Source organism: Myodes glareolus, chromosome 21, assembly GCF_982192425.1.
Source record: "Myodes glareolus chromosome 21, mMyoGla1.1, whole genome shotgun sequence".
NCBI lineage: Eukaryota > Metazoa > Chordata > Mammalia > Rodentia > Cricetidae > Myodes > Myodes glareolus.
Window position 1 is genome coordinate 371,894 of NC_142046.1, and position 71,603 is coordinate 443,496.

A 71,603-nucleotide genomic window follows, 5' to 3' on the forward strand; every position below is an offset into this window, starting at 1 on the left:
CGCACAGTGAATTGAAGTGTTGGAACAGACTGCTTCTCTTTCAGAGAAACGCATGTGAGTTTTTTGTGAATGCTTGAAAGTAGTTTAAGGCACTTTCAATGGAAAGTGATTTTCTCTGAAAGGACAGCATTTAGAAAGTGAGGCAACACTCCATTCACTTCGCACAGTGAATTGAAGTGTTGGAACAGACTGCTTCTCTTTCAGAGAAACGCATGTGTGTTTCTTCCTAATGCTTGCAAGTAGCTTAAGGCACTTTCAAAGGAAAGTGATTTTCTCTGAAAGGACAGCATTTAGAAAGTGAAGCAACACTCCATTCACTTCGCACAGTGAATTGAAGTGTTGGAACAGACTGCTTCTCTTTCAGAGAAACGCATGTGAGTTTCTTCCTGATGCTTGCAAGTAGCTTAAGGCACTTTCAAAGGAAAGTGATTTTCTCTGAAAGGACAGCATTTAGAAAGTGAAGCAACACTAAATTCACTTCGCACAGTGAATTGAAGTGTTGGAACAGACTGCTTCTCTTTCAGAGAAACGCATGTGAGTTTTTTATGAATGCTTGAAAGTAGTTAAAGGCACTTTCAAAGGAAAGTGATTTTCTCTGAAAGGACAGCATTTAGAAAGTGAAGCAACACTCCATTCACTTCGCACAGTGAATTGAAGTGTTGGAACAGACTGATTCTCTTTCAGAGAAATGCATGTGAGTTTAAGTTGAATGCTTGTAAGTAGCTTAAGGCACTTTCAAAGAAAGTGATTTTCTCTGAAAGGACAGCATTTAGAAAGTGAAGCAACACTCCATTCACTTCGCACAGTGAATTGAAGTTTTGGAACAGACTGCTTCTCTTTCAGAGAAACGTATGTGAGTTTCTTGTGAATGCTTGCAAGTTGCTTAAGGCACTTTCAAAGGAAAGTGATTTTCTCTGAAAGGACAGCATTTAGAAAGTGAAGCAACACTCCGTTCACTTCGCACAGTGAATTGAAGTGTTGGAACAGACTGCTTCTCTTTCAGAGAAACGCATGTGAGTTTTTTATGAATGCTTGAAAGTAGTTTAAGGCACTTTCAAAGGAAAGTGATTTTCTCTGAAAGTACAGCATTTAGAAAGTGAAGCAACACTCCATTCCCTTCGAGCAGTAAATTGAAGTGTTGGAACAGATTGCTTCTCTTTCATATAAACGCATTAGTGTTTCTTGTGAATGCTTGCAAGTTGCTTAAGGCACTTTCAAAGGAAAGTGATTTTCTCTGAAAGGACATAATTTAGAAAGTGAAGCAACACTCCATTCACTTCGCACAGTGAATTGAAGTGTTGGAACAGACTGCTTCTCTTTCAGAGAAATGCATGTGAGTTTCTGTTGAATGCTTGTAAGTAGCTTAAGGCACTTTCAAAGGAAAGTGATTTTCTCTGAAAGGACAGCATTTAGAAAGTGCAGCAAGACTCCCTTCACTTCGCACATTGAATTGAAGTGTTGGAACAGACTGCTTCTCTTTCAGAGAAACGCATGTGAGTTTCTGGTGAATGCTTGTAAGTAGCTTAAGGCACTTTTAAAGGAAAGTGATTTTCTCTGAAAGGACAGCATTTAGAAAGTGAGGCAACACTCCATTCACTTCACACAGTGAATTGAAGTGTTGGAACAGACTGCTTCTCTTTCAGAGAAACGCATGTGAGTTTCTTCCTAATGCTTGCAAGTAGCTTAAGGCACTTTCAAAGGAAAGTGATTTTCTCTGAAAGGACAGCATTTAGAAAGTGAAGCAACACTCCATTCACTTCGCAGAGTGAATTGAAGTATTGGAACAGACTGCTTCTCTTTCAGAGAAACACATGTGAGTTTCTGGTGAATGCTTGTAAGTAGCTTAAGGCACTTTCAAAGGAAAGTGATTTTCTCTGAAAGGACAGCATTTAGAAAGTGAAGCAACACTCCATTCACTTCGCACAGTGAATTGAAGTGTTGGAACAGACTGCTTCTCTTTCAGAGAAACGCATGTGAGTTTCTTTTGAATGCTTGCAAGTTGCTTAAGGCACATTCAAAGGAAAGTGATTTTCTCTGAAAGGACAGCATTTAGAAACTGAAGCAACACTCCATTCACTTCGCACAGTGAATTGAAGTGTTCGAACAGACTGCTTCTCTTTAAGAGAAACGCATGTGAGTTCTTTGTGAATGCTTGAAAGTAGTTTAAGGCACTTTAAAAGGAAAGTGATTTTGTCTGAAAGGACAGCATTTAGAAAGTGAAGCAACACTCCATTCACTTCGCACGGTGAATTGAAGTGTTGGACCAGACTGCTTCTCTTTCAGAGAAACGCATGTGAGTTTCTGGTGAATGCTTGTAAGTAGCTTAAGGCACATTCAAAGGAAAATGATTTTCTCTGAAAGGACAGCATTTAGAAAGTGAAGCAACACTCCATTCACTTCGCACAGTGAATTGAAGTGTTGGAACAGACTGCTTCTCTTTCAGAGAAACGCATGTGAGTTTTTTGTGAATGCTTGAAAGTAGTTTAAGGCACTTTCAATGGAAAGTGATTTTCTCAAAGGACAGCATTTAGAAAGTGAGGCAACACTCCATTCACTTCGCACAGTGAATTGAAGTGTTGGAACAGACTGCTTCTCTTTCAGAGAAACGCATGTGAGTTTCTGGTGAATGCTTGTAAGTAGCTTAAGGCACTTTCAAAGGAAAGTGATTTTCTCTGAAAGGACAGCATTTAGAAAGTGAGGCAACACTCCATTCACCTCACACAGTGAATTGAAGTGTTGGAACAGACTGCTTCTCTTTCAGAGAAACGCATGTGAGTTTCTTCCTGATGCTTGCAAGTAGCTTAAGGCACTTTCAAAGGAAAGTGATTTTCTCTGAAAGGACAGCATTTAGAAAGTGAAGCAACACTCCATTCACTTCGCACAGTGAATTGAAGTGTTGGAACAGTCTGCTCCTCTTTCAGAGAAACGCATGTGAGTTTCTTCCTAATGCTTGCAAGTAGCTTAAGGCACTTTCAAAGGAAAGTGATTTTCTCTGAAAGGACAGCATTTAGAAAGTGAAGCAACACTCCATTCACTTCGCACAGTGAATTGAAGTGTTGGAACAGACTGCTTCTCTTTCAGAGAAACGCATGTGAGTTTCTGGTGAATGCTTGTAAGTCGCTTAAGGCACTTTCAAAGGAAAGTGATTTTCTCTGAAAGGACAGCATTTAGAAAGTGAAGCAACACTCCATTCACTTCGCACAGTGAATTGAAGTGTTGGAACACACTGCTTCCCTTTAAGAGAAACGCATGTGAGTTTTTTGTGAATGCTTGAAAGTAGTTTAAGGCACTTTCAAAGGAAAGTGATTTTCTCTGAAAGGACAGCATTTAGAAAGTGAAGCAACACTCAATTCACTTCGCACAGTGAATTGAAGTGTTGGAACAGACTGCTTCTCTTTCAGAGAAACGCATGTGAGTTTCTTCCTGATGCTTGCAAGTAGCTTGAGGCACTTTCAAAGGAAAGTGATTTTCTCTGAAAGGACAGCATTTAGAAAGTGAAGCAACACTAAATTCACTTCGCACAGTGAATTGAAGTGTTGGAACAGACTGCTTCTCTTTCAGAGAAACGCAAGTGAGTTTTTTATGAATGCTTGAAAGTAGTTAAAGGCACTTTCAAAGGAAAGTGATTTTCTCTGAAAGGACAGCATTTAGAAAGTGAGGCAACACTCCATTCACTTCACACAGTGACTTGAAGTGTTGGAACAGACTGCTTCTCTTTCAGAGAAACGCATGTGAGTTTCTTCCTAATGCTTGCAAGTAGCTTAAGGCACTTTCAAAGGAAAGTGATTTTCTCTGAAAGGACAGCATTTAGAAAGTGAAGCAACACTCCATTTACTTCGCACAGTGAATTGAAGTGTTGGAACAGTCTGCTCCTCTTTCAGAGAAACGCATGTGAGTTTCTTCCTAATGCTTGCAAGTAGCTTAAGGCACTTTCAAAGGAAAGTGATTTTCTCTGAAAGGACAGCATTTAGAAAGTGAAGCAACACTCCATTCACTTCGCACAGTGAATTGAAGTGTTGGAACAGACTGCTTCTCTTTCAGAGAAACGCATGTGAGTTTCCGGTGAATGCTTGTAAGTAGCTTAAGGTACTTTCAAAGGAAAGTGATTTTCTCTGAAAGGACAGCATTTAGAATGTGAAGCAACACTCCATTCACTTCGCACAGTGAATTGAAGTGTTGGAACAGACTGCTTCTCTTTCAGAGAAATGCATGTGAGTTTAAGTTGAATGCTTGTAAGTAGCTTAAGGCACTTTCAAAGGAAAGTGATTTTCTCTGAAAGGACAGCATTTAGAAAGTGAAGCAACACTCCATTCACTTCGCACAGTGAATTGAAGTATTGGAACAGACTGCTTCTCTTTCAGAGAAACGGATGTGAGTTTCTGGTGAATGCTTGTAAGTAGCTTAAGGCACTTTCAAAGGAAAGTGATTTTCTCTGAAAGGACAGCATTTAGAAAGTGAAGCAACACTCCATTCCCTTCGCACATTGAATTGAAGTGTTGGAACAGACTGCTTCTCTTTCAGAGAAACGCATGTGAGTTTCTGTTGAATGCTTGTAAGTAGCTTAAGGCACTTTGAAAGGAAAGTGATTTTCTCTGAAAGGACATCATTTAAAAAGTGAGGCAACACTCCATTCACTTCACACAGTGAATTGAAGTGTTGGAACAGACTGCTTCTCTTTCAGAGAAATGCATGTGAGTTTCTGTTGAATGCTTGTAAGTAGCTTAAGGCACTTTCAAAGGAAAGTGATTTTCTCTGAAAGGACAGCATTTAGAAAGTGAAGCAACACTCCATTCACTTCGCACATTGAATTGAAGTATTGGAACAGACTGCTTCTCTTTCAGAGAAATGCATGTGAGTTTCTGGTGAATGCTTGTAAGTAGCTTAAGGCACTTTTAAAGGAAAGTGATTTTCTCTGAAAGGACAGCATTTAGAAAGTGAGGCAACACTCCATTCACTTCGCAGAGTGAATTGAAGTGTTGGAACAGACTGCTTCTCTTTCAGAGAAACGCATGTGTGTTTCTTCCTAATGCTTGCAAGTAGCTTAAGGCACTTTCAAAGGAAAGTGATTTTCTCTGAAAGGACAGCATTTAGAAACTGAAACAACACTCCATTCACTTCGCACAGTGAATTGAAATGTTGGAACAGTCTGCTTCTCTTTCAGAGAAACGCATGTGAGTTTCTTCCTAATGCTTGCAAGTAGCTTAAGGCACTTTCAAAGGAAAGTGATTTTCTCTGAAAGGACAGCATTTAGAAAGTGAAGCAACACTCCATTCACTTCGCACAGTGAATTGAAGTGTTGGAACAGACTGCTTCTCTTTCAGAGAAACGCATGTGAGTTTCTGGTGAATGCTTGTAAGTAGCTTAAGGCACTTTCAAAGGAAAGTGATTTTCTCTGAAAGGACAGCATTTAGAAAGTGAAGCAACACTCCATTCACTTCGCACAGTGAATTGAAGTGTTGGAACAGACTGCTTCTCTTTCAGAGAAATGCATGTGAGTTTAAGTTGAATGCTTGTAAGTAGCTTAAGGCACTTTCAAAGGAAAGTGATTTTCCCTGAAAGGACAGCATTTAGAAAGTGAAGCAGCACTCCATTCACTTTGCAGAGGGAATTGAAGTATTGGAACAGACTGCTTCTCTTTCCGAGAAACGCATGTGAGTTTCTGGTGAATGCTTGTAAGTAGCTTAAGGCACTTTCAAAGGAAAGTGATTTTCTCTGAAAGGACAGCATTTAGAAAGTGAAGCAACACTCCATTCACTTCGCACAGTGAATTGAAGTGTTGGAACAGACTGCTTCTCTTTCAGAGAAATGCATGTGAGTTTCTGTTGAATGCTTGTAAGTAGCTTAAGGCTCTTTCAAAGGAAAGTGATTTTCTCTGAAAGGACAGCATTTAGAAAGTAAAGCAACACTCCATTCCCTTCGCACAATAAATTGAAGTGTTGGAACAGACTGCTTCTCTTTCATAGAAACGCATTAGTGTGTCTTGTGAATGCTTGCAAGTAGCTTAAGGCACATTCAAAGGAAAGTGATTTTCTCTGAAAGGACAGCATTTAGAAAGTGAAGCAACACTCCATTCACTTCGCACAGAGAATTGAAGTGTTGGAACAGATTACTTCTCTTTCAGAGAAATGCATGTGAGTTTCTGTTGATTGCTTGTAAGTAGCTTAAGGCACATTCAAAGGAAAGGGATTTTCTCTGAAAGGACAGCATTTAGAAAGTGAAGCAACACTCCATTCACTTCGCACTGTGACTTGAAGTGTTGGAACAGACTGCTTCTCTTTAAGAGAAACGCATGTGAGTTTTTTGTGAATGCTTGAAAGTAGTTTAAGGCACTTTAAAAGGACAGTGATTTTGTCTGAAATAACAGCATTTAGAAAGTGAAGCAACACTCCATTCACTTCGCACCGTGAATTGAAGTGTTGAACCAGACTGCTTCTCTTTCAGAGAAACGCATGTGAGTTTCTGGTGAATGCTTGTAAGTAGCTTAAGGCACATTCAATGGAAAATGATTTTCTCTGAAAGGACAGCATTTAGAAAGTGAAGCAACACTCCATTCACTTCGCACAGTGAATTGAAGTGTTGGAACAGACTGCTTCTCTTTCAGAGAAACGCATGTGAGTTTTTTGTGAATGCTTGAAAGTAGTTTAAGGCACTTTCAATGGAAAGTGATTTTCTCTGAAAGGACAGCATTTAGAAAGTGAGGCAACACTCCATTCACTTCGCACAGTGAATTGAAGTGTTGGAACAGACTGCTTCTCTTTCAGAGAAACACATGTGAGTTTCTTCCTAATGCTTGCAAGTAGCTTAAGGCACTTTCAAAGGAAAGTGATCTTCTCTGAAAGGACAGCATTTAGAAAGTGAAGCAACACTCCATTCACTTCGCACAGTGAATTGAAGTGTTGGAACAGACTGCTTCTCTTTCAGAGAAACGCATGTGAGTTTCTTCCTGATGCTTGCAAGTAGCTTAAGGCACTTTCAAAGGAAAGTGATTTTCTCAGAAAGGACAGCATTTAGAAAGTGAAGCAACACTCCATTCACTTCGCACAGTGAATTGAAGTGTTGGAAAAGACTGTTTCTATTTCAGAGAAACGCATGTGAGTTTCTGGTGAATGCTTGTAAGTAGCTTAAGGCACTTTCAAAGGAAAGTGATTTTCTCTGAAAGGACAGCATTTAGAAAGTGAAGCAACACTCCATTCACTTCGCACAGTTAATTGAAGTGTTGGAACAGACTGCTTCTCTTTCAGAGAAATGCATGTGAGTTTCTGTTGAATGCTTGTAAGTAGCTTAAGGCACTGTCAAAGGAAAGTGATTTTCTCTGAAAGGACAGCATTTAGAAAGTGAAGCAACACTCCATTCACTTCGCAGAGTGAATTGAAGTATTGGAACAGACTGCTTCTCTTTCAGAGAAACACATGTGAGTTTCTGGTGAATGCTTGTAAGTAGCTTAAGGCACTTTCAAAGGAAAGTGATTTTCTCTGAAAGGACAGCATTTAGAAAGTGAAGCAACACTCCATTCACTTCGCACAGTGAATTGAAGTGTTGGAACAGACTGCTTCTCTTTCAGAGAAACGCATGTGAGTTTCTTTTGAATGCTTGCAAGTTGCTTAAGGCACATTCAAAGGAAAGTGATTTTCTCTGAAAGGACAGCATTTAGAAACTGAAGCAACACTCCATTCACTTCACACAGTGAATTGAAGTGTTCGAACAGACTGCTTCTCTTTAAGAGAAACGCATGTGAGTTTTTTATGAATGCTTGAAAGTAGTTTAAGGCACTTTAAAAGGAAAGTGATTTTGTCTGAAAGGACAGCATTTAGAAAGTGAAGCAATACTCCATTCACTTCGCACGGTGAATTGAAGTGTTGGAACAGACTGCTTCTCTTTCAGAGAAACGCATGTGAGTTTCTGGTGAATGCTTGTAAGTAGCTTAAGGCACGTTCAAAGGAAAGTGATTTTCTCTGAAAGGACAGCATTAAGAAAGTGAGGCAACACTCTATTCACTTCACACAGTGAATTGAATTGTTGGAACAGACTGCTTCTCTTACAGAGAAACACATGTGAGTTTCTGGTGAATGCTTGTAAGTAGCTTAAGGCACTTTCAAAGGAAAGTGATTTTCTCTGAAAGGACAGCATTTTGAAAGTGAAGCAACACTCCATTTCCTTCGTGCAGTGAATTGAAGTGTTGGAACAGAATGCTTCTCTTTCATAGAAACGCATTAGTGTTTCTTGTGAATGCTTGCAAGTTGCTTAAGGCACTTTCAAAGGAAAGTGATTTTCTCTGAAAGGACATAATTTAGAAAGTGAAGCAACACTCCATTCACTTCGCACAGTGAATTGAAGTGTTCGAACAGACTGCTTCTCTTTCAGAGAATTGCATGTGAGTTTCTGTTGAATGCTTGTAATTAGCTTAAGGCACTTTCAAAGGAAAGTGATTTTCTCTGAAAGGACAGCATTTAGAAAGTGAAGCAACACTCCATTCACTTCGCACATTGAATTGAAGTGTTGGAACAGACTGCTTCTCTTTCAGAGAAACGCATGTGAGTTTCTGGTGAATGCTTGTAAGTAGCTTAAGGCACTTTCAAAGGAAAGTGATTTTCTCTGAAAGGACAGCATTTAGAAAGTGAGGCAACACTCCATTCACCTCACACAGTGAATTGAAGTGTTGGAACAGACTGCTTCTCTTTCAGAGAAACGCATGTGAGTTTCTTCCTAATGCTTGCAAGTAGCTTAAGGCACTTTCAAAGGAAAGTGATTTTCTCTAAAAGGACAGCATTTAGAAAGTGAAGCAACACTCCATTCACTTCACACAGTGAATTGAAGTGTTGGAACAGTCTGCTTCTCTTTCAGAGAAACGCATGTGAGTTTCTTCCTAATGCTTGCAAGTAGCTTAGGCACTTTCAAAGGAAAGTGATTTTCTCTGAAAGGACAGCATTTAGAAAGTGAAGCAACACTCCATTCACTTCGCACAGTGAATTGAAGTGTTGGAACACACTGCTTCCCTTTAAGAGAAACACATGTGAGTTTTTTGTGAATACTTGAAAGTAGTTTAAGGCACTTTCAAAGGAAAGTGATTTTCTCTGAAAGGACAGCATTTAGAAAGTGAAGCAGCACTCCATTCACTTCGCAGAGGGAATTGAAGTATTGGAACAGACTGCTTCTCTTTCAGAGAAACGCATGTGAGTTTCTGGTGAATGCTTGTAAGTAGCTTAAGGCACTTTCAAAGGAAAGTGATTTTCTCTGAAAGGACAGCATTTAGAAAGTGAAGCAACTCTCCATTCACTTCGCACAGTGAATTGAAGTGTTGGAACAGACTGCTTCTCTTTCAGAGAAATGCATGTGAGTTTCTGTTGAATGCTTGTAAGTAGCTTAAGGCTCTTTCAAAGGAAAGTGATTTTCTCTGAAAGGACAGCATTTAGAAAGTAAAGCAACACTCCATTCCCTTCGCACAATAAATTGAAGTGTTGGAACAGACTGCTCTTCTTTCATAGAAACGCATTAGTGTGTCTTGTGAATGCTTGCAAGTAGCTTAAGGCACATTCAAAGGAAAGTGATTTTCTCTGAAAGGACAGCATTTAGAAAGTGAAGCAACACTCCATTCACTTCGCACAGAGAATTGAAGTGTTGGAACAGATTACTTCTCTTTCAGAGAAATGCATGTGAGTTTCTGTTGAATGCTTGTAAGTAGCTTAAGGCACATTCAAAGGAAAGGGATTTTCTCTGAAAGGACAGCATTTAGAAAGTGAAGCAACACTCCATTCACTTCGCACTGTGACTTGAAGTGTTGGAACAGACTGCTTCTCTTTCAGAGAAACGCATGTGAGTTTTTTGTGAATGCTTGAAAGTAGTTTAAGGCACTTTCAAAGGAAAGTGTTTATCTCTGAAAATACAGAATTTAGAAAGTGAAGCAACACTCCATTCACTTCGCACAGTGAATTGAAGTGTTGGAACAGACTGCTTCTCTTTCAGAGAAATGCATGTGAGTTTCTTCCTAATGCTCGCAAGTAGCTTTAGGCACTTCCAAAGGAAAGTGATTTTCTCTGATTGGACAGCATTTAGAAAGTGAAGCAACACTCCATTCACTTCGCACAGTGAATTGAAATGTTGGAACAGACTGCTTCTCTTTCAGAGAAACGCATGTGAATTTCTGGTGAATGCTTGTAAGTAGCTTAAGGCACTTTCAAAGGAAAGTGATTTTCTCTGAAAGGACAGCATTTAGAAAGTGAAGCAACACTCCATTCCCTTCGTGCAGTGAATTGAAGTGTTGGAACAGAGTGCTTCTCATTCATAGAAACGCATTAGTGTTTCTTGTGAATGCTTGCAAGTTGCTTAAGGCACTTTCAAAGGAAAGTGATTTTCTCTGAAAGGACAGCATTTAGAAAGTGAAGCAACACTCCATTCACTTCGCACAGTGAATTGAAGTGTTGGAACAGACTGCTTCTCTTTCAGAGAAACGCATGTGAGTTTCTTTTGAATGCTTGCAAGTTGCTTAAGGCACATTCAAAGGAAAGTGATTTTCTCTGAAAGGACAGCATTTAGAAACTGAAGCAACACTCCATTCACTTCGCACAGTGAATTGAAGTGTTCGAACAGACTGCTTCTCTTTAAGAGAAACGCATGTGAGTTTTTTATGAATGCTTGAAAGTAGTTTAAGGCACTTTAAAAGGAAAGTGATTTTGTCTGAAAGGACAGCATTTAGAAAGTGAAGCAACACTCCATTCACTTCGCACGGTGAATTGAAGTGTTGGAACAGACTGCTTCTCTTTCAGAGAAACGCATGTGAGTTTCTGGTGAATGCTTGTAAGTAGCTTAAGGCACTTCCAAAGGAAAGTGATTTTCTCTGAAAGGACATAATTTAGAAAGTGAAGCAACACTCCATTCACTTCGCACAGTGAATTGAAGTGTTCGAACAGACTGCTTCTCTTTCAGAGAAATGCATGTGAGTTTCTGTTGAATGCTTGTAAGTAGCTTAAGGCACTTCCAAAGGAAAGTGATTTTCTCTGAAAGGACATAATTTAGAAAGTGAAGCAACACTCCATTCACTTCGCACAGTGAATTGAAGTGTTGGAACAGTCTGCTTCTCTTTCAGAGAAATGCATGTGAGTTTCTTCCTAATGCTTGCAAGTAGCTTAAGGCACTTTCAAAGGAAAGTGATTTTCTCTGAAAGGACAGCATTTAGAAAGTGAAGCAACACTCCATTCACTTCGCACAGTGAATTGAAGTGTTGGAACAGACTGCTTCTCTTTCAGAGAAACGCATGTGAGTTTCTGGTGAATGCTTGTAAGTCGCTTAAGGCACTTTCAAAGGAAAGTGATTTTCTCTGAAAGGACAGCATTTAGAAAGTGAAGCAACACTCCATTCACTTCGCACAGTGAATTGAAGTGTTGGAAAACACTGCTTCCCTTTAAGAGAAACGCATGTGAGTTTTTTGTGAATACTTGAAAGTAGTTTAAGGCACTTTCAAAGGAAAGTGATTTTCTCTAAAAGGACAGCATTTAGAAAGTGAAGCAGCACTCCATTCACTTCGCAGAGGGAATTGAAGTATTGGAACAGACTGCTTCTCTTTCAGAGAAACGCATGTGAGTTTCTGGTGAATGCTTGTAAGTAGCTTAAGGCTCTTTCAAAGGAAAGTGATTTTCTCTGAAAGGACAGCATTTAGAAAGTAAAGCAACACTCCATTCCCTTCGCACAATAAATTGAAGTGTTGGAACAGACTGCTTCTCTTTCATAGAAACGCATTAGTGTGTCTTGTGAATGCTTGCAAGTAGCTTAAGGCACATTCAAAGGAAAGTGATTTTCTCTGAAAGGACAGCATTTAGAAAGTGAAGCAACACTCCATTCACTTCGCACAGAGAATTGAAGTGTTGGAACAGATTACTTCTCTTTCAGAGAAATGCATGTGAGTTTCTGTTGAATGCTTGTAAGTAGCTTAAGGCACATTCAAAGGAAAGGGATTTTCTCTGAAAGGACAGCATTTAGAAAGTGAAGCAACACTCCATTAACTTCGCACTGTGACTTGAAGTGTTGGAACAGACTGCTTCTCTTTCAGAGAAACGCATGTGAGTTTTTTGTGAATGCTTGAAAGTAGTTTAAGGCACTTTCAAAGGAAAGTGTTTATCTCTGAAAATACAGAATTTAGAAAGTGAAGCAACACTCCATTCACTTCGCACAGTGAATTGAAGTGTTGGAACAGACTGCTTCTCTTTCAGAGAAATGCATGTGAGTTTCTTCCTAATGCTCGCAAGTAGCTTAAGGCACTTCCAAAGGAAAGTGATTTTCTCTGATTGGACAGCATTTAGAAAGTGAAGCAACACTCCATTCACTTCGCACAGTGAATTGAAGTGTTGGAACAGACTGCTTCTCTTTCAGAGAAACGCATGTGAATTTCTGGTGAATGCTTGTAAGCAGCTTAAGGCACTTTCAAAGGAAAGTGATTTTCTCTGAAAGGACAGCATTTAGAAAGTGAAGCAACACTCCATTCCCTTCGTGCAGTGAATTGAAGTGTTGGAACAGAGTGCTTCTCATTCATAGAAACGCATTAGTGTTTCTTGTGAATGCTTGCAAGTTGCTTAAGGCACTTTCAAAGGAAAGTGATTTTCTCTGAAAGGACAGCATTTAGAAAGTGAAGCAACACTCCATTCACTTTGTACAGTGAATTGAAGTGTTGGAACAGACTGCTTCTCTTTCAGAGAAATGCATGTGAGTTTCTGTTGAATGCTTGTAAGTAGCTTAAGGCTCTTTCAAAGAAAAGTGATTTTCTCTGATTGGACAGCATTTAGAAAGTGAAGCAACACTCCATTCACTTCGCACAGTGAATTGAAGTGTTGGAACAGACTGCTTCTCTTTCAGAGAAACGCATGTGAGTTTCTTTTGAATGCTTGCAAGTTGCTTAAGGCACATTCAAAGGAAAGTGATTTTCTCTGAAAGGACAGCATTTAGAAACTGAAGCAACACTCCATTCACTTCGCACAGTGAATTGAAGTGTTGGAACAGACTGCTTCTCTTTCAGAGAAACGCATGTGAGTTTCTTCCTAATGCTTGCAAGTAGCTTAAGGCACTTTCAAAGGAAAGTGATTTTCTCTGAAAGGACAGCATTTAGAAAGTGAAGCAACACTCCATTCACTTCGCACAGTGAATTGAAGTGTTGGAACAGATTGCTTCTCTTTCAGAGAAACGCATGTGAGTTTCTGGTGAATGCTTGTAAGTAGCTTAAGGCACTTTCAAAGGAAAGTGATTTTCTCTGAAAGGACAGCATTTAGAAAGTGAAGCAACACTCCATTCACTTCGCACAGTGAATTGAAGTGTTGGAACAGACTGCTTCTCTTTCAGAGAAACGCATGTGAGTTTCTTCCTAATGCTTGCAAGTAGCTTAAGGCACTTTCAAAGGAAAGTGATTTTCTCTGATTGGACAGCATTTAGAAAGTGAAGCAACACTCCATTCACTTCGCACAGTGAATTGAAGTGTTGGAACAGACTGCTTCTCTTTCAAAGAAACGCATGTGAGTTTCTGGTGAATGCTTGTAAGTAGCTTAAGGCACTTTCAAAGGAAAGTGATTTTCTCTGAAAGAAGAGCATTTAGAACGTGAAGCAACACTCCATTCCCTTCGAGCAGTGAATTGAAGTGTTGGAACAGAGTGCTTCTCATTCATAGAAACGCATTAGTGTTTCTTGTGAATGCTTGCAAGTTGCTTAAGGCACTTTCAAAGGAAAGTGATTTTCTCTGAAAGGACAGCATTTAGAAAGTGAAGCAACACTCCATTCACTTTGGACAGTGAATTGAAGTGTTGGAACAGACTGCTTCTCTTTCAGAGAAATGCATGTGAGTTTCTGTTGAATGCTTGTAAGTAGCTTAAGGCTCTTTCAAAGGAAAGTGATTTTCTCTCAAAGGACAGCATTTAGAAAGTAAAGCAACACTCCATTCCCTTCGCACAATAAATTGAAGTGTTGGAACAGACTGCTTCTCTTTCATAGAAACGCAATAGTGTTTCTTGTGAATGCTTGCAAGTAGCTTAAGGCACATTCAAAGGAAAGTGATTTTCTCTGAAAGGACAGCATTTAGAAAGTGAAGCAACACTCCATTCACTTCGCACAGAGAATTGAAGTGTTGGAACAGATTACTTCTCTTTTAGAGAAATGCATGTGAGTTTCTGTTGAATGCTTGTAAGTAGCTTAAGGCACTTTCAAAGGAAAGTGATTTTCTCTGAAAGGACAGCATTTAGAAAGTGAAGCAACACTCCATTCACTTCGCAGAGTGAATTGAAGTATTGGAAAAGACTGCTTCTCTTTCAGAGAAACACATGTGAGTTTCTGGTGAATGCTTGTAAGTAGCTTAAGGCACTTTCAAAGGAAAGTGATTTACTCTGAAAGGACAGCATTTAGAAAGTGAAGCAACACTCCATTCACTTCGCACAGTGAATTGAAGTGTTCGAACAGACTGCTTCTCTTTCAGAGAAACGCATGTGAGTTTCTTTTGAATGCTTGCAAGTTGCTTAAGGCACATTCAAAGGAAAGTGATTTTCTCTGAAAGGACAGCATTTAGAGACTGAAGCAACACTCCATTCACTTCGCACAGTGAATTGAAGTGTTCGAACAGACTGCTTCTCTTTAAGAGAAACGCATGTGAGTTTTTTGTGAATGCTTGAAAGTAGTTTAAGGCACTTTAAAAGGAAAGTGATTTTGTCTGAAATAACAGCATTTAGAAAGTGAAGCAACACTCCATTCACTTCGCACCGTGAATTGAAGTGTTGAACCAGACTGCTTCTCTTTCAGAGAAACGCATGTGAGTTTCTGGTGAATGCTTGTAAGTAGCTTAAGGCACATTCAAAGGAAAATGATTTTCTCTGAAAGGACAGCATTTAGAAAGTGAAGCAACACTCCATTCACTTCGCACAGTGAATTGAAGTGTTGGAACAGACTGCTTCTCTTTCAGAGAAACGCATGTGAGTTTTTTGTGAATGCTTGAAAGTAGTTTAAGGCACTTTCAATGGAAAGTGATTTTCTCTGAAAGGACAGCATTTAGAAAGTGAGGCAACACTCCATTCACTTCGCACAGTAAATTGAAGTGTTGGAACAGACTGCTTCTCTTTCAGTGAAACACATGTGAGTTTCTTCCTAATGCTTGCAAGTAGCTTAAGGCACTTTCAAAGGAAAGTGATTTTCTCTGAAAGGACAGCATTTAGAAAGTGAAGCAACACTCCATTCACTTCGCACAGTGAATTGAAGTGTTGGAACAGACTGCTTCTCTTTCAGAGAAACGCATGTGAGTTTCTTCCTGATGCTTGCAAGTAGCTTAAGGCACTTTCAAAGGAAAGTGATTTTCTCAGAAAGGACAGCATTTAGAAAGTGAAGCAACACTCCATTCACTTCGCACAGTGAATTGAAGTGTTGGAAAAGACTGTTTCTCTTTCAGAGAAACGCATGTGAGTTTCTGGTGAATGCTTGTAAGTAGCTTAAGGCACTTTCAAAGGAAAGTGATTTTCTCTGAAAGGACAGCATTTAGAAAGTGAAGCAACACTCCATTCACTTCGCACAGTTAATTGAAGTGTTGGAACAGACTGCTTCTCTTTCAGAGAAATGCATGTGAGTTTCTGTTGAATGCTTGTAAGTAGCTTAAGGCACTTTCAAAGGAAAGTGATTTTCTCTGAAAGGACAGCATTTAGAAAGTGAAGCAACACTCCATTCACTTCGCAGAGTGAATTGAAGTATTGGAACAGACTGCTTCTCTTTCAGAGAAACACATGTGAGTTTCTGGTGAATGCTTGTAAGTAGCTTAAGGCACTTTCAAAGGAAAGTGATTTTCTCTGAAAGGACAGCATTTAGAAAGTGAAGCAACACTCCATTCCCTTCGTGCAGTGAATTGAAGTGTTGGAACAGACTGCTTCTCTTTCAGAGAAACGCATGTGAGTTTCTTTTGAATGCTTGCAAGTTGCTTAAGGCACATTCAAAGGAAAGTGATTTTCTCTGAAAGGACAGCATTTAGAAACTGAAGCAACACTCCATTCACTTCGCACAGTGAATTGAAGTGTTCGAACAGACTGCTTCTCTTTAAGAGAAACGCATGTGAGTTTTTTTATGAATGCTTGAAAGTAGTTTAAGGCACTTTCAAAGGAAAGTGATTTTCTCTGAAAGGACAGCATTTAGAAAGTGAAGCAACACTCCATTCACTTCGCACGGTGAATTGAAGTGTTGGAACAGACTGCTTCTCTTTCAGAGAAACGCATGTGAGTTTCTGGTGAATGCTTGTAAGTAGCTTAAGGCACGTTCAAAGGAAAGTGATTTTCTCTGAAAGGACAGCATTTAGAAAGTGAGGCAACACTCTATTCACTTCACACAGTGAATTGAATTGTTGGAACAGACTGCTTCTCTTTCAGAGAAACACATGTGAGTTTCTGGTGAATGCTTGTAAGTAGCTTAAGGCACTTTCAAAGGAAAGTGATTTTCTCTGAAAGGACAGCATTTTGAAAGTGAAGCAACACTCCATTTCCTTCGTGCAGTGAATTGAAGTGTTGGAACAGAATGCTTCTCTTTCATAGAAACGCATTAGTGTTTCTTGTGAATGCTTGCAAGTTGCTTAAGGCACTTTCAAAGGAAAGTGATTTTCTCTGAAAGGACATAATTTAGAAAGTGAAGCAACACTCCATTCACTTCGCACAGTGAATTGAAGTGTTCGAACAGACTGCTTCTCTTTCAGAGAAATGCATGTGAGTTTCTGTTGAATGCTTGTAAGTAGCTTAAGGCACTTTCAAAGGAAAGTGATTTTCTCTGAAAGGACAGCATTTAGAAAGTGAAGCAACACTCCATTCACTTCGCACATTGAATTGAAGTGTTGGAACAGACTGCTTCTCTTTCAGAGAAACGCAGGTGAGTTTCTGGTGAATGCTTGTAAGTAGCTTAAGGCACTTTCAAAGGAAAGTGATTTTCTCTGAAAGGACAGCATTTAGAAAGTGAGGCAACACTCCATTCACCTCACACAGTGAATTGAATTGTTGGAACAGACTGCTTCTCTTTCAGAGAAACGCATGTGAGTTTCTTCCTAATGCTTGCAAGTAGCTTAAGGCACTTTCAAAGGAAAGTGATTTTCTCTGAAAGGACAGCATTTAGAAAGTGAAGCAACACTCCATTCACTTCGCACAGTGAATTGAAGTGTTGGAACAGTCTGCTTCTCTTTCAGAGAAACGCATGTGAGTTTCTTCCTAATGCTTGCAAGTAGCTTAAGGCACTTTCAAAGGAAAGTGATTTTCTCTGAAAGGACAGCATTTAGAAAGTGAAGCAACACTCCATTCACTTCGCACAGTGAATTGAAGTGTTGGAACAGACTGCTTCTCTTTCAGAGAAACGCATGTGAGTTTCTGGTGAATGCTTGTAAGTCGCTTAAGGCACTTTCAAAGGAAAGTGATTTTCTCTGAAAGGACAGCATTTAGAAAGTGAAGCAACACTCCATTCACTTCGCACAGTGAATTGAAGTGTTGGAACACACTGCTTCCCTTTAAGAGAAACGCATGTGAGTTTTTTGTGAATACTTGAAAGTAGTTTAAGGCACTTTCAAAGGAAAGTGATTTTCTCTGAAAGGACAGCATTTAGAAAGTGAAGCAACACTCAATTCACCTTGTACAGTTAATTGAACTGTTGGAACAGACTGCTTCTCTTTCAGAGAAATGCATGTGAGTTTCTGTTGAATGCTTGTAAGTAGCTTAAGGCACTTTCAAAGGAAAGTGATTTTCTATGAAAGGACAGCATTTAGAAAGTAAAGCAACACTCCATTCCCTTCGAACAAAGAATTGAAGTGTTGGAACAGACTGCTTCTCTTTCATAGAAACGCATTAGTGTTTCTTGGGAATGCTTGCAAGTAGCTTAAGGCACTTTCAAAGGAAAGTGATTTTCTCTGAAAGGACAGCATTTAGATAGTGAAGCAACACTCCATTCACTTCGCACAGTGAATTGAAGTGTTGGAACAGACTGCTTCTCTTTCAGAGAAACGCATGTGAGTTTCTTGTGAATTCTTGCAAGTTGCTTAAGGCACTTTCAAAGGAAAGTGATTTTCTCTGAAAGGACAGCATTTAGAAACTGAAGCAACACTCCATTCACTTCGCACAGTGAATTGAAGTGTTGGAACAGACTGCTTCTCTTTCAGAGAAACGCATGTGAGTTTTTTGTGAATGCTTGAAAGTAGTTTAAGGCACTTTCAAAGGAAAGTGTTTTTCTCTGAAAGGACAGCATTTAGAAAGTGAAGTAACACTCCATTCACTTCGCACAGTGAATTGAAGTGTTGGAACAGACTGCTTCTCTTTCAGAGAAACGCATGTGAGTTTCTTCCTAATGCTTGCAAGTAGCTTAAGGCACTTTCAAAGGAAAGTGATTTTCTCTGATTGGACAGCATTTAGAAAGTGAAGCAACACTCCATTCACTTCGCACAGTGAATTGAAGTGTTGGAACAGACTGCTTCTCTTTCAGAGAAACGCATGTGAGTTTCTGGTGAATGCTTGTAAGTAGCTTAAGGCACTTTCAAAGGAAAGTGATTTTCTCTGAAAGGACAGCATTTAGAAAGTGAAGCAGCACTCCATTCCCTTCGTGCAGTGAATTGAAGTGTTGGAACAGAGTGCTTCTCATTCATAGAAACGCATTAGTGTTTCTTGTGCAAGCTTGCAAGTTGCTTAAGGCACTTTCAAAGGAAAGTGATTTTCTCTGAAAGGACAGCATTTAGAAAGTGAAGCAACACTCCATTCACTTCGCACAGAGAATTGAAGTGTGGAACACACTGCTTCTCTTTCATAAAAACGCATTAGTATTTCTTGTGAATGCTTGCAAGTAGCTTAAGGCACTTTCAAAGGAAAGTGATTTTCTCTGAAAGAACAGCATTTAGAAAGTGAAGCAACACTCCATTCACTTCGCACAGTGAATTGAAGTGTTGGAACAGACTGCTTCTCTTTCAGAGTAATGCATGTGAGTTTCTGGTGAATGCTTGTAAGTAACTTAAGGCACTTTCAAAGGAAAGTGATTTTCTCTGAAAGAACAGCATTTAGAAAGTGAAGCAACACTCCATTCACTTCGCACAGTGAATTGAAGTGTTGGAACAGACTGCTTCTCTTTCAGAGAAACGCATGTGAGTTTCTGGTGAATGCTTGTAAGTAGCTTAAGGCACTTTCAAAGGAAAGTGATTTTCTCTGAAAGGACAGCATTTAGAAAGTGAAGCAACACTCCATTCCCTTCGTGCAGTGAATTGAAGTGTTGGAACAGAGTGCTTCTCATTCATAGAAACGCATTAGTGTTTCTTGTGAATGCTTGCAAGTTGCTTAAGGCACTTTCAAAGGAAAGTGATTTTCTCTGAAAGGACAGCATTTAGAAAGTGAAGCAACACTCCATTCACTTTGTACTGTGAATTGAAGTGTTGGAACAGACTGCTTCTCTTTCAGAGAAATGCATGTGAGTTTCTGTTGAATGCTTGTAAGTAGCTTAAGGCACATTCAAAGGAAAGGGATTTTCTCTGAAAGGACAGCATTTAGAAAGTGAAGCAACACTCCATTCACTTCGCACAGTGAATTGAAGTGTTGGAACAGACTGCTTCTCTTTCAGAGAAACGCATGTGAGTTTTTTGTGAATGCTTGAAAGTAGTTTAAGGCACTTTCAATGGAAAGTGATTTTCTCTGAAAGGACAGCATTTAGAAAGTGAGGCAACACTCCATTCACTTCGCACAGTGAATTGAAGTGTTGGAACAGACTGCTTCTCTTTCAGAGAAACGCATGTGAGTTTCTTCCTGATGCTTGCAAGTAGCTTAAGGCACTTTCAAAGGAAAGTGATTTTCTCTGAAAGGACAGCATTTAGAAAGTGAAGCAACACTCCATTCACTTCGCACAGTGAATTGAAGTGTTGGAACAGACTGTTTCTCTTTCAGAGATACGCATGTGAGTTTCTGGTGAATGCTTGTAAGTAGCTTAAGGCACTTTCAAAGGAAAGTGTTTTTCTCTGAAAGGACAGCATTTAGAAAGTGAAGCAACACTCCATTCACTTCGCACAGTGAATTGAAGTGTTGGAACAGACTGCTTCTCTTTCAGAGAAACGCATGTGAGTTTCTTTTGAATGCTTGCAAGTTGCTTAAGGCACATTCAAAGGAAAGTGATTTTCTCTGAAAGGACAGCATTTAGAAACTGAAGCAACACTCCATTCACTTCGCACAGTGAATTGAAGTGTTCGAACAGACTGCTTCTCTTTAAGAGAAACACATGTGAGTTTTTTATGAATGCTTGAAAGTAGTTTAAGGCACTTTAAAAGGAAAGTGATTTTGTCTGAAAGGACAGCATTTAGAAAGTGAAGCAACACTCCATTCACTTCGCACGGTGAATTGAAGTGTTGGAACAGACTGCTTCTCTTTCAGAGAAACGCATGTGAGTTTCTGGTGAATGCTTGTAAGTAGCTTAAGGCACGTTCAAAGGAAAGTGATTTTCTCTGAAAGGACAGCATTTAGAAAGTGAGGCAACACTCTATTCACTTCACACACTGAATTGAATTGTTGGAACAGACTGCTTCTCTTTCAGAGAAACACATGTGAGTTTCTGGTGAATGCTTGTAAGTAGCTTAAGGCACTTTCAAAGGAAAGTGATTTTCTCTGAAAGGACAGCATTTAGAAAGTGAAGCAACACTCCATTCACTTTGTACTGTGAATTGAAGTGTTGGAACAGACTGCTTCTCTTTCAGAGAAATGCATGTGAGTTTCTGTTGAATGCTTGTAAGTAGCTTAAGGCACATTCAAAGGAAAGGGATTTTCTCTGAAAGGACAGCATTTAGAAAGTGAAGCAACACTCCATTCACTTCGCACAGTGAATTGAAGTGTTGGAACAGACTGCTTCTCTTTCAGAGAAACGCATGTGAGTTTTTTGTGAATGCTTGAAAGTAGTTTAAGGCACTTTCAATGGAAAGTGATTTTCTCTGAAAGGACAGCATTTAGAAAGTGAGGCAACACTCCATTCACTTCGCACAGTGAATTGAAGTGTTGGAACAGACTGCTTCTCTTTCAGAGAAACGCATGTGAGTTTCTTCCTAATGCTTGCAAGTAGCTTAAGGCACTTTCAAAGGAAAGTGATTTTCTCTGAAAGGACAGCATTTAGAAAGTGAAGCAACACTCCATTCACTTCGCACAGTGAATTGAAGTGTTGGAACAGACTGCTTCTCTTTCAGAGAAACGCATGTGAGTTTCTTCCTGATGCTTGCAAGTAGCTTAAGGCACTTTCAAAGGAAAGTGATTTTCTCTGAAAGGACAGCATGTAGAAAGTGAAGCAACACTCCATTCACTTCGCACAGTGAATTGAAGTGTTGGAACAGACTGTTTCTCTTTCAGAGAAACGCATGTGAGTTTCTGGTGAATGCTTGTAAGTAGCTTAAGGCACTTTCAAAGGAAAGTGATTTTCTCTGAAAGGACAGCATTTAGAAAGTGAAGCAACACTCCATTCACTTCGCACAGTGAATTGAAGTGTTGGAACAGACTGCTTCTCTTTCAGAGAAACGCATGTGAGTTTCTTTTGAATGCTTGCAAGTTGCTTAAGGCACATTCAAAGGAAAGTGATTTTCTCTGAAAGGACAGCATTTAGAAACTGAAGCAACACTCCATTCACTTCGCACAGTGAATTGAAGTGTTCGAACAGACTGCTTCTCTTTAAGAGAAACGCATGTGAGTTTTTTATGAATGCTTGAAAGTAGTTTAAGGCACTTTAAAAGGAAAGTGATTTTGTCTAAAAGGACAGCATTTAGAAAGTGAAGCAACACTCCATTCACTTCGCACGGTTAATTGAAGTGTTGGAACAGACTGCTTCTCTTTCAGAGAAATGCATGTGAGTTTCTGGTGAATGCTTGTAAGTAGCTTAAGGCACGTTCAAAGGAAAGTGATTTTCTCTGAAAGGACAGCATTTAGAAAGTGAGGCAACACTCTATTCACTTCACACAGTGAATTGAATTGTTGGAACAGACTGCTTCTCTTTCAGAGAAACGCATGTGAGTTTTTTGTGAATGCTTGAAAGTAGTTTAAGGCACTTTCAATGGAAAGTGATTTTCTCTGAAAGGACAGCATTTAGAAAGTGAGGCAACACTCCATTCACTTCGCACAGTGAATTGAAGTGTTGGAACAGACTGCTTCTCTTTCAGAGAAACACATTTGAGTTTCTTCCTAATGCTTGCAAGTAGCGTAAGGCACTTTCAAAGGAAAGTGATTTTCTCTGAAAGGACAGCATTTAGAAAGTGAAGCAACACTCCATTCACTTCGCACAGTGAATTGAAGTGTTGGAACAGACTGCTTCTCTTTCAGAGAAACGCATGTGAGTTTCTTCCTGATGCTTGCAAGTAGCTTAAGGCACTTTCAAAGGAAAGTGATTTTCTCAGAAAGGACAGCATTTAGAAAGTGAAGCAACACTCCATTCACTTCGCACAGTGAATTGAAGTGTTGGAAAAGACTGTTTCTCTTTCAGAGAAACGCATGTGAGTTTCTGGTGAATGCTTGTAAGTAGCTTAAGGCACTTTCAAAGGAAAGTGATTTTCTCTGAAAGGACAGCATTTAGAAAGTGAAGCAACACTCCATTCACTTCGCACAGTGAATTGAAGTGTTGGAACAGACTGCTTCTCTTTCAGAGAAATGCATGTGAGTTTCTGTTGAATGCTTGTAAGTAGCTTAAGGCACTTTCAAAGGAAAGTGATTTTCTCTGAAAGGACAGCATTTAGAAAGTGAAGCAACACTCCATTCACTTCGCAGAGTGAATTGAAGTATTGGAACAGACTGCTTCTCTTTCAGAGAAATGCATGTGAGTTTCTGGTGAATGCTTGTGAGTAGCTTAAGGCACTTTCAAAGGAAAGTGATTTTCTCTGAAAGGACAGCATTTAGAAAGTGAAGCAACACTCCATTCACTTCGCACAGTGAATTGAAGTGTTGGAACAGACTGCTTCTCTTTCAGAGAAACGCATGTGAGTTTCTTTTGAATGCTTGCAAGTTGCTTAAGGCACATTCAAAGGAAAGTGATTTTCTCTGAAAGGACAGCATTTAGAAAGTGAAGCAACACTCCATTCACTTCGCACAGTGAATTGAAGTGTTGGAACAGACTGCTTCTCTTTCAGAGAAACGCATGTGAGTTTCTTCCTGATGCTTGCAAGTAGCTTAAGGCACTTTCAAAGGAAAGTGATTTTCTCTGAAAGGACAGCATTTAGAAAGTGAAGCAACACTCCATTCACTTCGCACAGTGAATTGAAGTGTTCGAACAGACTGCTTCTCTTTCAGAGAAATGCATGTGAGTTTCTGTTGAATGCTTGTAAGTAGCTTAAGGCACTTTCAAAGGAAAGTGATTTTCTCTGAAAGGACAGCATTTAGAAAGTGAAGCAACACTCCATTCACTTCGCACATTGAATTGAAGTGTTGGAACAGACTGCTTCTCTTTCAGAGAAACGCATGTGAGTTTTTTGTGAATGCTTGAAAGTAGTTTAAGGCACTTTCAATGGAAAGTGATTTTCTCTGAAAGGACAGCATTTAGAAAGTGAGGCAACACTCCATTCACTTCGCACAGTGAATTGAAGTGTTGGAACAGACTGCTTCTCTTTCAGAGAAACACATGTGAGTTTCTTCCTAATGCTTGCAAGTAGCTTAAGGCACTTTCAAAGGAAAGTGATTTTCTCTGAAAGGACAGCATTTAGAAAGTGAAGCAACACTCCATTCAATTCGCACAGTGAATTGAAGTGTTGGAACAGACTGCTTCTCTTTCAGAGAAACGCATGTGAGTTTCTTCCTGATGCTTGCAAGTAGCTTAAGGCACTTTCAAAGGAAAGTGATTTTCTCAGAAAGGACAGCATTTAGAAAGTGAAGCAACACTCCATTCACTTCGCACAGTGAATTGAAGTGTTGGAAAAGACTGTTTCTCTTTCAGAGAAACGCATGTGAGTTTCTGGTGAATGCTTGTAAGTAGCTTAAGGCACTTTCAAAGGAAAGTGATTTTCTCTGAAAGGACAGCATTTAGAAAGTGAAGCAACACTCCATTCACTTCGCACAGTTAATTGAAGTGTTGGAACAGACTGCTTCTCTTTCAGAGAAATGCATGTGAGTTTCTGTTGAATGCTTGTAAGTAGCTTAAGGCACTTTCAAAGGAAAGTGATTTTCTCTGAAAGGACAGCATTTAGAAAGTGAAGCAACACTCCATTCACTTCGCAGAGTGAATTGAAGTATTGGAACAGACTGCTTCTCTTTCAGAGAAATGCATGTGAGTTTCTGGTGAATGCTTGTGAGTAGCTTAAGGCACTTTCAAAGGAAAGTGATTTTCTCTGAAAGGACAGCATTTAGAAACTGAAGCAACACTCCATTCACTTCGCACAGTGAATTGAAGTGTTCGAACAGACTGCTTCTCTTTAAGAGAAACGCATGTGAGTTTTTTATGAATGCTTGAAAGTAGTTTAAGGCACTTTAAAAGGAAAGTGATTTTGTCTGAAAGGACAGCATTTAGAAAGTGAAGCAACACTCCATTCACTGCGCACGGTGAATTGAAGTGTTGGAACAGACTGCTTCTCTTTCAGAGAAACGCATGTGAGTTTCTGGTGAATGCTTGTAAGTAGCTTAAGGCACGTTCAAAGGAAAGTGATTTTCTCTGAAAGGACAGCATTTAGAAAGTGAGGCAACACTCTATTCACTTCACACAGTGAATTGAATTGTTGGAACAGACTGCTTCTCTTTCAGAGAAACACATGTGAGTTTCTGGTGAATGCTTGTAAGTAGCTTAAGGCACTTTCAAAGGAAAGTGATTTTCTCTGAAAGGACAGCATTTTGAAAGTGAAGCAACACTCCATTTCCTTCGTGCAGTGAATTGAAGTGTTGGAACAGACTGCTTCTCTTTCAGAGAAACGCATGTGAGTTTCTGGTGAATGCTTGTAAGTAGCTTAAGGCACTTTCAAAGGAAAGTGATTTTCTCTGAAAGGACAGCATTTAGAAAGTGAGGCAACACTCCATTCACCTCACACAGTGAATTGAAGTGTTGGAACAGACTGCTTCTCTTTCAGAGAAACGCATGTGAGTTTCTTCCTAATGCTTGCAATTAGCTTAAGGCACTTTCAAAGGAAAGTGATTTTCTCTAAAAGGACAGCATTTAGAAAGTGAAGCAACACTCCATTCACTTCGCACAGTGAATTGAAGTGTTGGAACAGTCTGCTTCTCTTTCAGAGAAACGCATGTGAGTTTCTTCCTAATGCTTGCAAGTAGCTTAAGGCACTTTCAAAGGAAAGTGATTTTCTCTGAAAGGACAGCATTTAGAAAGTGAAGCAACACTCCATTCACTTCGCACAGTGAATTGAAGTGTTGGAACAGACTGCTTCTCTTTCAGAGAAACGCATGTGAGTTTCTGGTGAATGCTTGTAAGTCGCTTAAGGCACTTTCAAAGGAAAGTCATTTTCTCTGAAAGGACAGCATTTAGAAAGTGAAGCAACACTCCATTCACTTCGCACAGTGAATTGAAGTGTTGGAACACACTGCTTCCCGTTAAGAGAAACGCATTAGTGTTTTTTGTGAATGCTTGAAAGTAGTTTAAGGCACTTTCAAAGGAAAGTGATTTTCTCTGAAAGGTCAGCATTTAGAAAGTGAAGCAACACTCAATTCACCTTGTACAGTGAATTGAACTGTTGGAACAGACTGCTTCTCTTTCAGAGAAATGCATGTGAGTTTCTGTTGAATGCTTGTAAGTAGCTTAAGGCACTTTCAAAGGAAAGTGATTTTCTATGAAAGGACAGCATTTAGAAAGTAAAGCAACACTCCATTCCCTTCGAACAAAGAATTGAAGTGTTGGAACAGACTGCTTCTCTTTCATAGAAACGCATTAGTGTTTCTTGGGAATGCTTGCAAGTAGCTTAAGGCACTTTCAAAGGAAAGTGATTTTCTCTGAAAGGACAGCATTTAGAAAGTGAAGCAACACTCCATTCACTTCGCACAGTGAATTGAAGTGTTGGAACAGACTGCTTCTCTTTCAGAGAAACGCATGTGAGTTTCTTCCTAATGCTTGCAAGTAGCTTAAGGCACTTTCAAAGGAAAGTGATTTTCTCTGATTGGACAGCATTTAGAAAGTGAAGCAACACTCCATTCACTTCGCACAGTGAATTGAAGTGTTGGAACAGACTGCTTCTCTTTCAGAGAAACGCATGTGAGTTTCTGGTGAATGCTTGTAAGTAGCTTAAGGCACTTTCAAAGGAAAGTGATTTTCTCTGAAAGGACAGCATTTAGAAAGTGAAGCAACACTCCATTCCCTTCGTGCAGTGAATTGAAGTGTTGGAACAGAGTGCTTCTCATTCATAGAAACGCATTAGTGTTTCTTGTGCATGCTTGCAAGTTGCTTAAGGCACTTTCAAAGGAAAGTGATTTTCTCTGAAAGGACAGCATTTAGAAAGTGAAGCAACACTCCATTCACTTTGTACTGTGAATTGAAGTGTTGGAACAGGCTGCTTCTCTTTCAGAGAAACGCATGTGAGTTTCTGGTGAATGCTTGTAAGTAGCTTAAGGCACGTTCAAAGGAAAGTGATTTTCTCTGAAAGGACAGCATTTAGAAAGTGAGGCAACACTCTATTCACTTCACACAGTGAATTGAATTGTTGGAACAGACTGCTTCTCTTTCAGAGAAACACATGTGAGTTTCTGGTGAATGCTTGTAAGTAGCTTAAGGCACTTTCAAAGGAAAGTGATTTTCTCTGAAACGACAGCATTTAGAAAGTGAAGCAACACTCCATTTCCTTCGTGCAGTGAATTGAAGTGTTGGAACAGAATGCTTCTCTTTCATAGAAACGCATTAGTGTTTCTTGTGAATGCTTGCAAGTTGCTTAAGGCACTTTCAAAGGAAAGTGATTTTCTCTGAAAGGACAGCATTTAGAAAGTGAAGCAACACTCCATTCACTTTGTACTGTGAATTGAAGTGTTGGAACAGACTGCTTCTCTTTCAGAGAAATGCATGTGAGTTTCTGTTGAATGCTTGTAAGTAGCTTAAGGCACATTCAAAGGAAAGGGATTTTCTCTGAAAGGACAGCATTTAGAAAGTGAAGCAACACTCCATTCACTTCGCACAGTGAATTGAAGTGTTGGAACAGACTGCTTCTCTTTCAGAGAAACGCATGTGAGTTTTTTGTGAATGCTTGAAAGTAGTTTAAGGCACTTTCAATGGAAAGTGATTTTCTCTGAAAGGACAGCATTTAGAAAGTGAGGCAACACTCCATTCACTTCGCACAGTGAATTGAAGTGTTGGAACAGACTGCTTCTCTTTCAGAGAAACGCATGTGAGTTTCTTCCTAATGCTTGCAAGTAGCTTAAGGCACTTTCAAAGGAAAGTGATTTTCTCTGAAAGGACAGCATTTAGAAAGTGAAGCAACACTCCATTCACTTCGCACAGTGAATTGAAGTGTTGGAACAGACTGCTTCTCTTTCAGAGAAACGCATGTGAGTTTCTTCCTGATGCTTGCAAGTAGCTTAAGGCACTTTCAAAGGAAAGTGATTTTCTCTGAAAGGACAGCATTTAGAAAGTGAAGCAACACTCCATTCACTTCGCACAGTGAATTGAAGTGTTGGAACAGACTGTTTCTCTTTCAGAGAAACGCATGTGAGTTTCTGTTGAATGCTTGTAAGTAGCTTAAGGCACTTTCAAAGGAAAGTGATTTTCTTTGAAAGGACAGCATTTAGAAAGTGAAGCAACACTCCATTCACTTCGCACAGTGAATTGAAGTGTTGGAACAGACTGCTTCTCTTTCAGAGAAACGCATGTGAGTTTTTTATGAATGCTTGAAAGTAGTTTAAGGCACTTTAAAAGGAAAGTGATTTTGTCTGAAAGGACAGCATTTAGAAAGTGAAGCAACACTCCATTCACTTCGCACGGTGAATTGAAGTGTTAGAACAGACTGCTTCTCTTTCAGAGAAACGCATGTGAGTTTCTGGTGAATGCTTGTAAGTAGCTTAAGGCACGTTCAAAGGAAAGTGATTTTCTCTGAAAGGACAGCATTTAGAAAGTGAGGCAACACTCTATTCACTTCACACAGTGAATTGAATTGTTGGAACAGACTGCTTCTCTTTCAGAGAAACACATGTGAGTTTCTGGTGAATGCTTGTAAGTAGCTTAAGGCACTTTCAAAGGAAAGTGATTTTCTCTGAAACGACAGCATTTAGAAAGTGAAGCAACACTCCATTTCCTTCGTGCAGTGAATTGAAGTGTTGGAACAGAATGCTTCTCTTTCATAGAAACGCATTAGTGTTTCTTGTGAATGCTTGCAAGTTGCTTAAGGCACTTTCAAAGGAAAGTGATTTTCTCTGAAAGGACATAATTTAGAAAGTGAAGCAACACTCCATTCACTTCGCACAGTGAATTGAAGTGTTCGAACAGACTGCTTCTCTTTCAGAGAAATGCATGTGAGTTTCTGTTGAATGCTTGTAAGTAGCTTAAGGCACTTTCAAAGGAAAGTGATTTTCTCTGAAAGGACAGCATTTAGAAAGTGAAGCAACACTCCATTCACTTCGCACATTGAATTGAAGTGTTGGAACAGACTGCTTCTCTTTCAGAGAAACGCATGTGAGTTTTTTGTGAATGCTTGAAAGTAGTTTAAGGCACTTTCAATGGAAAGTGATTTTCTCTGAAAGGACAGCATTTAGAAAGTGAGGCAACACTCCATTCACTTCGCACAGTGAATTGAAGTGTTGGAACAGACTGCTTCTCTTTCAGAGAAACACATGTGAGTTTCTTCCTAATGCTTGCAAGTAGCTTAAGGCACTTTCAAAGGAAAGTGATTTTCTCTGAAAGGACAGCATTTAGAAAGTGAAGCAACACTCCATTCACTTCGCACGGTGAATTGAAGTGTTGGAACAGACTGCTTCTCTTTCAGAGAAACGCATGTGAGTTTCTGGTGAATGCTTGTAAGTAGCTTAAGGCACGTTCAAAGGAAAGTGATTTTCTCTGAAAGGACAGCATTTAGAAAGTGAGGCAACACTCTATTCACTTCACACAGTGAATTGAATTGTTGGAACAGACTGCTTCTCTTTCAGAGAAACACATGTGAGTTTCTGGTGAATGCTTGTAAGTAGCTTAAGGCACTTTCAAAGGAAAGTGATTTTCTCTGAAAGGACAGCATTTTGAAAGTGAAGCAACACTCCATTTCCTTCGTGCAGTGAATTGAAGTGTTGGAACAGAATGCTTCTCTTTCATAGAAACGCATTAGTGTTTCTTGTGAATGCTTGCAAGTTGCTTAAGGCACTTTCAAAGGAAAGTGATTTTCTCTGAAAGGACATAATTTAGAAAGTGAAGCAACACTCCATTCACTTCGCACAGTGAATTGAAGTGTTCGAACAGACTGCTTCTCTTTCAGAGAAATGCATGTGAGTTTCTGTTGAATGCTTGTAAGTAGCTTAAGGCACTTTCAAAGGAAAGTGATTTTCTCTGAAAGGACAGCATTTAGAAAGTGAGGCAACACTCCATTCACCTCACACAGTGAATTGAAGTGTTGGAACAGACTGCTTCTCTTTCAGAGAAACGCATGTGAGTTTCTTCCTAATGCTTGCAAGTAGCTTAAGGCACTTTCAAAGGAAAGTGATTTTCCCTGAAAGGACAGCATTTAGAAAGTGAAGCAACACTCCATTCACTTCGCACAGTGAATGGAAGTGTTGGAACAGTCTGCTTCTCTTTCAGAGAAACGCATGTGAGTTTCTTCCTAATGCTTGCAAGTAGCTTAAGGCACTTTCAAAGGAAAGTGATTTTCTCTGAAAGGACAGCATTTAGAAACTGAAGCAACACTCCATTCACTTCGCACAGTGAATTGAAGTGTTGGAACACACTGCTTCCCTTTAAGAGAAACGCATTAGTGTTTTTTGTGAATGCTTGAAAGTAGTTTAAGGCACTTTCAAAGGAAAGTGATTTTCTCTGAAAGGACAGCATTTAGAAAGTGAAGCAACACTCAATTCACCTTGTACAGTGAATTGAAGTGTTGGAACAGACTGCTTCTCTTTCAGAGAAATGCATGTGAGTTTCTGTTGAATGCTTGTAAGTAGCTTAAGGCACTTTCAAAGGAAAGTGATTTTCTATGAAAGGACAGCATTTAGAAAGTAAAGCAACACTCCATTCCCTTCGAACAAAGAATTGAAGTGTTGGAACAGACTGCTTCTCTTTCATAGAAACGCATTAGTGTTTCTTGGGAATGCTTGCAAGTAGCTTAAGGCACTTTCAAAGGAAAGTGATTTTCTCTGAAAGGACAGCATTTAGATAGTGAAGCAACACTCCATTCACTTCGCACAGTGAATTGAAGTGTTGGAACAGACTGCTTCTCTTTCAGAGAAACGCATGTGAGTTTCTTGTGAATTCTTGCAAGTTGCTTAAGGCACTTTCAAAGGAAAGTGATTTTCTCTGAAAGGACAGCATTTAGAAACTGAAGCAACACTCCATTCACTTCGCACAGTGAATTGAAGTGTTGGAACAGACTGCTTCTCTTTCAGAGAAACGCATGTGAGTTTCTGGTGAATGCTTGTAAGTAGCTTAAGGCACTTTCAAAGGAAAGTGATTTTCTCTGAAAGGACAGCATTTAGAAAGTGAAGCAACACTCCATTCCCTTCGTGCAGTGAATTGAAGTGTTGGAACAGAGTGCTTCTCATTCATTGAAACGCATTAGTGTTTCTTGTGAATGCTTGCAAGTTGCTTAAGGCACTTTCAAAGGAAAGTGATTTTCTCTGAAAGGACAGCATTTAGAAAGTGAAGCAACACTCCATTCACTTTGTACTGTGAATTGAAGTGTTGGAACAGACTGCTTCTCTTTCAGAGAAATGCATGTGAGTTTCTGTTGAATGCTTGTAAGTAGCTTAAGGCACATTCAAAGGAAAGGGATTTTCTCTGAAAGGACAGCATTTAGAAAGTGAAGCAACACTCCATTCACTTCGCACAGTGAATTGAAGTGTTGGAACAGACTGCTTCTCTTTCAGAGAAACGCATGTGAGTTTTTTGTGAATGCTTGAAAGTAGTTTAAGGCACTTTCAATGGAAAGTGATTTTCTCTGAAAGGACAGCATTTAGAAAGTGAGGCAACACTCCATTCACTTCGCACAGTGAATTGAAGTGTTGGAACAGACTGCTTCTCTTTAAGAGAAACGCATGTGAGTTTCTTTCTAATGCTTGCAAGTAGATTAAGGCACTTTCAAAGGAAAGTGATTTTCTCTGAAAGGACAGCATTTAGAAAGTGAAGCAACACTCCATTCACTTCACACAGTGAATTGAAGTGTTGGAACAGACTGCTTCTCTTTCAGAGAAACGCATGTGAGTTTCTTCCTGATGCTTGCAAGTAGCTTAAGGCACTTTCAAAGGAAAGTGATTTTCTCTGAAAGGACAGCATTTAGAAAGTGAAGCAACACTCCATTCACTTCGCACAGTGAATTGAAGTGTTGGAACAGACTGTTTCTCTTTCAGAGAAACGCATGTGAGTTTCTGGTGAATGCTTATAAGTAGCTTAAGGCACTTTCAAAGGAAAGTGATTTTCTCTGAAAGGACAGCATTTAGAAAGTGAAGCAACACTCCATTCACTTCGCACATTGAATTGAAGTTTTGGAACAGACTGCTTCTCTTTCAGAGAAACGCATGTGAGTTTCTTTTGAATGCTTGCAAGTTGCTTAAGGCACATTCAAAGGAAAGTGATTTTCTCTGAAAGGACAGCATTTAGAAACTGAAGCAACACTCCATTCACTTCGCACAGTGAATTGAAGTGTTCGAACAGACTGCTTCTCTTTAAGAGAAACGCATGTGAGTTTTTTGTGAATGCTTGAAATTAGTTTAAGGCACTTTAAAAGGAAAGTGATTTTGTCTGAAAGGACAGCATTTAGAAAGTGAAGCAACACTCCATTCACTTCGCACGATGAATTGAAGTGTTGGAACAGACTGCTTCTCTTTCAGAGAAACGCATGTGAGTTTCTGGTGAATGCTTGTAAGTAGCTTAAGGCACGTTCAAAGAAAGTGATTTTCTCTTTAAGAACAGCATTTAGAAAGTGAGGCAACACTCTATTCACTTCGCACAGTGAATTGAAGTGTTGGAACAGACTGCTTCTCTTTCAGAGAAACACATGTGAGTTTCTGGTGAATGCTTGTAAGTAGCTTAAGGCACTTTCAAAGGAAAGTGATTTTCTATGAAAGGACAGCATTTAGAAAGTAAAGCAACACTCCATTCCCTTCGAACAAAGAATTGAAGTGTTGGAACAGACTGCTTCTCTTTCATAGAAACGCATTAGTGTTTCTTGGGAATGCTTGCAAGTAGCTTAAGGCACTTTCAAAGGAAAGTGATTTTCTCTGAAAGGACAGCATTTAGATAGTGAAGCAACACTCCATTCACTTCGCACAGTGAATTGAAGTGTTGGAACAGACTGCTTCTCTTTCAGAGAAACGCATGTGAGTTTCTTGTGAATTCTTGCAAGTTGCTTAAGGCACTTTCAAAGGAAAGTGATTTTCTCTGAAAGGACAGCATTTAGAAACTGAAGCAACACTCCATTCACTTCGCACAGTGAATTGAAGTGTTGGAACAGACTGCTTCTCTTTCAGAGAAACGCATGTGAGTTTCTGTTGAATGCTTGTAAGTAGCTTAAGGCACTTTCAAAGGAAAGTGATTTTCTCTGAAAGGACAGCATTTAGAAAGTGAAGCAACACTCCATTCCCTTCGTGCAGTGAATTGAAGTGTTGGAACAGAGTGCTTCTCATTCATTGAAACGCATTAGTGTTTCTTGTGAATGCTTGCAAGTTGCTTAAGGCACTTTCAAAGGAAAGTGATTTTCTCTGAAAGGTCAGCATTTAGAAAGTGAAGCAACACTCCATTCACTTTGTACTGTGAATTGAAGTGTTGGAACAGACTGCTTCTCTTTCAGAGAAATGCATGTGAGTTTCTGTTGAATGCTTGTAAGTAGCTTAAGGCACATTCAAAGGAAAGGGATTTTCTCTGAAAGGACAGCATTTAGAAAGTGAAGCAACACTCCATTCACTTCGCACAGTGAATTGAAGTGTTGGAACAGACTGCTTCTCTTTCAGAGAAACGCATGTGAGTTTTTTGTGAATGCTTGAAAGTAGTTTAAGGCACTTTCAATGGAAAGTGATTTTCTCTGAAAGGACAGCATTTAGAAAGTGAGGCAACACTCCATTCACTTCGCACAGTGAATTGAAGTGTTGGAACAGACTGCTTCTCTTTAAGAGAAACGCATGTGAGTTTCTTTCTAATGCTTGCAAGTAGATTAAGGCACTTTCAAAGGAAAGTGATTTTCTCTGAAAGGACAGCATTTAGAAAGTGAAGCAACACTCCATTCACTTCACACAGTGAATTGAAGTGTTGGAACAGACTGCTTCTCTTTCAGAGAAACGCATGTGAGTTTCTTCCTGATGCTTGCAAGTAGCTTAAGGCACTTTCAAAGGAAAGTGATTTTCTCTGAAAGGACAGCATTTAGAAAGTGAAGCAACACTCCATTCACTTCGCACAGTGAATTGAAGTGTTGGAACAGACTGTTTCTCTTTCAGAGAAACGCATGTGAGTTTCTGGTGAATGCTTATAAGTAGCTTAAGGCACTTTCAAAGGAAAGTGATTTTCTCTGAAAGGACAGCATTTAGAAAGTGAAGCAACACTCCATTCACTTCGCACATTGAATTGAAGTTTTGGAACAGACTGCTTCTCTTTCAGAGAAACGCATGTGAGTTTCTTTTGAATGCTTGCAAGTTGCTTAAGGCACATTCAAAGGAAAGTGATTTTCTCTGAAAGGACAGCATTTAGAAACTGAAGCAACACTCCATTCACTTCGCACAGTGAATTGAAGTGTTCGAACAGACTGCTTCTCTTTAAGAGAAACGCATGTGAGTTTTTTGTGAATGCTTGAAATTAGTTTAAGGCACTTTAAAAGGAAAGTGATTTTGTCTGAAAGGACAGCATTTAGAAAGTGAAGCAACACTCCATTCACTTCGCACGGTGAATTGAAGTGTTGGAACAGACTGCTTCTCTTTCAGAGAAACGCATGTGAGTTTCTGGTGAATGCTTGTAAGTAGCTTAAGGCACGTTCAAAGAAAGTGATTTTCTCTTTAAGAACAGCATTTAGAAAGTGAGGCAACACTCTATTCACTTCGCACAGTGAATTGAAGTGTTGGAACAGACTGCTTCTCTTTCAGAGAAACACATGTGAGTTTCTGGTGAATGCTTGTAAGTAGCTTAAGGCACTTTCAAAGGAAAGTGATTTTCTCTGAAACGACAGCATTTAGAAAGTGAAGCAACACTCCATTTCCTTCGTGCAGTGAATTGAAGTGTTGGAACAGAATGCTTCTCTTTCATAGAAACGCATTAGTGTTTCTTGTGAATGCTTGCAAGTTGCTTAAGGCACTTTCAAAGGAAAGTGATTTTCTCTGAAAGGACATAATTTAGAAAGTGAAGCAACACTCCATTCACTTCGCACAGTGAATTGAAGTGTTCGAACAGACTGCTTCTCTTTCAGAGAAATGCATGTGAGTTTCTGTTGAATGCTTGTAAGTAGCTTAAGGCACTTTCAAAGGAAAGTGATTTTCTCTGAAAGGACAGCATTTAGAAAGTGAAGCAACACTCCTTTCACTTCGCACATTGAATTGAAGTGTTGGAACAGACTGCTTCTCCTTCAGAGAAACGCATGTGAGTTTCTGGTGAATGCTTGTAAGTAGCTTAAGGCACTTTCAAAGGAAAGTGATTTTCTCTGAAAGGACAGCATTTAGAAAGTGAGGCAACACTCCATTCACCTCACACAGTGAATTGAAGTGTTGGAACAGACTGCTTCTCTTTCAGAGAAACGCATGTGAGTTTCTTCCTAATGCTTGCAAGTAGCTTAAGGCACTTTCAAAGGAAAGTGATTTTCTCTGAAAGGACAGCATTTAGAAAGTGAAGCAACACTCCATTCACTTCGCACAGTGAATTGAAATGTTGGAACAGTCTGCTTCTCTTTCAGAGAAACGCATGTGAGTTTCTTCCTAATGCTTGCAAGTAGCTTAAGGCACTTTCAAAGGAAAGTGATTTTCTCTGAAAGGACAGCATTTAGAAAGTGAAGCAACACTCCATTCACTTCGCACGGTGAATTGAAGTGTTGGAACAGACTGCTTCTCTTTCAGAGAAACGCATGTGAGTTTCTGGTGAATGCTTGTAAGTAGCTTAAGGCACTTTCAAAGGAAAGTGATTTTCTCTGAAAGGACAGCATTTAGAAAGTGAAGCAACACTCCATTCCCTTCGTGCAGTGAATTGAAGTGTTGGAACAGAGTGCTTCTCATTCATAGTAACGCATTAGTGTTTCTTGTGCATGCTTGCAAGTTGCTTAAGGCACTTTCAAAGGAAAGTGATTGTCTCTGAAAGGACAGCATTTAGAAAGTGAAGCAACACTCCATTCACTTCGCACAGAGAATTGAAGTGTTGGAACACACTGCTTCTCTTTCATAGAAACGCATTAGTATTTCTTGTGAATGCTTGCAAGTAGCTTAAGGCACTTTCAAAGGAAAGTGATTTTCTCTGAAAGGACAGCATTTAGAAAGTGAAGCAACACTCCATTAACTTCGCACAGTGAATTGAAGTGTTTTAACAGACTGCTTCTCTTTCAGAGAAACGCATGGGAGTTTCTGGTGAATGCTTGTAAGTAGCTTAAGGCACTTTCAAAGGAAAGTGATTTTCTCTGAAAGGACAGCATTTAGAAAGTGAAGCAACACTCCATTCACTTCGCACAGTGAATTGAAGTGTTGGAACAGACTGCTTCTCTTTCAGAGAAACGCATGTGAGTTTCTGGTGAATGCTTGTAAGTAGCTTAAGGCACTTTCAAAGGAAAGTGATTTTCTCTGAAATGACAGTATTTAGAAAGTGAAGCAACACTCCGTTCCCTTCGTGCAGTGAATTGAAGTGTTGGAACAGAGTGCTTCTCATTCATAGAAACGCATTAGTGTTTCTTGTGAATGCTTGCAAGTTGCTTAAGGCACTTTCAAAGGAAAGTGATTTTCTCTGAAAGGACAGCATTTAGAAAGTGAAGCAACACTCCATTCACTTTGTACAGTGAATTGAAGTGTTGGAACAGACTGCTTCTCTTTCAGAGAAATGCATGTGAGTTTCTGTTGAATGCTTGTAAGTAGCTTAAGGCACATTCAAAGGAAAGAGATTTTCTCTGAAAGGACAGCATTTAGAAAGTGAAGCAACACTCCATTCACTTCGCACAGTGAATTGAAGTGTTGGAACAGACTGCTTCTCTTTCAGAGAAACGCATGTGAGTTTTTTGTGAATGCTTGAAAGTAGTTTAAGGAACTTTCAATGGAAAGTGATTTTCTCTGAAAGGACAGCATTTAGAAAGTGAGGCAACACTCCATTCACTTCGCACAGTGAATTGAAGTGTTGGAACAGACTGCTTCTCTTTCAGAGAAACGCATGTGAGTTTCTTCCTAATGCTTGCAAATAGCTTAAGGCACTTTCAAAGGAAAGTGATTTTCTCTGAAAGGACAGCATTTAGAAAGTGAAGCAACACTCCATTCACTTCGCACAGTGAATTGAAGTGTTGGAACAGACTGCTTCTCTTTCAGAGAAACGCATGTGAGTTTCTTCCTGATGCTTGCAAGTAGCTTAAGGCACTTTCAAAGGAAAGTGATTTTCTCTGAAAGGACAGCATTTAGAAAGTGAAGCAACACTCCATTCACTTCGCACAGTGTATTGAAGTGTTGGAACAGACTGTTTCTCTTTCAGAGAAACGCATGTGAGTTTCTGGTGAATGCTTGTAAGTAGCTTAAGGCACTTTCAAAGGAAAGTGATTTTCTCTGAAAGGACAGCATTTAGAAAGTGAAGCAACACTCCATTCACTTCGCACAGTTAATTGAAGTGTTGGAACAGACTGCTTCTCTTTCAGAGAAATGCATGTGAGTTTCTGTTGAATGCTTGTAAGTAGCTTAAGGCACTTTCAAAGGAAAGTGATTTTCTCTGAAAGGACAGCATTTAGAAAGTGAAGCAACACTCCATTCACTTCGCAGAGTGAATTGAAGTATTGGAACAGACTGCTTCTCTTTCAGAGAAACGCATGTGAGTTTCTGGTGAATGCTTGTAAGTAGCTTAAGGCACTTTCAAAGGAAAGTGATTTTCTCTGAAAGGACAGCATTTAGAAAGTGAGGCAACACTCCATTCACCTCACACAGTGAATTGAAGTGTTGGAACAGACTGCTTCTCTTTAAGAGAAACGCATGTGAGTTTCTTCCTAATGCTTGCAAGTAGCTTAAGGCACTTTCAAAGGAAAGTGATTTTCTCTGAAAGGACAGCATTTAGAAAGTGAAGCAACACTCCATTCACTTCGCACAGTGAATTGAAGTGTTGGAACAGTCTGCTTCTCTTTCAGAGAAACGCATGTGAGTTTCTTCCTAATGCTTGCAAGTAGCTTAAGGCACTTTCAAAGGAAAGTGATTTTCTCTGAAAGGACAGCATTTAGAAACTGAAGCAACACTCCATTCACTTCGCACAGTGAATTGAAGTGTTGGAACAGACTGCTTCTCTTTCAGAGAAACGCATGTGAGTTTCTGGTGAATGCTTGTAAGTCGCTTAAGGCACTTTCAAAGGAAAGTCATTTTCTCTGAAAGGACAGCATTTAGAAAGTGAAGCAACACTCCATTCACTTCGCACAGTGAATTGAAGTGTTGGAACACACTGCTTCCCTTTAAGAGAAACGCATTAGTGTTTTTTGTGAATGCTTGAAAGTAGTTTAAGGCACTTTCAAAGGAAAGTGATTTTCTCTGAAAGGACAGCATTTAGAAAGTGAAGCAACACTCAATTCACCTTGTACAGTGAATTGAACTGTTGGAACAGACTGCTTCTCTTTCAGAGAAATGCATGTGAGTTTCTGTTGAATGCTTGTAAGTAGCTTAAGGCACTTTCAAAGGAAAGTGATTTTCTATGAAAGGACAGCATTTAGAAAGTAAAGCAACACTCCATTCCCTTCGAACAAAGAATTGAAGTGTTGGAACAGACTGCTTCTCTTTCATAGAAACGCATTAGTGTTTCTTGGGAATGCTTGCAAGTAGCTTAAGGCACTTTCAAAGGAAAGTGATTTTCTCTGAAAGGACAGCATTTAGATAGTGAAGCAACACTCCATTCACTTCGCACAGTGAATTGAAGTGTTGGAACAGACTGCTTCTCTTTCAGAGAAACGCATGTGAGTTTCTTGTGAATTCTTGCAAGTTGCTTTAGGCACTTTCAAAGGAAAGTGATTTTCTCTGAAAGGACAGCATTTAGAAACTGAAGCAACACTCCATTCACTTCGCACAGTGAATTGAAGTGTTGGAACAGACTGCTTCTCTTTCAGAGAAACGCATGTGAGTTTCTGGTGAATGCTTGTAAGTAGCTTAAGGCACTTTCAAAGGAAAGTGATTTTCTCTGAAAGGACAGCATTTAGAAAGTGAAGCAACACTCCATTCCCTTCGTGCAGTGAATTGAAGTGTTGGAACAGAGTGCTTCTCATTCATTGAAACGCATTAGTGTTTCTTGTGAATGCTTGCTAGTTGCTTAAGGCACTTTCAAAGGAAAGTGATTTTCTCTGAAAGGACAGCATTTAGAAAGTGAAGCAACACTCCATTCACTTTGTACTGTGAATTGAAGTGTTGGAACAGACTGCTTCTCTTTCAGAGAAATGCATGTGAGTTTCTGTTGAATGCTTGTAAGTAGCTTAAGGCACATTCAAAGGAAAGGGATTTTCTCTGAAAGGACAGCATTTAGAAAGTGAAGCAACACTCCATTCACTTCGCACAGTGAATTGAAGTGTTGGAACAGACTGCTTCTCTTTCAGAGAAACGCATGTGAGTTTTTTGTGAATGCTTGAAAGTAGTTTAAGGCACTTTCAATGGAAAGTGATTTTCTCTGAAAGGACAGCATTTAGAAAGTGAGGCAACACTCCATTCACTTCGCACAGTGAATTGAAGTGTTGGAACAGACTGCTTCTCTTTCAGAGAAACGCATGTGAGTTTCTTTCTAATGCTTGCAAGTAGATTAAGGCACTTTCAAAGGAAAGTGATTTTCTCTGAAAGGACAGCATTTAGAAAGTGAAGCAACACTCCATTCACTTCACACAGTGAATTGAAGTGTTGGAACAGACTGCTTCTCTTTCAGAGAAACGCATGTGAGTTTCTTCCTGATGCTTGCAAGTAGCTTAAGGCACTTTCAAAGGAAAGTGATTTTCTCTGAAAGGACAGCATTTAGAAAGTGAAGCAACACTCCATTCACTTCGCACAGTGAATTGAAGTGTTGGAACAGACTGTTTCTCTTTCAGAGAAACGCATGTGAGTTTCTGGTGAATGCTTATAAGTAGCTTAAGGCACTTTCAAAGGAAAGTGATTTTCTCTGAAAGGACAGCATTTAGAAAGTGAAGCAACACTCCATTCACTTCGCACATTGAATTGAAGTTTTGGAACAGACTGCTTCTCTTTCAGAGAAACGCATGTGAGTTTCTTTTGAATGCTTGCAAGTTGCTTAAGGCACATTCAAAGGAAAGTGATTTTCTCTGAAAGGACAGCATTTAGAAACTGAAGCAACACTCCATTCACTTCGCACAGTGAATTGAAGTGTTCGAACAGACTGCTTCTCTTTAAGAGAAACGCATGTGAGTTTTTTATGAATGCTTGAAAGTAGTTTAAGGCACTTTAAAAGGAAAGTGATTTTGTCTGAAAGGACAGCATTTAGAAAGTGAAGCAACACTCCATTCACTTCGCACGGTGAATTGAAGTGTTGGAACAGACTGCTTCTCTTTCAGAGAAACGCATGTGAGTTTCTGGTGAATGCTTGTAAGTAGCTTAAGGCACGTTCAAAGAAAGTGATTTTCTCTTTAAGAACAGCATTTAGAAAGTGAGGCAACACTCTATTCACTTCGCACAGTGAATTGAAGTGTTGGAACAGACTGCTTCTCTTTCAGAGAAACACATGTGAGTTTCTGGTGAATGCTTGTAAGTAGCTTAAGGCACTTTCAAAGGAAAGTGATTTTCTCTGAAACGACAGCATTTAGAAAGTGAAGCAACACTCCATTTCCTTCGTGCAGTGAATTGAAGTGTTGGAACAGAATGCTTCTCTTTCATAGAAACGCATTAGTGTTTCTTGTGAATGCTTGCAAGTTGCTTAAGGCACTTTCAAAGGAAAGTGATTTTCTCTGAAAGGACATAATTTAGAAAGTGAAGCAACACTCCATTCACTTCGCACAGTGAATTGAAGTGTTCGAACAGACTGCTTCTCTTTCAGAGAAATGCATGTGAGTTTCTGTTGAATGCTTGTAAGTAGCTTAAGGCACTTTCAAAGGAAAGTGATTTTCTCTGAAAGGACAGCATTTAGAAAGTGAAGCAACACTCCATTCACTTCGCACATTGAATTGAAGTGTTGGAACAGACTGCCTCTCCTTCAGAGAAACGCATGTGAGTTTCTGGTGAATGCTTGTAAGTAGCTTAAGGCATTTTCAAAGGAAAGTGATTTTCTCTGAAAGGACAGCATTTAGAAAGTGAGGCAACACTCCATTCACCTCACACAGTGAATTGAAGTGTTGGAACAGACTGCTTCTCTTTCAGAGAAACGCATGTGAGTTTCTTCCTAATGCTTGCAAGTAGCTTAAGGCACTTTCAAAGGAAAGTGATTTTCTCTGAAAGGACAGCATTTAGAAAGTGAAGCAACACTCCATTCACTTCGCACAGTGAATTGAAATGTTGGAACAGTCTGCTTCTCTTTCAGAGAAACGCATGTGAGTTTCTTCCTAATGCTTGCAAGTAGCTTAAGGCACTTTCAAAGGAAAGTGATTTTCTCTGAAAGGACAGCATTTAGAAAGTGAAGCAACACTCCATTCACTTCGCACAGTGAATTGAAGTGTTGGAACAGACTGCTTCTCTTTCAGAGAAACGCATGTGAGTTTCTGGTGAATGCTTGTAAGTCGCTTAAGGCACTTTCAAAGGAAAGTGATTTTCTCTGAAAGGACAGCATTTAGAAAGTGAAGCAACACTCCATTCCCTTCGTGCAGTGAATTGAAGTGTTGGAACACACTGCTTCCCTTTAAGAGAAACGCATGTGAGTTTTTTGTGAATGCTTGAAAGTAGTTTAAGGCACTTTAAAAGGAAAGTGTTTTTCTCTGAAAGGACAGCATTTAGAAAGTGAAGCAACACTCCATTCACTTCGCACAGTGAATTGAATTGTTGGAACAGACTGCTTCTCTTTCAGAGAAACGCATGTGAGTTTCTTCCTAATGCTTGCAAGTAGCTTAAGGCACTTTCAAAGGAAAGTGATTTTCTCTGAAAGGACAGCATTTAGAAAGTGAAGCAACACTCCATTCACTTCGCACAGTGAATTGAAGTGTTGGAACAGCCTGCTTCTCTTTCAGAGAAACGCATGTGAGTTTCTGGTGAATGCTTGTAAGTAGCTTAAGGCACTTTCAAAGGAAAGTGATTTTCTCTGAAAGGACAGCATTTAGAAAGTGAAGCAACACTCCATTCCCTTCGTGCAGTGAATTGAAGTGTTGGAACAGACTGCTTCTCATTCATAGTAACGCATTAGTGTTTCTTGTGCATGCTTGCAAGTTGCTTAAGGCACTTTCAAAGGAAAGTGATTTTCTCTGAAAGGACAGCATTTAGAAAGTGAAGCAACACTCCATTCACTTCGCACAGAGAATTGAAGTGTTGGAACACACTGCTTCTCTTTCATAGAAACGCATTAGTATTTCTTGTGAATGCTTGCAAGTAGCTTAAGGCACTTTCAAAGGAAAGTGATTTTCTCTGAAAGGACAGCATTTAGAAAGTGAAGCAACACTCCATTAACTTCGCACAGTGAATTGAAGTGTTGGAACAGACTGCTTCTCTTTCAGAGAAACGCATGGGAGTTTCTGGTGAATGCTTGTAAGTAGCTTAAGGCACTTTCAAAGGAAAGTGATTTTCTCTGAAAGGACAGCATTTAGAAAGTGAAGCAACACTCCATTCACTTCGCACAGTGAATTGAAGTGTTGGAACAGACTGCTTCTCTTTCAGAGAAACGCATGTGAGTTTCTGGTGAATGCTTGTAAGTAGCTTAAGGCACTTTCAAAGGAAAGTGATTTTCTCTGAAAGGACAGCATTTAGAAAGTGAAGCAACACTCCGTTCCCTTCGTGCAGTGAATTGAAGTGTTGGAACAGAGTGCTTCTCATTCATAGAAACGCATTAGTGTTTCTTGTGAATGCTTGCAAGTTGCTTAAGGCACTTTCAAAGGAAAGTGATTTTCTCTGAAAGGACAGCATTTAGAAAGTGAAGCAACACTCCATTCACTTTGTACAGTGAATTGAAGTGTTGGAACAGACTGCTTCTCTTTCAGAGAAATGCATGTGAGTTTCTGTTGAATGCTTGTAAGTAGCTTAAGGCACATTCAAAGGAAAGGGATTTTCTCTGAAAGGACAGCATTTAGAAAGTGAAGCAACACTCCATTCACTTCGCACAGTGAATTGAAGTGTTGGAACAGACTGCTTCTCTTTCAGAGAAACGCATGTGAGTTTTTTGTGAATGCTTGAAAGTAGTTTAAGGCACTTTCAATGGAAAGTGATTTTCTCTGAAAGGACAGCATTTAGAAAGTGAGGCAACACTCCATTCACTTCGCACAGTGAATTGATGTGTTGGAACAGACTGCTTCTCTTTCAGAGAAACGCATGTGAGTTTCTTCCTAATGCTTGCAAATAGCTTAAGGCACTTTCAAAGGAAAGTGATTTTCTCTGAAAGGACAGCATTTAGAAAGTGAAGCAACACTCCATTCACTTCGCACAGTGAATTGAAGTGTTGGAACAGACTGCTTCTCTTTCAGAGAAACGCATGTGAGTTTCTGGTGAATGCTTGTAAGTAGCTTAAGGCACTTTCAAAGGAAAGTGATTTTCTCTGAAAGGACAGCATTTAGAAAGTGAAGCAACACTCCATTCACTTCGCACAGTAATTGAAGTGTTGGAACAGACTGTTTCTCTTTCAGAGAAACGCATGTGAGTTTCTGGTGAATGCTTATAAGTAGCTTAAGGCACTTTCAAAGGAAAGTGATTTTCTCTGAAAGGACAGCATTTAGAAAGTGAAGCAACACTCCATTCACTTCGCACATTGAATTGAAGTGTTGGAACAGACTGCTTCTCTTTCAGAGAAACGCATGTGAGTTTCTTTTGAATGCTTGCAAGTTGCTTAAGGCACATTCAAAGGAAAGTGATTTTCTCTGAAAGGACAGCATTTAGAAACTGAAGCAACACTCCATTCACTTCGCACAGTGAATTGAAGTGTTCGAACAGACTGCTTCTCTTTAAGAGAAACGCATGTGAGTTTTTTATGAATGCTTGAAAGTAGTTTAAGGCACTTTAAAAGGAAAGTGATTTTCTCTGAAAGGACAGCATTTAGAAAGTGAAGCAACACTCCATTCACTTCGCACGGTGAATTGAAGTGTTGGAACAGACTGCTTCTCTTTCAGAGAAACGCATGTGAGTTTCTGGTGAATGCTTGTAAGTAGCTTAAGGCACGTTCAAAGGAAAGTGATTATCTCTTTAAGAACAGCATTTAGAAAGTGAGGCAACACTCTATTCACTTCGCACAGTGAATTGAATTGTTGGAACAGACTGCTTCTCTTTCAGAGAAACACATGTGAGTTTCTGGTGAATGCTTGTAAGTAGCTTAAGGCACTTTCAAAGGAAAGTGATTTTCTCTGAACCGACAGCATTTAGAAAGTGAAGCAACACTCCTTTTCCTTCGTGCAGTGAATTGAAGTGTTGGAACAGAATGCTTCTCTTTCATAGAATCGCATTAGTGTTTCTTGTGAATGCTTGCAAGTTGCTTAAGGCACTTTCAAAGGAAAGTGATTTTCTCTGAAAGGACATAATTTAGAAAGTGAAGCAACACTCCATTCACTTCGCACAGTGAATTGAAGTGTTCGAACAGACTGCTTCTCTTTCAGAGAAATGCATGTGAGTTTCTGTTGAATGCTTGTAAGTAGCTTAAGGCACTTTCAAAGGAAAGTGATTTTCTCTGATAGGACAGCATTTAGAAAGTGAAGCAACACTCCATTCACTTCGCACATTGAATTGAAGTGTTGGAACAGCCTGCTTCTCCTTCAGAGAAACGCATGTGAGTTTCTGGTGAATGCTTGTAAGTAGCTTAAGGCATTTTCAAAGGAAAGTGATTTTCTCTGAAAGGACAGCATTTAGAAAGTGAGGCAACACTCCATTCACCTCACACAGTGAATTGAAGTGTTGGAACAGACTGCTTCTCTTTCAGAGAAACGCATGTGAGTTTCTTCCTAATGCTTGCAAGTAGCTTAAGGCACTTTCAAAGGAAAGTGATTTTCTCTGAAAGGACAGCATTTAGAAAGTGAAGCAACACTCCATTCACTTCGCACAGTGAATTGAAATGTTGGAACAGTCTGCTTCTCTTTCAGAGAAACGCATGTGAGTTTCTTCCTAATGCTTGCAAGTAGCTTAAGGCACTTTCAAAGGAAAGTGATTTTCTCTGAAAGGACAGCATTTAGAAAGTGAAGCAACACTCCATTCCCTTCGTGCAGTGAATTGAAGTGTTGGAACACACTGCTTCCCTTTAAGAGAAACGCATGTGAGTTTTTTGTGAATGCTTGAAAGTAGTTTAAGGCACTTTCAAAGGAAAGTGTTTTTCTCTGAAAGGACAGCATTTAGAAAGTGAAGCAACACTCCATTCACTTCGCACAGTGAATTGAAGTGTTGGAACAGACTGCTTCTCTTTCAGAGAAATGCATGTGAGTTTCTTCCTAATGCTTGCAAGTAGCTTAAGGCACTTTCAAAGGAAAGTGATTTTCTCTGATTGGACAGCATTTAGAAAGTGAAGCAACACTCCATTCACTTCGCACAGTGAATTGAAGTGTTGGAACAGACTGCTTCTCTTTCAGAGAAACGCATGTGAGTTTCTGGTGAATGCTTGTAAGTAGCTTAAGGCACTTTCAAAGGAAAGCGATTTTCTCTGAAAGAACAGCATTTAGAAAGTGAAGCAACACTCCATTCCCTTCGTGCAGTGAATTGAAGTGTTGGAACAGAGTGCTTCTCATTCATAGTAACGCATTAGTGTTTCTTGTGCATGCTTGCAAGTTGCTTAAGGCACTTTCAAAGGAAAGTGATTTTCTCTGAAAGGACAGCATTTAGAAAGTGAAGCAACACTCCATTCACGTCGCACAGAGAATTGAAGTGTTGGAACACACTGCATCTCTTTCATAGAAACTCATTAGTATTTCTTGTGAATGCTTGCAAGTAGCTTAAGGCACTTTCAAAGGAAAGTGATTTTCTCTGAAAGGACAGCATTTAGAAAGTGAAGCAACACTCCATTCACTTCGCACAGTGAATTGAAGTGTTGGAACAGACTGCTTCTCTTTCAGAGAAACGCATGTGAGTTTCTGGTGAATGCTTGTAAGTAGCTTAAGGCACTTTCAAAGGAAAGTGATTTTCTCTGAAAGGACAGCATTTAGAAAGTGAAGCAACACTCCATTCACTTCGCACAGTGAATTGAAGTGTTGGAACAGACTGCTTCTCTTTCAGAGAAATGCATGTGAGTTTCTGTTGAATGCTTGTAAGTAGCTTAAGGCACATTCAAAGGAAAGGGATTTTCTCTGAAAGGACAGCATTTAGAAAGTGAAGCAACACTCCATTCACTTCGCACAGTGAATTGAAGTGTTGGAACAGACTGCTTCTCTTTCAGAGAAACGCATGTGAGTTTTTTGTGAATGCTTGAAAGTAGTTGAAGGCACTTTCAATGGAAAGTGATTTTCTCTGAAAGGACAGCATTTAGAAAGTGAGGCAATACTCCATTCACTTCGCACAGTGAATTGAAGTGTTGGAACAGACTGCTTCTCTTTCAGAGAAACGCATGTGAGTTTCTTCCTAATGCTTGCAAATAGCTTAAGGCACTTTCAAAGGAAAGTGATTTTCTCTGAAAGGACAGCATTTAGAAAGTGAAGCAACACTCCATTCACTTCGCACAGTGAATTGAAGTGTTGGAACAGACTGCTTCTCTTTCAGAGAAACGCATGTGAGTTTCTTCCTGATGCTTGCAAGTAGCTTAAGGCACTTTCAAAGGAAAGTGATTTTCTCTGAAAGGACAGCATTTAGAAAGTGAAGCAACACTCCATTCACTTCGCACAGTGTATTGAAGTGTTGGAACAGACTGTTTCTCTTTCAGAGAAACGCATGTGAGTTTCTGGTGAATGCTTGTAAGTAGCTTAAGGCACTTTCAAAGGAAAGTGATTTTCTCTGAAAGGACAGCATTTAGAAAGTGAAGCAACACTCCATTCACTTCGCACAGTGAATTGAAGTGTTAGAACAGACTGCTTCTCTTTCAGAGAAATGCATGTGAGTTTAAGTTGAATGCTGTTAAGTAGCTTAAGGCACTTTCCAAAGAAAGTGATTTTCTCTGAAAGGACAGCATTTAGAAAGTGAAGCAACACTCCATTCACTTCGCAGAGTGAATTGAAGTATTGGAACAGACTGCTTCTCTTTCAGGGAAACGCATGTGAGTTTCTGGTGAATGCTTGCAAGTAGCTTAAGGCACTTTCAAAGGAAAGTGATTTTCTCTGAAAGGACAGCATTTACAAAGTGAAGCAACACTCCATTCACTTCGCACAGTGAATTGAAGTGTTGGAACAGACTGCTTCTCTTTCAGAGAAACGCATGTGAGTTTCTGGTGAATGCTTGTAAGTAGCTTAAGGCACTTTAAAGGAAAGTGATTTTCTCTGAAAGGACAGCATTTAGAAAGTGAAGCAACACTCCATTCCCTTCGTGCAGTGAATTGAAGTGTTGGAACAGAGTGCTTCTCATTCATAGAAACGCATTAGTGTTTCTTGTGAATGCTTGCAAGTTGCTTAAGGCACTTTCAAAGGAAAGTGATTTTCTCTGAAAGGACAGCATTTAGAAAGTGAAGCAACACTCCATTCACTTTGTACAGTGAATTGAAGTGTTGGAACAGACTGCTTCTCTTTCAGAGAAATGCATGTGAGTTTCTGTTGAATGCTTGTAAGTAGCTTAAGGCACATTCAAAGGAAAGGGATTTTCTCTGAAAGGACAGCATTTAGAAAGTGAAGCAACACTCCATTCACTTCGCACAGTGAATTGAAGTGTTGGAACAGACTGCTTCTCTTTCAGAGAAACGCATGTGAGTTTCTGGTGAATGCTTGTAAGTAGCTTAAGGCACTTTAAAGGAAAGTGATTTTCTCTGAAAGGACAGCATTTAGAAAGTGAAGCAACACTCCATTCCCTTCGTGCAGTGAATTGAAGTGTTGGAACAGAGTGCTTCTCATTCATAGAAATGCATTAGTGTTTCTTGTGAATGCTTGCAAGTTGCTTAAGGCACTTTCAAAGGAAAGTGATTTTCTCTGAAAGGACAGCATTTAGAAAGTGAAGCAACACTCCATTCACTTCGCACAGTTAATTGAAGTGTTGGAACAGACTGCTTCTCTTTCAGAGAAATGCATGTGAGTTTCTGTTGAATGCTTGTAAGTAGCTTAAGGCACTTTCAAAGGAAAGTGATTTTCTCTGAAAGGACAGCATTTAGAAAGTGAAGCAACACTCCATTCACTTCGCAGAGTGAATTGAAGTATTGGAACAGACTGCTTCTCTTTCAGAGAAACGCATGTGAGTTTCTGGTGAATGCTTGTAAGTAGCTTAAGGCGCGTTCAAAGGAAAGTGATTTTCTCTGAAAGGACAGCATTTAGAAAGTGAAGCAACACTCCATTCACTTCGCACAGTGAATTGAAGTGTTGGAACAGACTGCTTCTCATGCAGAGAAACGCATGTGAGTTTCTTTTGAATGCTTGCAAGTTGCTTAAGGCACTTTCAAAGGAAAGTGATTTTCTCTGAAAGGACAGCATTTAGAAACTGAAGCAACACGCCATTCACTTCGCACAGTGAATTGAAGTGTTGGAACAGACTGCTTCTCTTTAAGAGAAACGCATGTGAGTTTCTGGTGAATGCTTGTAAGTAGCTTAAGGCACTTTCAAAGGAAAGTGATTTTCTCTGAAAGGACAGCATTTAGAAAGTGAAGCAACACTCCATTCACTTCGCACAGTGAATTGAAGTGTTGGAACAGACTGCTTCTCTTTCAGAGAAACGCATGTGAGTTTCTGGTGAATGCTTGTAAGTAGCTTAAGGCACTTTCAAAGGAAAGTGATTTTCTCTGAAAGGACAGCATTTAGAAAGTGAAGCAACACTCCATTCACTTCGCACAGTGAATTGAAGTGTTGGAACAGACTGCTTCTCTTTCAGAGAAACGCATGTGAGTTTCTTGTTAATTATTGCAAGTCGCTTAAGGCACTTTCAAAGGAAAGTGATTTTCTCTGAAAGGACAGCATTTAGAAACTGAAGCAACACTCCATTCACTTCGCACAGTGAATTGAAGTGTTGGAACACACTGCTTGTCTTTCAGAGAAACGCATGTGAGTTTTTTGTGAATGCTTGAAAGTAGTTTAAGGCACTTTCAAAGGAAAGTGATTTTCTCTGAAAGGACAGCATTTAAAAGTGAAGCAACACTCCATTCACTTTGTACAGTGAATTGAAGTGTTGGAACAGACTGCTTCTCTTTCAGAGAAATGCATGTGAGTTTCTGTTGAATGCTTGTAAGTAGCTTAAGGCACATTCAAAGGAAAGGGATTTTCTCTGAAAGGACAGCATTTAGAAAGTGAAGCAACACTCCATTCACTTCGCACAGTGAATTGAAGTGTTGGAACAGACTGCTTCTCTTTCAGAGAAACGCTTGTGAGTTTTTTGTGAATGCTTGAAAGTAGTTTAAGGCACTTTCAATGGAAAGTGATTTTCTCTGAAAGGACAGCATTTAGAAAGTGAGGCAACACTCCATTCACTTCGCACAGTGAATTGAAGTGTTGGAACAGACTGCTTCTCTTTCAGAGAAATGCATGTGAGTTTTTTATGAATGCTTGAAAGTAGTTTAATGCACTTTCAAAGGAAAGTGATTTTCTCTGAAAGGACAGCATTTAGAAAGTGAAGCAACACTCCATTCCCTTCGCACAATAAATTGAAGTGTTGGAACAGACTGCTTCTCTTTCAGAGAAACGCATGTGAGTTTCTTCCTGATGCTTGCAAGTAGCTTAAGGCACTTTCAAATGAAAGTGATTTTCTCTGAAAGGACAGCATTTAGAAAGTGAAGCAACACTCCATTCACTTCGCACAGTGAATTGAAGTGTTGGAACAGACTGCTTCTCTATCAGAGAAACGCATGTGAGTTTCTGGTGAATGCTTGTAAGTAGCTTAAGGCACTTTCAAAGGAAAGTGATTTTCTCTGAAAGAACAGCATTTAGAAAGTGAAGCAACACTCCATTCACTTCGCACAGTGAATTGAAGTGTTAGAACAGACTGCTTCTCTTTCAGAGAAATGCATGTGAGTTTAAGTTGAATGCTGTTAAGTAGCTTAAGGCACTTTCCAAAGAAAGTGATTTTCTCTGAAAGGACAGCATTTAGAAAGTGAAGCAACACTCCATTCACTTCGCAGAGTGAATTGAAGTATTGGAACAGACTGCTTCTCTTTCAGAGAAACGCATGTGAGTTTCTGGTGAATGCTTGTAAGTAGCTTAAGGCACTTTCAAAGGAAAGTGATTTTCTCTGAAAGGACAGCATTTAGAAAGTGAAGCAACACTCCATTCACTTCGCACAGTGAATTGAAGTGTTGGAACAGACTGCTTCTCTTTCAGAGAAACGCATGTGAGTTTCTGGTGAATGCTTGTAAGTAGCTTAAGGCACTTTAAAGGAAAGTGATTTTCTCTGAAAGGACAGCATTTAGAAAGTGAAGCAACACTCCATTCCCTTCGTGCAGTGAATTGAAGTGTTGGAACAGAGTGCTTCTCATTCATAGAAACGCATTAGTGTTTCTTGTGAATGCTTGCAAGTTGCTTAAGGCACTCTCAAAGGAAAGTGATTTTCTCTGAAAGGACAGCATTTAGAAAGTGAAGCAACACTCCATTCACTTTGTACAGTGAATTGAAGTGTTGGAACAGACTGCTTCTCTTTCAGAGAAATGCATGTGAGTTTCTGTTGAATGCTTGTAAGTAGCTTAAGGCACATTCAAAGGAAAGGGATTTTCTCTGAAAGGACAGCATTTAGAAAGTGAAGCAACACTCCATTCACTTCGCACAGTGAATTGAAGTGTTGGAACAGACTGCTTCTCTTTCAGAGAAACGCATGTGAGTTTTTTGTGAATGCTAGAAAGTAGTTTAAGGCACTTTCAATGGAAAGTGATTTTCTCTGAAAGGACAGCATTTAGAAAGTGAGGCAACACTCCATTCACTTCGCACAGTGAATTGAAGTGTTGGAACAGACTGCTTCTCTTTCAGAGAAACGCATGTGAGTTTCTTCCTAATGCTTGCAAATAGCTTAAGGCACTTTCAAAGGAAAGTGATTTTCTCTGAAAGGACAGCATTTAGAAAGTGATGCAACACTCCATTCACTTCGCACAGTGAACTGAAGTGTTGGAACAGACTGCTTCTCTTTCAGAGAAACGCATGTGAGTTTCTTCCTGATGCTTGCAAGTAGCTTAAGGCACTTTCAAAGGAACGTGATTTTCTCTGAAAGGACAGCATTTAGAAAGTGAAGCAACACTCCATTCACTTCGCACAGTGAATTGAAGTGTTGGAACAGACTGTTTCTCTTTCAGAGAAACGCATGTGAGTTTCTGGTGAATGCTTGTAAGTAGCTTAAGGCACTTTCAAAGGAAAGTGATTTTCTCTGAAAGGACAGCATTTAGAAAGTGAAGCAACACTCCATTCACTTCGCACAGTTAATTGAAGTGTTGGAACAGACTGCTTCTCTTTCAGAGAAATGCATGTGAGTTTCTGTTGAATGCTTGTAAGTAGCTTAAGGCACTTTCAAAGAAAAGTGATTTTCTCTGAAAGGACAGCATTTAGAAAGTGAAGCAACACTCCATTCACTTCGCAGAGTGAATTGAAGTATTGGAACAGACTGTTTCTCTTTCAGAGAAACGCATGTGAGTTTCTGGTGAATGCTTGTAAGTAGCTTAAGGCACTTTCAAAGGAAAGTGATTTTCTCTGAAAGGACAGCATTTAGAAAGTGAAGCAACACTCCATTCACTTCGCACAGTGAATTGAAGTGTTGGAACAGACTGCTTCTCTTTCAGAGAAACGCATGTGAATTTCTTTTGAATGCTTGCAAGTTGCTTAAGACACTTTCAAAGGAAAGTGATTTTCTCTGAAAGGACAGCATTTAGAATCTGAAGCAACACGCCATTCACTTCGCACAGTGAATTGAAGTGTTGGAACAGACTGCTTCTCTTTAATAGAAACGCATGTGAGTTTCAGGTGAATGCTTGTAAGTAGCTTAAGGCACTTTCCAAGGAAAGTGATTTTCTCTGAAAGGACAGCATTTAGAAAGTGAAGCAACACTCCATTCACTTCGCACAGTGAATTGAAGTGTTGGAACAGACTGCTTCTCTATCAGAGAAACGCATGTGAGTTTCTGGTGAATGCTTGTAAGTAGCTTAAGGCACTTTCAAAGGAAAGTGATTTTCTCTGAAAGGACAGCATTTAGAAAGTGAAGCAACACTCCATTCCCTTCGTGCAGTGAATTGAAGTGTTGGAACAGAGTGCTTCTCATTCATAGAAACGCATTAGTGTTTCTTGTGAATGCTTGCAAGTTGCTTAAGGCACTTTCAAAGGAAAGTGATTTTCTCTGAAAGGACAGCATTTAGAAAGTGAAGCAACACTCCATTCACTTTGTACAGTGAATTGAAGTGTTGGAACAGACTGCTTCTCTTTCAGAGAAATGCATGTGAGTTTCTGTTGAATGCTTGTAAGTAGCTTAAGGCACATTCAAAGGAAAGGAATTTTCTCTGAAAGGACAGCATTTAGAAAGTGAAGCAACACTCCATTCACTTCGCACAGTGAATTGAAGTGTTGGAACAGACTGCTTCTCTTTCAGAGAAACGCATGTGAGTTTTTTGTGAATGCTTGAAAGTAGTTTAAGGCACTTTCAATGGAAAGTGATTTTCTCTGAAAGGACAGCATTTAGAAAGTGAGGCAACACTCCATTCACTTCGCACAGTGAATTGAAGTGTTGGAACAGACTGCTTCTCTTTCAGAGAAACGCATGTGAGTTTCTTCCTAATGCTTGCAAATAGCTTAAGGCACTTTCAAAGGAAAGTGATTTTCTCTGAAAGGACAGCATTTAGAAAGTGAAGCAACACTCCATTCACTTCGCACAGTGAATTGAAGTGTTGGAACAGACTGCTTCTCTTTCAGAGAAACGCATGTGAGTTTCTTCCTGATGCTTGCAAGTAGCTTAAGGCACTTTCAAAGGAAAGTGATTTTCTCTGAAAGGACAGCATTTAGAAAGTGAAGCAACACTCCATTCCCTTCGCACAGTGAATTGAAGTGTTGGAACAGACTGTTTCTCTTTCAGAGAAACGCATGTGAGTTTCTGGTGAATGCTTGTAAGTAGCTTAAGGCACTTTCAAAGGAAAGTGATTTTCTCTGAAAGGACAGCATTTAGAAAGTGAAGCAACACTCCATTCACTTCGCACAGTTAATTGAAGTGTTGGAACAGACTGCTTCTCTTTCAGAGAAATGCATGTGAGTTTCTGTTGAATGCTTGTAAGTAGCTTAAGGCACTTTCAAAGGAAAGTGATTTTCTCTGAAAGGACAGCATTTAGAAAGTGAAGCAACACTCCATTCACTTCGCACAGTGAATTGAAGTGTTGGAACAGACTGCTTCTCTTTCAGAGAAACGCTTGTGAGTTTTTTGTGAATGCTTGAAAGTAGTTTAAGGCACTTTCAATGGAAAGTGATTTTCTCTGAAAGGACAGCATTTAGAAAGTGAGGCAACACTCCATTCACTTCGCACAGTGAATTGAAGTGTTGGAACAGACTGCTTCTCTTTCAGAGAAATGCATGTGAGTTTTTTATGAATGCTTGAAAGTAGTTTAATGCACTTTCAAAGGAAAGTGATTTTCTCTGAAAGGACAGCATTTAGAAAGTGAAGCAACACTCCATTCCCTTCGCACAATAAATTGAAGTGTTGGAACAGACTGCTTCTCTTTCAGAGAAACGCATGTGAGTTTCTTCCTGATGCTTGCAAGTAGCTTAAGGCACTTTCAAATGAAAGTGATTTTCTCTGAAAGGACAGCATTTAGAAAGTGAAGCAACACTCCATTCACTTCGCACAGTGAATTGAAGTGTTGGAACAGACTGCTTCTCTATCAGAGAAACGCATGTGAGTTTCTGGTGAATGCTTGTAAGTAGCTTAAGGCACTTTCAAAGGAAAGTGATTTTCTCTGAAAGGACAGCATTTAGAAAGTGAAGCAACACTCCATTCACTTCGCACAGTGAATTGAAGTGTTAGAACAGACTGCTTCTCTTTCAGAGAAATGCATGTGAGTTTAAGTTGAATGCTGTTAAGTAGCTTAAGGCACTTTCCAAAGAAAGTGATTTTCTCTGAAAGGACAGCATTTAGAAAGTGAAGCAACACTCCATTCACTTCGCAGAGTGAATTGAAGTATTGGAACAGACTGCTTCTCTTTCAGAGAAACGCATGTGAGTTTCTGGTGAATGCTTGTAAGTAGCTTAAGGCACTTTCAAAGGAAAGTGATTTTCTCTGAAAGGACAGCATTTAGAAAGTGAAGCAACACTCCATTCACTTCGCACAGTGAATTGAAGTGTTGGAACAGACTGCTTCTCTTTCAGAGAAACGCATGTGAGTTTCTGGTGAATGCTTGTAAGTAGCTTAAGGCACTTTAAAGGAAAGTGATTTTCTCTGAAAAGACAGCATTTAGAAAGTGAAGCAACACTCCATTCCCTTCGTGCAGTGAATTGAAGTGTTGGAACAGAGTGCTTCTCATTCATAGAAACGCATTAGTGTTTCTTGTGAATGCTTGCAAGTTGCTTAAGGCACTTTCAAAGGAAAGTGATTTTCTCTGAAAGGACAGCATTTAGAAAGTGAAGCAACACTCCATTCACTTTGTACAGTGAATTGAAGTGTTGGAACAGACTGCTTCTCTTTCAGAGAAATGCATGTGAGTTTCTGTTGAATGCTTGTAAGTAGCTTAAGGCACATTCAAAGGAAAGGGATTTTCTCTGAAAGGACAGCATTTAGAAAGTGAAGCAACACTCCATTCACTTCGCACAGTGAATTGAAGTGTTGGAACAGACTGCTTCTCTTTCAGAGAAACGCATGTGAGTTTTTTGTGAATGCTTGAAAGTAGTTTAAGGCACTTTCAATGGAAAGTGATTTTCTCTGAAAGGACAGCATTTAGAAAGTGAGGCAACACTCCATTCACTTCGCACAGTGAATTGAAGTGTTGGAACAGACTGCTTCTCTTTCAGAGAAACGCATGTGAGTTTCTTCCTAATGCTTGCAAATAGCTTAAGGCACTTTCAAAGGAAAGTGATTTTCTCTGAAAGGACAGCATTTAGAAAGTGATGCAACACTCCATTCACTTCGCACAGTGAACTGAAGTGTTGGAACAGACTGCTTCTCTTTCAGAGAAACGCATGTGAGTTTCTTCCTGATGCTTGCAAGTAGCTTAAGGCACTTTCAAAGGAACGTGATTTTCTCTGAAAGGACAGCATTTAGAAAGTGAAGCAACACTCCATTCACTTCGCACAGTGAATTGAAGTGTTGGAACAGACTGTTTCTCTTTCAGAGAAACGCATGTGAGTTTCTGGTGAATGCTTGTAAGTAGCTTAAGGCACTTTCAAAGGAAAGTGATTTTCTCTGAAAGGACAGCATTTAGAAAGTGAAGCAACACTCCATTCACTTCGCACAGTTAATTGAAGTGTTGGAACAGACTGCTTCTCTTTCAGAGAAATGCATGTGAGTTTCTGTTGAATGCTTGTAAGTAGCTTAAGGCACTTTCAAAGGAAAGTGATTTTCTCTGAAAGGACAGCATTTAGAAAGTGAAGCAACACTCCATTCACTTCGCAGAGTGAATTGAAGTATTGGAACAGACTGTTTCTCTTTCAGAGAAACGCATGTGAGTTTCTGGTGAATGCTTGTAAGTAGCTTAAGGCACTTTCAAAGGAAAGTGATTTTCTCTGAAAGGACAGCATTTAGAAAGTGAAGCAACACTCCATTCACTTCGCACAGTGAATTGAAGTGTTGTAACAGACTGCTTCTCTTTCAGAGAAACGCATGTGACTTTCTTTTGAATGCTTGCAAGTTGCTTAAGACACTTTCAAAGGAAAGTGATTTTCTCTGAAAGGACAGCATTTAGAAACTGAAGCAACACGCCATTCACTTCGCACAGTGAATTGAAGTGTTGGAACAGACTGCTTCTCTTTAATAGAAACGCATGTGAGTTTCAGGTGAATGCTTGTAAGTAGCTTAAGGCACTTTCCAAGGAAAGTGATTTTCTCTGAAAGGACAGCATTTAGAAAGTGAAGCAACACTCCATTCACTTCGCACAGTGAATTGAAGTGTTGGAACAGACTGCTTCTCTATCAGAGAAACGCATGTGAGTTTCTGGTGAATGCTTGTAAGTAGCTTAAGGCACTTTCAAAGGAAAGTGATTTTCTCTGAAAGGACAGCATTTAGAAAGTGAAGCAACACTCCATTCCCTTCGTGCAGTGAATTGAAGTGTTGGAACAGAGTGCTTCTCATTCATAGAAACGCATTAGTGTTTCTTGTGAATGCTTGCAAGTTGCTTAAGGCACTTTCAAAGGAAAGTGATTTTCTCTGAAAGGACAGCATTTAGAAAGTGAAGCAACACTCCATTCACTTTGTACAGTGAATTGAAGTGTTGGAACAGACTGCTTCTCTTTCAGAGAAATGCATGTGAGTTTCTGTTGAATGCTTGCAAGTAGCTTAAGGCACATTCAAAGGAAAGGAATTTTCTCTGAAAGGACAGCATTTAGAAAGTGAAGCAACACTCCATTCACTTCGCACAGTGAATTGATGTGTTGGAACAGACTGCTTCTCTTTCAGAGAAACGCATGTGAGTTTTTTGTGAATGCTTGAAAGTAGTTTAAGGCACTTTCAATGGAAAGTGATTTTCTCTGAAAGGACAGCATTTAGAAAGTGAGGCAACACTCCATTCACTTCGCACAGTGAATTGCAGTGTTGGAACAGACTGCTTCTCTTTCAGAGAAACGCATGTGAGTTTCTTCCTAATGCTTGCAAATAGCTTAAGGCACTTTCAAAGGAAAGTGATTTTCTCTGAAAGGACAGCATTTAGAAAGTGAAGCAACACTCCATTCACTTCGCACAGTGAATTGAAGTGTTGGAACAGACTGCTTCTCTTTCAGAGAAACGCATGTGAGTTTCTTCCTGATGCTTGCAAGTAGCTTAAGGCACTTTCAAAGGAAAGTGATTTTCTCTGAAAGGACAGCATTTAGAAAGTGAGGCAACACTCCATTCACTTCACACAGTGAATTGAAGTGTTGGAACAGACTGCTTCTCTTTCAGAGAAACGCATGTGAGTTTCTGGTGAATGCTTTAAGTAGCTTAAGGCACTTTCAAAGGAAAGTGATTTTCTCTGAAATGACAGCATTTAGAAAGTGAAGCAACACTCCATTCACTTCGCACAGTGAATTGAAATGTTGGAACAGACTGCTTCTCTTTCAGAGAAACACATGTGAGTTTCTGGTGAATGCTTGTAAGTAGCTTAAGGCACTTTCAAAGGAAAGTGATTTTCTCTGAAAGGACAGCATATAGAAAGTGAAGCAACACTCCATTCACTTCGCACAGTGAATTGAAGTGTTGGAACAGACTGCTTCTCTTTCAGAGAAACGCATGTGAGTTTCTTGTGAATGCTTGCAAGTTGCTTAAGGCACTTTCAAAGGAAAGTGATTTTCTCTGAAAGGACAGCATTTAGAAACTGAAGCAACACTCCATTCACTTCGCACAGTGAATTGAAGTGTTGGAACACACTGCTTCTCTTTAAGAGAAACGCATGTGAGTTTTTTGTGAATGCTTGAAAGTAGTTTAAGGCCCTTTCAAAGGAAAGTGATTTTCTCTGAAAGGACAGCATTTAGAAACTGAAGCAACACTCCATTCACTTAGCACAGTGAATTGAAGTGTTGGAACAGACTGCTTCTCTTTCAGAGAAACACATGTGAGTTTCTGGTGAATGCTTGTAAGTAGCTTAAGGCACTTTCAAAGGAAAGTGATTTTCTCTGAAAGGACAGCATTTAGAAAACGTGAGGCAACACTCTATTCACTTCACACAGTGAATTGAAGTGTTGGAACAGACTGCTTCTCTTTCAGAGAAATGCATGTGAGTTTCTTCCTAATACTTGCAAGTAGCTTAAGGCACTTTCAAAGGAAAGTGATTTTCTCTGAAAGGAAAGCATTTAGAAAGTAAAGCAACACTCCATTCACTTCGCACAGAGAATTGAAGTGTTGGAACAGACTGCTTCTCTTTCAGAGAAATGCATGTGAGTTTCTGTTGAATGCTTGTAAGTAGCTTAAGGCACTTTCAAAGTAAAGTGATTTTCTCTGAAAGGACAGCATTTAGAAAGTGAGGCAACCCTCCATTCACTTCACACAGTGAATTGAAGGGTTGGAACAGACTGCTTCTCTTTCAGAGAAATGCATGTGAGTTTCTTCCTAATGCTTGCAAGTAGCTTAAGGCACTTTCAAAGGAAAGTGATTTTCTCTGAAAGGACAGCATTTAGAAAGTGAAGCAACACTCCATTCACTTCGCACAGTGAATTGAAGTGTTGGAACTGACTGCTTCTCTTTCAGAAAAACGCATGTGAGTTTCTGGTGAATGCTTATAAGTAGCTTAAGGCACTTTCAAAGGACAGTGATTTTCTCTGAAAGGACAGCATTTAAAAAGTGAAGCAACACTCCATTCCCTTCGTGCAGTGAATTGAAGTGTTGGAACAGAGTGCTTCTCTTTCATATAAACGCATTAGTGTTTCTTGTGAATGCTTGCATGTTGCTTAAGGCACTTTCAAAGGAAAGTGATTTTCTCTGAAAGGACATAATTTAGAAAGTGAAGCAACACTCCATTCACTTCGCACAGTGAATTGAAGTGTTGGAACAGACTGCTTCTCTTTCAGAGAAATGCATGTGAGTTTCTGTTGAATGCTTGTAAGTAGCTTAAGGCACTTTCAAAGGAAAGTGCCTTTCTCTGAAAGGACAGCATTTAGAAAGTGAAGCAACACTCCATTCACTTCGCACATTGAATTGAAGTATTGGAACAGACTGCTTCTCTTTCAGAGAAATGCATGTGAGTTTCTGGTGAATGCTTGTAAGTAGCTTAAGGCACTTTCAAAGGAAAGTGTTTTTCTCTGAAAGGACAGAATTTAGAAAGTGAGGCAACACTCCATTCACTTCACACAGTGAATTGAAGTGTTGGAACAGACTGCTTCTCTTTCAGAGAAACGAATGTGAGTTTCTGGTGAATGCTTTAAGTAGCTTAAGGCACTTTCAAAGGAAAGTGATTTTCTCTGAAAGGACAGCATTTAGAAAGTGAAGCAACACTCCATTCACTTCACACAGTGAATTGAAGTGTTGGAACAGACTGCTTCGCTTTCAGAGAAATGCATGAGAGTTTTTTGTGAATGCTTGAAAGTAGTTTAAGGCACTTTCAAAGGAAAGTGATTTTCTCTGAAAGGACAGCATTTAGAAACTGAAGCAACACTCCATTCACTTCGCACAGTGAATTGAAGTGTTGGAACAGAATGCTTCTCTTTCAGAGAAACGCATGTGAGTTTCTGGTGAATGCTTGTAAGTAGCTTAAGGCACTTTCAAAGGAAAGTGATTTTCTCTGAAAGGACAGCATTTAGAACGTGAGGCAACAATCTATTCACTTCACACAGTGAATTGAAGTGTTGGAACAGACAGCTTCTCTTTCAGAGAAACGCATGTGAGTTTCTTCCTAATGCTTGCAAGTAGCTTAAGGCACTATCAAAGGAAAGTGATTTTCTCTGAAAGGACAGCATTTAGAAAGTGAAGCAACACTCCATTCACTTCGCACAGTGAATTGAAGTGTTGGAACAGACTGCTTCTCTTTAGAGAAACGCATGTGAGTTTCTGGTGAATGCTTTAAGTAGCTTAAGGCACTTTCAAAGGAAAGTGATTTTCTCTGAAAGGACAGCATTTAGAAAGTGAAGCAACACTCCATTCACTTCGCACAGTGAATTGAAGTGTTGGAACAGACTGCTTCTCTTTCAGAGAAACGCATGTGAGTTTCTGGTGAATGCTTGTAAGTAGCTTAAGGCACTTTCAAAGGAAAGTGATTTTCTCTGAAAGGACAGCATTTAGAAAGTGAGGCAACACTCCATTCACTTCACACAGTGAATTGAAGTGTTGGAACAGACTGCTTCTCTTTCAGAGTAACGCATGTGAGTTTCTGGTGAATGCTTTAAGTAGCTTAAGGCACTTTCAAAGGAAAGTGATTTTCTCTGAAAGGACAGCATTTAGAAAGTGAAGCAACACTCCATTCACTTCGCACAGTGAATTGAAGTGTTGGAACAGACTGCTTCTCTTTCAGAGAAACTCATGTGAATTTCTTGTGAATGCTTGTAAGTAGCTTAAGGCACTTTCAAAGGAAAGTGATTTTCTCTGAAAGGACAGCATTTAGAAAGTGAAGCAACACTCCATTCACTTCGCACAGTGAATTGAAGTGTTGGAACAGACTGCTTCTCTTTCAGAGAAACGCATGTGAGTTTCTTGTGAATGCTTGCAAGTTGCTTAAGGCACTTTCAAAGGAAATTGATTTTCTCTGAAAGGACAGCATTTAGAAACTGAAGCAACACTCCATTCACTTCGCACAGTGAATTGAAGTGTTGGAACACACTGCTTCTCTTTAAGAGAAACGCATGTGAGTTTTTTGTGAATGCTTGAAAGTAGTTTAAGGCACTTTCAAAGGAAAGTGATTTTCTCTGAAAGGACAGCATTTAGAAAGTGAAGCAACACTCCATTCACTTCGCACAGTGAATTGAAGTGTTGGAACAGACTGCTTCTCTTTCAGAGAAACGCATGTGAGTTTCTGGTGAATGCTTGTAAGTAGCTTAAGGCACTTTTAAAGGAAAGTGATTTTCTCTGAAAGGACAGCATTTAGAACGTGAGGCAACACTCTATTCACTTCACACAGTGAATTGAAGTGTTGGAACAGACTGCTTCTCTTTCAGAGAAATGCATGTGAGTTTCTTCCTAATGCTTGCAAGTAGCTTAAGGCACTATCAAAGGAAAGTGATTTTCTCTGAAAGGACAGCATTTAGAAAGTGAAGCAACACTCCATTCACTTCGCACAATGAATTGAAGTGTTGGAACAGACTGCTTCTCTTTCAGAGAAACGCATGTGAGTTTTTTATGAATGCTTTAAAGTAGTTTAATGCACTTTCAAAGGAAAGTGATTTTCTCTGAAAGGACAGCATTTTGAAAGTGAGGCAACACTCTATTCACTTCGCACAGTGAATTGAAGTGTTGGAACAGACTGCTTCTCTTTCAGAGAAACACATGTGAATTTCTTCCTAATGCTTGCAAGTAGCTTAAGGCACTTTCAAAGGAAAGTGATTTTCTCTGAAAGGAAAGCATTTAGAAAGTGAAGCAACACTCCATTCACTTCGCACAGAGAATTGAAATGTTGGAACAGACTGCTTCTCTTTCAGAGAAATGCATGTGAGTTTCTGTTGAATGCTTGTAAGTAGCTTAAGGCACTTTCAAAGGAAAGTGATTTTCTCTGAAAGGACAGCATTTAGAAAGTGAGGCAACCCTCCATTCACTTCACACAGTGAATTGAAGTGTTGGAACAGACTGCTTCTCTTTCAGAGAAACGCATGTGAGTTTCTGGTGAATGCTTGTAAGTAGCTTAAGGCACTTTCAAAGGAAAGTGATTTTCTCTGAAAGGACAGCATTTAGAAGTGAAGCAACACTCCATTCACTTCGCACAGTGAATTGAAGTGTTGGAACAGACTGCTTCTCTTTCAGAGAAACGAATGTGAGTTTCTGGTGAATGCTTTAAGTAGCTTAAGGCACTTTCAAAGGAAAGTGATTTTCTCTGAAAGGACAGCATTTAGAAAGTGAAGCAACACTCCATTCACTTCACACAGTGAATTGAAGTGTTGGAACAGACTGCTTCGCTTTCAGAGAAATGCATGAGAGTTTTTTGTGAATGCTTGAAAGTAGTTTAAGGCACTTTCAAAGGAAAGTGATTTTCTCTGAAAGGACAGCATTTAGAAACTGAAGCAACACTCCATTCACTTCGCACAGTGAATTGAAGTGTTGGAACAGAATGCTTCTCTTTCAGAGAAACGCATGTGAGTTTCTGGTGAATGCTTGTAAGTAGCTTAAGGCACTTTCAAAGGAAAGTGATTTTCTCTGAAAGGACAGCATTTAGAACGTGAGGCAACACTCTATTCACTTCACACAGTGAATTGAAGTGTTGGAACAGACAGCTTCTCTTTCAGAGAAACGCATGTGAGTTTCTTCCTAATGCTTGCAAGTAGCTTAAGGCACTATCAAAGGAAAGTGATTTTCTCTGAAAGGACAGCATTTAGAAAGTGAAGCAACACTCCATTCACTTCGCACAGTGAATTGAAGTGTTGGAACAGACTGCTTCTCTTTCAGAGAAACGCATGTGAGTTTCTGGTGAATGCTTTAAGTAGCTTAAGGCACTTTCAAAGGAAAGTGATTTTCTCTGAAAGGACAGCATTTAGAAAGTGAAGCAACACTCCATTCACTTCGCACAGTGAATTGAAGTGTTGGAACAGACTGCTTCTCTTTCAGAGAAACGCATGTGAGTTTCTGGTGAATGCTTGTAAGTAGCTTAAGGCACTTTCAAAGGAAAGTGATTTTCTCTGAAAGGACAGCATTTAGAAAGTGAGGCAACACTCCATTCACTTCACACAGTGAATTGAAGTGTTGGAACAGACTGCTTCTCTTTCAGAGAAATGCATGGGAGTTTCTGGTGAATGCTTTAAGTAGCTTAAGGCACTTTCAAAGGAAAGTGATTTTCTCTGAAAGGACAGCATTTAGAAAGTGAAGCAACACTCCATTCACTTCGCACAGTGAATTGAAGTGTTGGAACAGACTGCTTCTCTTTCAGAGAAACGCATGTGAGTTTCTTGTGAATGCTTGCAAGTTGCTTAAGGCACTTTCAAAGGAAATTGATTTTCTCTGAAAGGACAGCATTTAGAAACTGAAGCAACACTCCATTCACTTCGCACAGTGAATTGAAGTGTTGGAACACACTGCTTCTCTTTAAGAGAAACGCATGTGAGTTTTTTGTGAATGCTTGAAAGTAGTTTAAGGCACTTTCAAAGGAAAGTGATTTTCTCTGAAAGGACAGCATTTAGAAAGTGAAGCAACACTCCATTCACTTCGAACAGTGAATTGAAGTGTTGGAACAGACTGCTTCTCTTTCAGAGAAACGCATGTGAGTTTCTGGTGAATGCTTGTAAGTAGCTTAAGGCACTTTCAAAGGAAAGTGATTTTCTCTGAAAGGACAGCATTTAGAACGTGAGGCAACACTCTATTCACTTCACACAGTGAATTGAAGTGTTGGAACAGACTGCTTCTCTTTCAGAGAAATGCATGTGAGTTTCTTCCTAATGCTTGCAAGTAGCTTAAGGCACTATCAAAGGAAAGTGATTTTCTCTGAAAGGACAGCATTTAGAAAGTGAAGCAACACTCCATTCACTTCGCACAGTGAATTGAAGTGTTGGAACAGACTGCTTCTCTTTCAGAGAAACGCATGTGAGATTTTTATGAATGCTTTAAAGTAGTTTATGCACTTTCAAAGGAAAGTGATTTTCTCTGAAAGGACAGCATTTTGAAAGTGAGGCAACACTCTATTCACTTCGCACAGTGAATTGAAGTGTTGGAACAGACTGCTTCTCTTTCAGAGAAACACATGTGAATTTCTTCCTAATGCTTGCAAGTAGCTTAAGGCACTTTCAAAGGAAAGTGATTTTCTCTGAAAGGAAAGCATTTAGAAAGTGAAGCAACACTCCATTCACTTCGCACAGAGAATTGAAATGTTGGAACAGACTGCTTCTCTTTCAGAGAAATGCATGTGAGTTTCTGTTGAATGCTTGTAAGTAGCTTAAGGCACTTTCAAAGGAAAGTGATTTTCTCTGAAAGGACAGCATTTAGAAAGTGAGGCAACCCTCCATTCACTTCACACAGTGAATTGAAGTGTTGGAACAGACTGCTTCTCTTTCAGAGAAACGCATGTGAGTTTCTGGTGAATGCTTGTAAGTAGCTTAAGGCACTTTCAAAGGAAAGTGATTTTCTCTGAAAGGACAGCATTTAGAAGTGAAGCAACACTCCATTCACTTCGCACAGTGAATTGAAGTGTTGGAACAGACTGCTTCTCTTTCAGAGAAACGCATGTGAGTTTCTGGTGAATGCTTGTAAGTAGCTTAAGGCACTTTCAAAGGAAAGTGATTTTCTCTGAAAGGACAGCATATAGAAAGTGAAGCAACACTCCATTCACTTCGCACAGTGAATTGAAGTGTTGGAACAGACTGATTCTCTTTCAGAGAAACGCATGTGAGTTTCTTGTGAATGCTTGCAAGTTGCTTAAGGCACTTTCAAAGGAAAGTGATTTTCTCTGAAAAGACAGCATTTAGAAACTGAAGCAACACTCCATTCACTTCGCACAGTGAATTGAAGTGTTGGAACACACTGCTTCTCTTTAAGAGAAACGCATGTGAGTTTTTTGTGAATGCTTGAAAGTAGTTTAAGGCACTTTCAAAGGAAAGTGATTTTCTCTGAAAGGACAGCATTTAGAAAGTGAAGCAACACTCCATTCACTTCGCACAGTGAATTGAAGTGTTGGAACAGACTGCCTCTCTTTCAGAGAAACGCATGTGAGTTTCTTGTGAATGCTTGTAAGTAGCTTAAGGCACTTTCAAAGGAAAGTGATTTTCTCTGAAAGGACAGCATTTAGAACGTGAGGCAACACTCTATTCACTTCACACAGTGAATTGAAGTGTTGGAACAGACTGCTTCTCTTTCAGAGAAATGCATGTGAGTTTCTTCCTAATGCTTGCAAGTAGCTTAAGGCACTATCAAAGGAAAGTGATTTTCTCTGAAAGGACAGCATTTAGAAAGTGAAGCAACACTCCATTCACTTCGCACAGTGAATTGAAGTGTTGGAACAGACTGCTTCTCTTTCAGAGAAACGCATGTGAGTTTTTTATGAATGCTTGAAAGTAGTTTAATGCACTTTCAAAGGAAAGTGATTTTCTCTGAAAGGACAGCATTTAGAAAGTGAGGCAACACTTCATTCACTTCGCACAGTGAATTGAAGTGTTGGAACAGACTGCTTCTCTTCCAGAGAAACGCATGTGAGTTTTTTATGAATGCTTGAAAGTAGTTTAATGCACTTTCAAAGGAAAGTGATTTTCTCTGAAAGGACAGCATTTACAAAGTGAGGCAACACTCCATTCACTTCGCACAGTGAATTGAAGTGTTGGAACAGACTGCTTCTCTTTCAGAGAAACGCATGTGAGTTTTTTATGAATGCTTGAAAGTAGTTTAATGCACTTTCAAAGGAAAGTGATTTTCTCTGAAAGGACAGCATTTAGAAAGTGAAGCAACACTCCATTCACTTTGTACAGTGAATTGAAGTGTTGGAACAGACTGCTTCTCTATCAGAGAAATGCATGTGAGTTTCTGTTGAATGCTTGTAAGTAGCTTAAGGCTCTTTCAAAGGAAAGTGATTTTCTCTGAAAGGACAGCATTTAGAAAGTAAAGCAACACTCCATTCCCTTCGCACAATAAATTGAAGTGTTGGAACAGACTGCTTCTCTTTCATAGAAACGCATTAGTGTTTCTTGTGAATGCTTGCAAGTAGCTTAAGGCACATTCAAAGGAAAGTGATTTTCTCTGAAAGGACAGCATTTAGAAAGTGAAGCAACACTCCATTCACTTCGCACAGAGAATTGAAGTGTTGGAACAGATTACTTCTCTTTCAGAGAAATGCATGTGAGTTTCTGTTGAATGCTTGTAAGTAGCTTAAGGCACATTCAAAGGAAAGGGATTTTCTCTGAAAGGACAGCATTTAGAAAGTGAAGCAACACTCCATTCACTTCGCTCAGTGAATTGAAGTGTTGGAACAGACTGCTTCTCTTTCAGAGAAACGCATGTGATATTTTTGTGAATGCTTGAAAGTAGTTTAATGCACTTTCAATGGAAAGTGATTTTCTCTGAAAGGACAGCATTTTGAAAGTGAGGCAACACTCCATTCACTTCGCACAGTGAATTGAAGTGTTGGAACAGACTGCTTCTCTTTCAGAGAAACGCATGTGAGTTTCTTCCTGATGCTTGCAAGTAGCTTAAGGCACTTTCAAAGGAAAGTGATTTTCTCTGACAGGACAGCATTTAGAAAGTGAAGCAACACTCCATTCACTTCGCACTGTGAATTGAAGTGTTGGAACAGACTGTTTCTCTTTCAGAGAAACGCATGTGAGTTTCTGGTGAATGCTTGTAAGTAGCTTAAGGCACTTTCAAAGGAAAGTGATTTTCTCTGAAAGGACAGCATTTAGAAAGTGAAGCAACACTCCATTCACTTCGAACAGTTAATTGAAGTGTTGGAACAGACTGCTTCTCTTTCAGAGAAATGCATGTGAGTTTCTGTTGAATGCTTGTAAGTAGCTTAAGGCACTTTTAAAGGAAAGTGATTTTCTCTGAAAGGACAGCATTTAGAAAGTGAGGCAACACTCCATTCACTTCACACAGTGAATTGAAGTGTTGGAACAGACTGCTTCTCTTTCAGAGAAACGCATGTGAGTTTCTGGTGAATGCTTGTAAGTAGCTTAAGGCACTTTCAAAGGAAAGTGATTTTCTCTGAAAGGACAGCATTTAGAACGTGAGGCAACACTCTATTCACTTCACACAGTGAATTGAAGTGTTGGAACAGACAGCTTCTCTTTCAGAGAAACGCATGTGAGTTTCTTCCTAATGCTTGCAAGTAGCTTAAGGCACTATCAAAGGAAAGTGATTTTCTCTGAAAGGACAGCATTTAGAAAGTGAAGCAACACTCCATTCACTTCGCACAGTGAATTGAAGTGTTGGAACAGACTGCTTCTCTTTCAGAGAAACGCATGTGAGTTTCTGGTGAATGCTTTAAGTAGCTTAAGGCACTTTCAAAGGAAAGTGATTTTCTCTGAAAGGACAGCATTTAGAAAGTGAAGCAACACTCCATTCACTTCGCACAGTGAATTGAAGTGTTGGAACAGACTGCTTCTCTTTCAGAGAAACGCATGTGAGTTTCTGGTGAATGCTTGTAAGTAGCTTAAGGCACTTTCAAAGGAAAGTGATTTTCTCTGAAAGGACAGCATTTAGAAAGTGAGGCAACACTCCATTCACTTCACACAGTGAATTGAAGTGTTGGAACAGACTGCTTCTCTTTCAGAGAAATGCATGGGAGTTTCTGGTGAATGCTTTAAGTAGCTTAAGGCACTTTCAAAGGAAAGTGATTTTCTCTGAAAGGACAGCATTTAGAAAGTGAAGCAACACTCCATTCACTTCGCACAGTGAATTGAAGTGTTGGAACAGACTGCTTCTCTTTCAGAGAAACGCATGTGAGTTTCTTGTGAATGCTTGCAAGTTGCTTAAGGCACTTTCAAAGGAAATTGATTTTCTCTGAAAGGACAGCATTTAGAAACTGAAGCAACACTCCATTCACTTCGCACAGTGAATTGAAGTGTTGGAACACACTGCTTCTCTTTAAGAGAAACGCATGTGAGTTTTTTGTGAATGCTTGAAAGTAGTTTAAGGCACTTTCAAAGGAAAGTGATTTTCTCTGAAAGGACAGCATTTAGAAAGTGAAGCAAAACTCCATTCACTTCGAACAGTGAATTGAAGTGTTGGAACAGACTGCTTCTCTTTCAGAGAAACGCATGTGAGTTTCTGGTGAAAGCTTGTAAGTAGCTTAAGGCACTTTCAAAGGAAAGTGATTTTCTCTGAAAGGACAGCATTTAGAACGTGAGGCAACACTCTATTCACTTCACACAGTGAATTGAAGTGTTGGAACAGACTGCTTCTCTTTCAGAGAAATGCATGTGAGTTTCTTCCTAATGCTTGCAAGTAGCTTAAGGCACTATCAAAGGAAAGTGATTTTCTCTGAAAGGACAGCATTTAGAAAGTGAAGCAACACTCCATTCACTTCGCACAGTGAATTGAAGTGTTGGAACAGACTGCTTCTCTTTCAGAGAAACGCATGTGAGATTTTTATGAATGCTTTAAAGTAGTTTATGCACTTTCAAAGGAAAGTGATTTTCTCTGAAAGGACAGCATTTTGAAAGTGAGGCAACACTCTATTCACTTCGCACAGTGAATTGAAGTGTTGGAACAGACTGCTTCTCTTTCAGAGAAACACATGTGAATTTCTTCCTAATGCTTGCAAGTAGCTTAAGGCACTTTCAAAGGAAAGTGATTTTCTCTGAAAGGAAAGCATTTAGAAAGTGAAGCAACACTCCATTCACTTCGCACAGAGAATTGAAATGTTGGAACAGACTGCTTCTCTTTCAGAGAAATGCATGTGAGTTTCTGTTGAATGCTTGTAAGTAGCTTAAGGCACTTTCAAAGGAAAGTGATTTTCTCTGAAAGGACAGCATTTAGAAAGTGAGGCAACCCTCCATTCACTTCACACAGTGAATTGAAGTGTTGGAACAGACTGCTTCTCTTTCAGAGAAACGCATGTGAGTTTCTGGTGAATGCTTGTAAGTAGCTTAAGGCACTTTCAAAGGAAAGTGATTTTCTCTGAAAGGACAGCATTTAGAAGTGAAGCAACACTCCATTCACTTCGCACAGTGAATTGAAGTGTTGGAACAGACTGCTTCTCTTTCAGAGAAACGCATGTGAGTTTCTGGTGAATGCTTGTAAGTAGCTTAAGGCACTTTCAAAGGAAAGTGATTTTCTCTGAAAGGACAGCATATAGAAAGTGAAGCAACACTCCATTCACTTCGCACAGTGAATTGAAGTGTTGGAACAGACTGATTCTCTTTCAGAGAAACGCATGTGAGTTTCTTGTGAATGCTTGCAAGTTGCTTAAGGCACTTTCAAAGGAAAGTGATTTTCTCTGAAAAGACAGCATTTAGAAACTGAAGCAACACTCCATTCACTTCGCACAGTGAATTGAAGTGTTGGAACACACTGCTTCTCTTTAAGAGAAACGCATGTGAGTTTTTTGTGAATGCTTGAAAGTAGTTTAAGGCACTTTCAAAGGAAAGTGATTTTCTCTGAAAGGACAGCATTTAGAAAGTGAAGCAACACTCCATTCACTTCGCACAGTGAATTGAAGTGTTGGAACAGACTGCTTCTCTGTCAGAGAAACGCATGTGAGTTTCTTGTGAATGCTTGTAAGTAGCTTAAGGCACTTTCAAAGGAAAGTGATTTTCTCTGAAAGGACAGCATTTAGAACGTGAGGCAACACTCTATTCACTTCACACAGTGAATTGAAGTGTTGGAACAGACTGCTTCTCTTTCAGAGAAATGCATGTGAGTTTCTTCCTAATGCTTGCAAGTAGCTTAAGGCACTATCAAAGGAAAGTGATTTTCTCTGAAAGGACAGCATTTAGAAAGTGAAGCAACACTCCATTCACTTCGCACAGTGAATTGAAGTGTTGGAACAGACTGCTTCTCTTTCAGAGAAACGCATGTGAGTTTTTTATGAATGCTTGAAAGTAGTTTAATGCACTTTCAAAGGAAAGTGATTTTCTCTGAAAGGACAGCATTTAGAAAGTGAGGCAACACTTCATTCACTTCGCACAGTGAATTGAAGTGTTGGAACAGACTGCTTCTCTTCCAGAGAAACGCATGTGAGTTTTTTATGAATGCTTGAAAGTAGTTTAATGCACTTTCAAAGGAAAGTGATTTTCTCTGAAAGGACAGCATTTACAAAGTGAGGCAACACTCCATTCACTTCGCACAGTGAATTGAAGTGTTGGAACAGACTGCTTCTCTTTCAGAGAAACGCATGTGAGTTTTTTATGAATGCTTGAAAGTAGTTTAATGCACTTTCAAAGGAAAGTGATTTTCTCTGAAAGGACAGCATTTAGAAAGTGAAGCAACACTCCATTCACTTTGTACAGTGAATTGAAGTGTTGGAACAGACTGCTTCTCTATCAGAGAAATGCATGTGAGTTTCTGTTGAATGCTTGTAAGTAGCTTAAGGCTCTTTCAAAGGAAAGTGATTTTCTCTGAAAGGACAGCATTTAGAAAGTAAAGCAACACTCCATTCCCTTCGCACAATAAATTGAAGTGTTGGAACAGACTGCTTCTCTTTCATAGAAACGCATTAGTGTTTCTTGTGAATGCTTGCAAGTAGCTTAAGGCACATTCAAAGGAAAGTGATTTTCTCTGAAAGGACAGCATTTAGAAAGTGAAGCAACACTCCATTCACTTCGCACAGAGAATTGAAGTGTTGGAACAGATTACTTCTCTTTCAGAGAAATGCATGTGAGTTTCTGTTGAATGCTTGTAAGTAGCTTAAGGCACATTCAAAGGAAAGGGATTTTCTCTGAAAGGACAGCATTTAGAAAGTGAAGCAACACTCCATTCACTTCGCTCAGTGAATTGAAGTGTTGGAACAGACTGCTTCTCTTTCAGAGAAACGCATGTGATATTTTTGTGAATGCTTGAAAGTAGTTTAATGCACTTTCAATGGAAAGTGATTTTCTCTGAAAGGACAGCATTTTGAAAGTGAGGCAACACTCCATTCACTTCGCACAGTGAATTGAAGTGTTGGAACAGACTGCTTCTCTTTCAGAGAAACGCATGTGAGTTTCTTCCTGATGCTTGCAAGTAGCTTAAGGCACTTTCAAAGGAAAGTGATTTTCTCTGACAGGACAGCATTTAGAAAGTGAAGCAACACTCCATTCACTTCGCACTGTGAATTGAAGTGTTGGAACAGACTGTTTCTCTTTCAGAGAAACGCATGTGAGTTTCTGGTGAATGCTTGTAAGTAGCTTAAGGCACTTTCAAAGGAAAGTGATTTTCTCTGAAAGGACAGCATTTAGAAAGTGAAGCAACACTCCATTCACTTCGAACAGTTAATTGAAGTGTTGGAACAGACTGCTTCTCTTTCAGAGAAATGCATGTGAGTTTCTGTTGAATGCTTGTAAGTAGCTTAAGGCACTTTTAAAGGAAAGTGATTTTCTCTGAAAGGACAGCATTTAGAAAGTGAGGCAACACTCCATTCACTTCACACAGTGAATTGAAGTGTTGGAACAGACTGCTTCTCTTTCAGAGAAACGCATGTGAGTTTCTGGTGAATGCTTTAAGTAGCTTAAGGCACTTTCAAAGGAAAGTGATTTTCTCTGAAAGGACAGCATTTAGAAAGTGAAGCAACACTCCATTCACTTCGCACAGTGAATTGAAGTATTGGAACAGACTGCTTCTCTTTCAGAGAAATGCATGTGAGTTTCTGGTGAATGCTTGTAAGTAGCTTAAGGCACTTTCAAAGGAAAGTGATTTTCTCTGAAAGGACAGCATTTAGAAAGTGAAGCAACACTCCATTCACTTCGCACAGTGAATTGAAGTATTGGAACAGACTGCTTCTCTTTCAGAGAAATGCATGTGAGTTTCTGGTGAATGCTTGTAAGTAGCTTAAGGCACTTTCAAAGGAAAGTGACTTTCTCTGAAAGGACAGCATTTAGAAACTGAAGCAACACTCCATTCACTTCGCACAGTGAATTGAAGTGTTGGAACACACTGCTTCTCTTTAAGAGAAACGCATGTGAGTTTTTTGTGAATGCTTGAAAGTAGTTTAAGGCACTTTCAAAGGAAAGTGATTTTCTCTGAAAGGACAGCATTTAGAAAGTGAAGCAACACTCCATTCACTTTGTACAGTGAATTGAAGTGTTGGAACAGACTGCTTCTCTATCAGAGAAATGCATGTGAGTTTCTGGTGAATGCTTGTAAGTAGCTTAAGGCACTTTCAAAGGAAAGTGATTTTCTCTGAAAGGACAGCATTTAGAACGTGAGGCAACACTCTATTCACTTCACACAGTGAATTGAAGTGTTGGAACAGACTGCTTCTCTTTCAGAGAAATGCATGTGAGTTTCTTCCTAATGCTTGCAAGTAGCTTAAGGCACTATCAAAGGAAAGTGATTTTCTCTGAAAGGACAGCATTTAGAAAGTGAAGCAACACTCCATTCACTTCGCACAGTGAATTGAAGTGTTGGAACAGACTGCTTCTCTTTCAGAGAAACGCATGTGAGTTTCTGGTGAATGCTTGTAAGTAGCTTAAGGCACTTTCAAAGGAAAGTGATTTTCTCTGAAAGGACAGCATATAGAAAGTGAAGCAACACTCCATTCACTTCGCACAGTGAATTGAAGTGTTGGAACAGACTGCTTCTCTTTCAGAGAAACGCATGTGAGTTTTTTATTAATGCTTGAAAGAAGTTTAAGTCACTTTCAAAGGAAAGTGATTTTCTCTGAAAGGACAGCATTTAGAAAGTGAGGCAACACTCTATTCACTTCGCACAGTGAATTGAAGTGTTGGAACAGACTGCTTCTCTTTCAGAGAAACACATGTGAGTTTCTTCCTAATGCTTGCAAGTAGCTTAAGGCACTTTCAAAGGAAAGTGATTTTCTCTGAAAGGAAAGCATTTAGAAAGTGAAGCAACACTCCATTCACTTCGCACAGAGAATTGAAGTGTTGGAACAGACTGCTTCTCTTTCAGAGAAATGCATGTGAGTTTCCGTTGAATGCTTGTAAGTAGCTTAAGGCACTTTCAAAGGAAAGTGAT